General features: G+C 44.6%; 1 pseudogene; it reads left to right on the top strand.

The window, feature by feature from the left end:
* Positions 1 to 2,921: 2,921 nt before the first annotated feature.
* Positions 2,922 to 59,677, top strand: LOC138998606 (ephrin-A2 pseudogene; annotated as a pseudogene).
* The last annotated feature ends 3,255 nt before the right edge of the window (positions 59,678 to 62,932 follow it).

The raw sequence follows: 62,932 nt of genomic DNA on the forward strand, positions 1-62,932 counted from the left end.
ATCTCCTCTGGCAGGGAACACGTTGGTGCCATCCGGGCCCTCTGTGGCTGCTTCCCTTTCTGGGCTTTCAAGGGTCTGCAGGGCCCCTGTTCTGGGTGACGATCCTCCATTGGCCACACCACCGCAGACCTCACGTCTTTCGCTCTCGGCTATGGACTTGTGGATCTCCTGCTGTGACCGGCTTGGCTGGGGCTCAGCTCTCAGACCTGGTGGAGAACCACGGCCCTGACTGAAGAGCTGGACGACTCTGAATCTCTCCTCTGGTGCCTCAGGTTTTATACACCTTCTCAGATGCTAACATCCAATCAGAATCCTCCGTCTCTATCCCTTTATTCTAAAGGGATTATTGCCTCTCTGCAGATAAATGGATTGAGAGAAAGTTAGGGAGGGGCAAGGTTGAAGCCTGGCTCGTGCATTCATTCCACAGACCCTGACTGAGGTTGACTGATGGCCCATAGTTTAGAGACAGTGAAGGGTGTCATGGGTTCCTGATCTGAGAAAGGAAAGCACACAGCCTGAGAGCGTGGTTGCTGGGGGACTTTTTCCACATCAAAGTTACTAGAACATGACAGTTAAAACAATCTTGAGAAGACAATGGTGTGATCATCCCCAAGAAAACAAACCTACTTTTTCCATTGCAGTAACATTCGGTATTATTTTTCCCTCTCCCCCCTCCCCCAAGTCACCACACTGTTGTTGATTTCCGTGAGTCCTTTCTCTCTGCTTTTTTTCATTTGTGCACAATCCCTGCCCCCAACCCCACTCCACCACACCCCACTCCTCCAATATATCTGCTCTCGCTCTCTCTCTCTCTCTCTCTCTCTCTCTTTTTATTCCATTTCTATTTTGCTTGTCTGTGTGGCGGTGTGTTTCAATATAACATTACAGAACGTGCATCTCAGGGTCCATAAAAGCCAATTTCATTTTCAACACGCGGTTTTCTGTATAAAAAAAGTGCTTGGGAAATGTCGGTGATAATTCAATATTAAATTAGTTCCAGTGTTGAAACACATGGTGATCTCATCTCAGGCCCACACCGATGGTGGTTAGGGGAGGAGATATATACATACCATTGGTGGAACATTTGGCGAAAAACGGGAGAGACTCCTGTATGCCCAACAGAAATTGTTTGATAACAAAATTCACAACCTAAAAAAACCAAAAATGCTTAGTGTCAGTCTGGCTGCCAGGTCCTGAGATTTTAATAAAAAACCCAGCCGTCTATCTGAGAACCATAACATCATTATACATGTATGCCGTTCCTACCAAAGAAAGTGTGAAATCACTCCTTCCCAATTCTAGCCAACCAAAACACCATTGATTATTCCCATTTTCCTCTCAGAATGTGTCTTACAATGCAAGCTAGAAAAAAAAGAATATGTATATATATATATATATATATATATATATATATATGTATGTGTATATATATATATGTATATTTATATATAACCAATAAAAATCCCTATAGCCCTGGTTGGTGTTACTCAGTGGCTAGAGCATCGACCTGCGGACTGAAGGGTCCTGGGTTCGATTCCCAGTCAAGGGCACATGCCCGGGTTGCAGGCTCGATCCCCAGTAGGGGGGTTGCAGCAGGCGGCAGGTCCACGATTCTCCTGCATCGTGGATGTTTATGTCTCCCGCTCCCTTCCTCTCTGAAATCCACTAAAATATATATATCTATATTTAAAAAAGAGACTTCACCCCATTGAAACATCTTTCTCCCCGCATTCACGCTGCCTTTTTCTTTTTTTCAGATTTGCCGTCCTTCTTTCGAAACACAACATCCAACGCTAAGTTGAGGCCTTTTCCTGAACCCTGGCTGACATTCCTCTAGTACAGGGGTTCTCAACCTTCCTAAGGCCACGACCCTTTCATACAGTTCCTCGTGTTGTGGTGACCCCCAACCATAAAATTATTCTCGTGGCTACTTCATCATTGTCATGTTCCTACTGTTATGAATCGTCATGGAAATATCTGATATGCAGGATGTATTTTCATTGTTACAAATGGAACATAACGAAGCCATCGTGATTCATCACAAAAACAATATGTAATTATACAGGTGTTTTCCGATGGTGTTAGGCGACGCAGGTGAAAGTGTCGTTCGACCCCTAAAGAGGGTCGTGACCCACAGGTTGAGAACCACTGCTGTAGTTAGTCATTTAGGTGCTAGAGGCCCGGTGCATGAAATGCTTGCACGGGTAGGGTCCCTAGACCTGGCCGTCCATCAGGCCCAACCTGTGGGGCGACCGGCGGGGCAATCGGGGGGGACCCTGCTGACACCCGCCTTGGCTGGCCTGGGGTCTGTGGGGGGGCATCCACGCGGTTTTCTGTATAAAAAAAAGTGCTTGGGAAATGTCGGTGATAATTCAATATTAAATTAGTTCCAGTGTTTAAACACATGGTGATCTCATCTCAGGCCCACACCGATGGTGGTTAGGGGAGGAGATATATACATACCATTGGTGGAACATTCGGCAAAAAACGGGTGAGACTCCTGTATTCCCAAAAGAAATTGTTTGATAACAAAATTCACAACCTAAAAAAAGCAAAACTGCTTAGTGTCAGTCTGGCTGCCAGGTCCTGAGATTTTAATAAAAAACCCAGCTGTCTATCTGAGAACCATAACATCATTATACATGTATGCCGTTCCTACCAAAGAAAGTGCGAAATCACTCCTTCCCAATTCTAGCCAACCAAAACACCATTGATTATTCCCATTTTCCTCTCAGAATGTGTCTTACAATGAGAGCGAGAAAAAAAGAATATATATAAATTTATAACCAATAAAAATCCCTGTAATCCTGGCACCCACTCTGTGCAGCAGGTTGCCGCATGCTGGGCAAATTCCCATCGGGGAACCTGGCTGATGCCTGAGGCACGAGGGTGTGGCTCAGGCCATATGTTCTAGAGACAGAATGGGGCTTTTGGTGAGTCTGCTGGACACTGTGGGTGGCATCCTGGACAAAGCGTGCGCCTGCTGGCTGAGTGGTGTCAGTGACAGGAACTGCCTGCTCATGATTGAGCCCAGAAGGTGAGCAGGCGCTCCCCTCAGCTCTTTGGAATGGAAGTGCTGGGCATGTCAACTCAGGTTTTCTGCCAGCTGATGCAGGGCTGAGACAGGGGTCTTGCACACTCTTCCTCTTTTTTTATGGTGATGGGCAGCGGCTTGGTTGGACGCTGTGGGAGACACCAAATAGAGGTTTCGCCTTAGGACTTTTTCGTCCTCAAGTATAGAGAAAATTAAACAAATTCCAAAACAAAGATCCTAATGAGAGCTATGAGGGACATGGGCAAATATACCAGCTATTTGTGTGCAGATGAGGAGGCCAGCCTGGTGAGGATGTTTTAGGAAGAGGGACTCTTGCATGGGAAAGCACACTCCACATAGAGGCACAGAACTCGCCTCTGTGTCCAAAACATGTCCCTCTCATCCATGCTACTTCCTCAGGTTCCTCACTGAGGCCAGCCCATACTCACCCTGAGAAACATGTCCTCTGGTAGGGACTCCTTGGTGCCACCTGGGCCCTCTGTGGCTGCTTCCCTTTCTGGACTTTCAAGGGTCTTTATGGCCCCCGTTCTGGGTTTCGATCCTCCATTGAGCACTCCACAGCAGACCTTCATGTCTTTCCGTCTCACCTGTGGACTTTTGAATCTCCTGTGGAATAAGGAAAGAGAAATACGTCAAAATCACACACAAAGCAAGCTCCTATGGCACTGTCTGCTTCAAATCTGCTGAAGAGACCTCAGGAGCTCAGTAAAAACATCTGCCTCCCCTGTGATCCCTCCTTCTGAGTCCTTTGTCCATCCTCTCATAATTGCCTCTCTCTTCCCAGCTTAGGACTCTAAGTCAACACAGCCGAGACTCACCTGGTGAGTTGCATGTGCATGCATCACGGAGGGGTTTAGAAGAGGAGACTGTGATTGGTTCTACCCTGTGTGCCTAGTAAGACAGAGAAAGGCAGTATTTCCCAGGACTTGCGCTATCATCAATACATTGAGAATTGGGGTTTATATACTAGCACAGCAAAGTAATAATAAGTGAAGTCTAGGTTTATATTTGTTAATTTTCCTGGTGTAAATACTCTCATCATTGTCAGTTGCAAACTGCTCAAATGATGGAACTGAACATATACATGTTAAGACATATCAGTAGCACAGCATTATGTTTTATTTGTAATATGCTGATACAGTAGCAACAAATATGCTCAAGAACTTTCATAATAAAATAAAATTTTGGGGAAGTGTCCATTTTTAAAACTTTCTTTAAGTTTGATTTAAGTATTTTCTTTTAAACTATATCTTTTTTTAAACATAAATTTTTCATGTTTCCATGCATTCCTGCATCACTGAAACCAGGATCCTCCTGCCCTTATCTCTGCTTCATTCTCAGTATATAAAAGAAGTGATGCAGAAATACTACCTGCCTTAGAAATAGCTTACTTGAAATATTTCCTTGTAAAGGACACTTATAAAATCCCATGAATCCTTTTTGCATCTGTCTATTCTCAGGTACATTATTGGGTTATTTTACATAAATTTCTATATATGTCTTGCTGTGGCAAAATAGCTCAGTGGGTCAGAGAATCATCTCAATAACACTTAGGTTGCAAGTTCCATCACTGGTGGGGCAATTACAAGAATCAGCCGATTAAGATATGAAAGTAATGGAACAAAAGAACTGTTGTGTGTGTCTGTCTCTATCCCTGTTTTCCTCTCACTCTAAAATCAATATATGTGTTTACTCACCCAGTCAGCCCAAGCACATGTAAACATCAGCACAGCCCAGGGGCCACGTGGTGACCAGCAGCCAGGGTTCTCATGAAGGCAAAGCAGGACAGTATGGGAGGGGGTGTTGCCGTAAGTGTGGCAGGTAGGGAACTCAGGCTGAGATGCACAATTGCCCATAGGGGATGATGGCTTCCCTGGGACTAAAGCAAAGAAGGTGGGAGAAGCTTTGGGCTAGGACATGCCCCTGTGGTCTCTGCACCTTCCAGTCAAGGGCTTTAGGCTGGGCTATTTCACATTCAGATGGTTGAGAAGCCTAGATTCCTCTCAGGTGTCAAGGCTGGGAGCAGCAGTGGCTGCTGGGCAGGTGGGTGTGTGTGGGCAGGAATAACCCAGGGCAGTTGCCAGGGAGAATTGTTGCTGGGCCATGTGTGTGGCTCTGAGGCCCACCTTAGTCACATTCCAGGCTGATGGTCTCTCTGTTCTTTGGGGCCATGGTTAGTGGGAAATGGAGCAAGCTCTGCTACAGGAGTTCCTGGGGGGTCATGACCTGGGATCAGCATGTGCTCCAAGAAAACTTGTGACCCAGGCAGGGCCAACCTAGTCCACTGTAATGAAGTGCTACAGCCATTGACTTGCCCAGGGAGGGAGAGGAGCTTTCTCTGCAGAGGCTGATTCCCTATGTGCCCAGCAGGAGGGGGAGCAGGCTGCTGAGCCAGGTGGTCCTGTCTTGGGTTACCAGTGTCTTGAAGTTGAGCCACCAAAGGAAGTTCCAGATATTTATCAATCTAGAGAAAGTGTCCTGATCTTTCCTTCATGGGTAAGCATCCACCCTGCTGCACTGAGACTGCTCTACTGCCTGCACAGCCCACCCCTCTACACTCTTTCCTGGCTGTGCCTGCAATGTTCCCACTGAAGGGATGCTCCTGAAGTTAGTTGATGGACCCTGAACTCTGGGCACAGTGTGCTGTTGGGGTGTGTGGGTGAAGGAGCAGAGAGGTTGGGGTCTGGGACAGGGCTGGAGAGGGGCAGGGTCCTTGAGAAGGTGGACTGAGGGAAGGCTCTAGGAATGAGAATTGGAATCAGACTGGATGTAGAGGCAGCAGCCAATGGCGGGCACAGCTGAGCCCTGTAAGGAATGGGGGCATGGACACTGTTGACCCAACTGTCCCAGACTCTGGAAATACAGAGTCCCCTTCCCTTAGGAGCTGGTCTCCTAGTGGAGGACAGCCCACAGACATTGAACAGGACAGCTGTGACAGGCGACAGGAGCTCAGGCACAAGGTGAAGCCAGTGGTGGTGAGTGGGGGCCTCCCTAAGACAATTCGGGAAGGGGTGGCAGAGTCCAGTTAGAAGGCCTGCTGGGAGCATTCCCCTCTCCCCCGATTTGGGAGATGAAGGGAGGTCACTGTGGCTGATTTGGACAACTGAAATTAGAAAGGGGGTCCTGGCTGGCATGTGGACGCTGTGGCAGGACTTGACCTTCTCCTCAGGAGGCCTCACAGTTTGCCTCCAGGCCCAGGCTGCCTGCAGAAGGGCTGGTGGGCATCCCCTTCAGAAAAATCATTGCCAGAGGGAAATTTACAGTCCTGAATGGACATAAAGAATCCAGGGGCTTAAACATGTTTAATGATGTGGGGTTTTTCTGAAATCTGTGATATTGGTTCTTTTAGCCTCTTACTTGACAGGAGACAGAATTCTACTGAGTTCAGGTGATTCTGATAACTGTTCTAGAGAGATAGGTTTAGATTTAACCATATGTACTTGAAATCTCAACACCTTATTTTTTTTTTAATTCTGTCCCAGGAAATTGTTTATTAATTTTGGAGAGAGAGAGAGAGAGAGAGAGAGAGAGAGAGAGAGAGAGAGAGAGAGAGATAAAGAGGGGGGGAAAAGAGGAAGCATCGACAACAAAGGAAACCTGGATTAATTGCCTCCTCTTTGCTTTCTGCACAAGGATCAAATTTGCAAACTAGTTAGTTAAGTGCCCTTACCATGAATCAAACAGGCCATTGATTTGTGGGGGTGAGCTTTACGGGAGGATGCCCCAACCCACTGAGCCCCCTGAGCAGGGCAGCACCTTATTCTTAATGTTTCCTTTAAGAGAGTAAATTAGTATGACTCAGTATTTGTGGGGTCCCAACCTTTATGTGCTTTGGAAGGCACAAAATAATGGCAGAAAATCACTCTTTGTCCAATATTGGGTTATTTTGCATTGCTGACCAAGGCCTTGAAAAGAAAGTCTGCATGACTTTGTGGTTGTAAATTGCAGCCTGGTGCCTCTTTATTGGTGAGTTCAATGGTGATAAAGAATAGGAGTCCTTTGTTGTGCTTGTGTGAACAATATGAATTATACTAGAGGCCCAGTGCATGAAATTGTGCACGGGAGGGGTGTCTCCACTGGCCAGCGATCAGGGCCAATCTGGGCCATCTCACCCAATCCAGATTGGCCGAACACCAGGAACAAGGTAACCTACTGCACTAAGTGTCCCCTGGTGGTCAGTGCACGTCATAGCAACCGGTCATTCCTGGTCGTTCATGTCAATTTGCATATTACCATTTTATTATATACGATAGAGTCTCCCTTCACAGTAAGCATTACATAGTTCTCAGCAATGTCTAGGGGAACTCCTCCCCACAGACTTCAAAAGAGCCTTGTGCCATGAAATATGAAATCTCATACACTGGTGTCCTTTGTTTTAAGACTCTGAGGTTTAAATGGAACCTCCATTAGGACAGAAACACTGAATTCACAATGAGGCGGAAAGACTGCAGTAAATTGGAGGAAAAGTGCCCTTCTGAACATTTCCCAAAAATGACCAAAGGTCTGTGGCTTGTGTGATGTCTGCAAACATACATTCTCGGGGCCTCCATAACTGTTTTCTGTGGCTGAAGTCATTGGCAGAAAAAATAAAGTTTATTGGAGCCCCTGGCCTCACCTCAAGGTTTCCTCAACTGTCAAGACCTCAAAGATGAGGAAAGATAATCCTGTAATCAGTCACAGGATGTATTTTTTGTAACCAGTCAACATTCTTGTGGATTCCGATGGCAAAAGTCTTCACTGATTGCTGATATTTGCTGCTCCTGTGGCAAGGCTGGTCCTCCCAGGAAATTAGGAGAGAGATGGTAGAGACCTTATAGGGTTGTGATTTTAATTTGCTAACAAGAAAGGGATATCCAGGATTTTATTTGGAAGTTCTTTTTAAGGCTTTATTAAGTCTATTTATAACTGACATGCAAGAAGATGCACTCTTCTAATGTGTACTATGTGGTGTGCTTGGACATGTGGATAAAGCTGTAAAAATGTCACATGTGAAATAATCATATATCTCACGCTTGCGCAGGTTAGACCAAAAGTCGGCTTACAGATGTGGGTATGCAAATCACAGAGTTTATTCTCTTATTTTATATAGGTCTTTTTCACTTTTAAAAATAATGTTATTGCCGAAACCGGTTTGGCTCAGTGGATAGAACGTCGGCCTGCGGACTGAACGGTCCCGGGTTCGATTCCGGTCAAGGGCATGTACCTGGGTTGTGGGCACATCCCCAGTGGGAGATGTGCAGGAGGCAGCTGATCGATGTTTCTCTCTCATCGATGTTTCTAACTCTCTATCTCTCTCCCTTCCTCTCTGTGAAAAATCAATAAAATATATTTAGAAAAAAAAAATAATGTTATTGACCTTTTACAAACAGAGAAAAGTAGAAAATGAGAAATGGAGACATGTGAAACATTGAAGTGCTACCTCCTGTCCACAACCTACAGGGCATCCAGGTGGCATTGTGCCCTGAACTGGACTGAAACCAGTGCCCTTTCAGGACAAAGGATGGTGCCCAACCAACTGAAATACAATGACCAGAGAAGAAATTATACTTGTGTTATTATTTACTATTGTATTAATCTCCATACCCACAATTCTTAACCTATTTTACCACACCCCATATATACCTCCTGCCCTATTATAATCTCTCTTTCTTCCTTCCCCTGCTCTAAATGCAGTTATTGATTTTCCTTGCTTTACAAGATTAGTTCACCTATCTACACTAATAAAAGAGAAACATGGTAATTAGTGTACGACCGCTACCCTTCCCATTGGCTAATCAGCATATCCTTATGCAAATTAACTGTCAGCCAAGATGGCGGCCGGCAGCCAGGCAGCTGGAAGCGAACATGAGGCTTGCTTGCTGCAGTGAAGGAGGACTCCAACATTCCCCGCCTGCCTTGCCGGCCTCTGAGCTGGCAGTTTGAAACTTTTTAACAAATAATACAAGCTAAACAAAACCCCAGCCGGGATCTCAGAGCTGAAGTTATACATTTTTTCGATTATAGAATGGCAAACAAACCAGATACGAAGCCTCAGAGCTAGAGCCAGAGCTAAAGCTGGCCCAGAATAAAATAAAAAAAGAGAAAAAAAAGGAGTGGTTGGGAGCTTCAGTCAACAACCACCAGCCTGAAAGCAGCCCTCAGCCCCTCACCCAGACTGGCCAGGCACTCCAGTGGGGACCCCCACCCTGAAGGGTGTGTGACCAGCTGCAAACAGCCATCATCCCCTCATCCAGGCTGGCCAGGCACCCCAGTGGGGACCCCCACCCTGATCCAGGACACCCTTCAGGGCAAACCAGCCGGCCCCCAGGCTTCTATCCTATAGAGAAAAAGGGTAATATGCTTCCCAGCACCTGGATCAGCGGAGCCGTGAGGCCTCTTGGCACCGGATCAGCGTGACGGGGGCAGCGCCCAAACCCCCTGATCGCCCTGCAGCTCTGTGTGTGACAGGGTGCGGCATCCCAAACCCCTGATGGGCCCTGCTCTGTGTGTGACAGGGTGCAACGCCCCAACCCCCCCCCCCCCCCACAGGCCCTGCTCTGTGTGTGACAGTGTAGAGCCATAACCTCCCCATCGGCCCTGCCCTGAGTGTGACAGGGGGTAACTCCCCAACCCCTTGATGGGCCCTGCTCTGTGCATGACAGGGGGCAGCTCCCAACCCCCTGATTGGCCCTGCTCTGTGCGTGACAGGGGGTGGCGCCGCAACCTCCCCATTGACCCTGCCTTGAGTGTGACAAGGGGCGTTGCCCCAACTCCCCAATCGGCCCCACCCTGAGTGTGACTGAGGGTGGCATCGCAACCTCCCAATCCGCCCTGCTCTGTGCATGACAGGGGGCGGTGCCCCAACTCCCTAATCAGCCCTGCTCTGAGCCCGACCAAGGGCTGTACCTAGGGATTGGGCCTGCCCTCTGCCACCCGGGAGCAGGCCTAAGCCAGCAGGTGATTATCTCCTGAGGGGTCCCAGACTGCGAGAGGGCACAGGCCTGGCTGAGGGACACCCGCCCCCTCACCCCCCATGCACAAATTTTTGTGCACCGGGCCTCTAGTATATATATAAAAGCCCAAGTGACTGTTACAACCAAATGACTGGTCAACTTGGCATTTTGATGCACACACACCACTAGGAGGCAGATGTTCAATGCATTAGCTGCCCCCTGGTGATCAGTGCACCCCCACAGCCAACCTCTCACAGTCCTTACCCCTGGCTGGCCGGCCCCAACAGGGACTGGGCAAGACAGCCCAATCGCCGGCCAGCTGAGGGAAACCTACCCATGCACGAGTTCGTGCACTGGGCTTCTAGTATTTTTCATAATGTTTTAAACACTATAATGTGTGTATTTTTAACAAGTATGGTATTCTTTTATGCTACACAGTTAATTTGAGGTTCAACACTAATGCTTATGTGAAAAGTTAATTATTTTTTATTGCTGAGTAGTATTGTGTTGTGTAAATAACCACTTTATCTATTGATCTGTCTATGGCTTTTTGTTATTCCCATGTTTGAGGTATTATAAATAAATTTCCTGGGAATATTAGCTTCAGTTCCTTATACAAATGTATGTTTTCCTTATCTAACTGTTGCAGTACAGGTGATTGTTTTGCTTTTGAAGAAATTCTAGTTTTTCTTTATCACTGTGAGCACATGTGATGTTTAATATTTTTAAAATTGTAGGCCTGAAAATCAGTAGTGTTACCTTGTTTCATTTTAATTCCATATCCCTAAGAAACTTTTTTCTTTTTTTAAAAAAATATATTTTATTGATTATCTACAGAGAAGAAGGGAGAGGGACAGAGAGCCAGAAACATCGATGAGAGAGATCCATCAGCTGCCTCCTGCACGCCCCCCAGTGGGGACGTGCCCGCACCAAGGCACATGCCCTTGACCAGAATCGAACCTGGGACCCCCGAGTCCGCAGGCTGATGCTCCATCCACTGAGCCAAACCGGTTGGGCACCTAAGAAACTTTTATGGTGAGCATTTCTTCATGCATGTATTTACGCTGTCCTTATCTCCTTTGTTGAAAAGTCTGGTCAGAAACTTTTTCCAATCTTTAAAATGAATTTATGATTTAATCAATACGAAGTCATTTCACCGTGTAAGACATCTGTTTTCACCTCACTCATTCCTCAAGGAATCAAGTTCTTGCTTTGTCATTTGGAACTATACATTTTGAATACTGGGAGGAAAACTATTTTTTTAAAATTGTATCCTATGTACAATTTAAACCCCACTTCCATGATAAACTGACTCTGCTACAGATATTTCCAATTTCTGCCATACTCCTTCCCTGTTTTCTCCCTCTACCCTTCCCCCACTGCTAGTCCCTCACCACATTATTGTCTATGTCCATGGCCTATGCATATACTTTGTTTAAAATATTTTTGTTGATTTTAGAAAATGGAAGGGAGAGAGTTGAAAACATCAATGATGAGAGATAATTGTTGATTAGTTGCCTCATACATGATGCCACCCCCACACTGAGAATAAAGGCTGCACCCTTTGTATGCGCCCTAACCAGGAAAAGAACCAGTATCACATGACCTCATCATTTGTGGAATATAATGAACAGCATAAATTTATGAACAATAATAGATTCAGAGACATGGAAGCATCGAACAGACTGTCAAACTTCAGAGGGAATTCAAGGGAGGGAGAAGGAGGTAAGGGATCAACCAAAGGACTTATATGCATTCATATGAACATAACCAATGGACAGAGACTCTATGGGGATAAGGCCTGTGCTGAGGCTGGGAGTGGCTGGGCAGAACTCAATGAGTGAAAAAGGAGTTATATGTAATACTATATGTTATACTTTAAACAATAAATAATTTTAAAAATGAAAAGAACCATGACCTCCTGGTTCATAGGTGGAGGCTCAACCCCTGAGCTACACCAGCTGGGCTGCATTATTTTAAAACTTATGAAAATGCGTATATTTTTCATTGGTGATAGTATTATCGATGTTTCCATTTCCCGCCTCTGTGTATATTCTTTGGTGGATCTCTTGCATTCCTCCCCCACCTTCTTCCCCTCAGAGACCTGTTAGTCTGCTCCAATTAGCCAGGCCTATGGTCCCATCTACTCCCTCCCAAGGCATCACTTGCTGGGCCACAACACCTTTATTCATCTTAGTCATTGGCAGGGATGCTAGCACTCCCCAGTGTGTTTGAGTAAGCTACATTACCCAGAAGGAACTGCACTCTTGTGGGCTGTGCTAAAGACCAGTAAATTAGATGAAAAGTGCCTCTTCACGTTTTCCACAAATGATCCAAGGTCTGTGGCTTGTGTGATGTTTGCTTACAGACATTCTCAGGGCCTCCATAACTCTTTTCTGTGGCTAAAGTCATTGGCAGAGAAAATAAACACACAGATTTTTGGATTCCCCTGGCCCATCTAGGGTGTTCACTTCAAGGTTTCCTCAACTGGCAACACCTCAAAGCTAGAGGAAGAATATTCCTATAATCAGTCCCAGGATGTGTTTTTTGTAACCGGTCAGCATTCCTGTGGATTCAGAGGGCCATAGTCTTCACTGCTTGCTGATATTTGCTGCTCCTGTGGCAAGACTGGTCCTCCCAGGAAATTAGGGGAGAGATGGTAGAGCCCATATAGGGTTACCATTTTAATTTCCTAACAAGACAGGGATAACCAGGTCTTTATTTGGAAATGTTTGTTAAGGCTTTATTAAGTATATTTATAACTGACATGCAACAAAATGCACTCTTCTAATGTGTACTATGTGGTGAACTTGGACATATGGATAAAGCTGTAAAAATGTCACAAGTGAAATATCACCCATATATAGGTTAGGGCAAAAGTAGGCTTACATGCGAATATGCAAAACACAGAGTTTATTCTCCCTTTTAAAATAAGTCTTTTATATATTTAACATATTTTATTGACCTTTTAGAAAGAGTGGAAGAGAGAGAGACAAACAGCAATATGGGAAAGAAACATTGAACTGCTGCCTCCAGCACGTCAACTACAGGACATCCAGGCAGGCATGCGGCCTGATCTGGAATGGAACCATTACAATTCAGGGAAAGGGACTGTGCTTAACCAAGTGAAGTACAATGGCCAGGGAAGAGTTTATTCTTGTATTATTGTTTATAAACCCTTGTATTAATTTCCATACTAACAATTCTAAACCTACTTTAATACACCCTATATTTACCTCCTGTCCATTTATAATCTCTCTTTCTGCCTTCTCCAGCTCTAAATGCAGTCATTGATTTTCCTTCCTTTACAAGATTAGTTCATATTTTTCATAGTGTTATAAAAACTATAATGAGTGTGTTCTTTAATAAATATGGGACTCTTTCACGCTACACAGTTATTTGGATTTTCAACGCTAATGCTTATGTGAAAAGTTAAGTATTTTTTTATTGCTGAGTATTTTTTTAATCTTTGATCAACCCATTTTATTTTTTTTTTTTTTAATTTTAATTTTTTTTGCTAAAAGTATTACAAAGGGTATTACATATGTGTCCTTTTTCCCCCCCGCCCTTGACAATCCCCTGCCCTCCCTTACCCCCAGTGTCTTATGTCCATTAGTTATGCTTATATGCATGCATACAAGTCCTTCGGTTGATCTCTTACTCCCCTCCCTTCTGCCCCCCAGCCCTCCCTGGACTTCCCACTGCAGTTTGACAATCAGTTTGAGGCAGCTCTGCCTCTGTATCTATTATTGTTCAAAAGTTTGTAATGGTCTTTATTATCCATGAAGAATGAGATCATGTGGTATTTTTCCTTCATTGACTGGCTTGTTTCACTTAGCATAATGCTCTCCAGTTCCATCCATGCTGTTGCAAATGGTAAGAGTTCCTTCTTTTTTACAACAGCATAATATTCCATCGTGTAGATGTACCACAGTTTTCTAATCCATTCATCTACTGATGGGCACTTAGGCTGTTTCCAGATCTTAGCTATGGTGAATTGTGCTGCTATGAATATATGGGTGCACATATCCTTTCTGATTGGTGTTTCTGGTTTCTTGGGATATACTCCTAGAAGTGGGATCACAGGGTCAAATGGGAGTTCCATTTCCAGTTTTTTGAGGAAACTCCATACTGTCTTCCATAGTGGCTGCACCAGTCTGTATTCCCACCTATTGCTGAGTATTATTGTGTTCTTTGAATAACCACTTTATCTATGGATTAGTTTATGGTTTTGGTTATTTTTAGGTTGGAGGCATTTTGAATACATTTTCTGTGAATATTGGATCCAGTTCTTTATATAAATGTATGTTTTCCTTATCTAAGTGTTGCAGTGTTGATGAGTATTTTACTTTTTAAGATATGCAGAACTGTGATTTAAAATGGTCCTTCCTTTGCCTTCCTAGTCACCCACAGTAATGAAAATTCTAGTTTTTCTTTATCCCTGTGAGCACATGTGATATTTAATATTTTTAAATTGTTGACCCCAAATTCAGTAGTGTTAAGTTGTTTTGTTTTAAATCCATTTTTCTAAAATCTTTATATCGAGCATTTGTTTATGCATATAAACACCCTGTCTTTATCTACTTTGATGAAAAGTCTGGTTAGAAACTTTTAAAATGAATTTATGATTTAACCAACAGGAAGTCATTTCACCATCTAAGACATCTGTTTTCACTTCACTCATTCCTCTAGGCCTCAACTGCCTTTTTTGCTATTTGGAACTATATGTTTTGAATATTGGAAGCAAAATTGTTCTTTCTCAAATTTTATCCTATGTACAATTTAAAGCCCACTTGCATGATACACTTATAAGATTAACAACATAGCTAACATTCTCCACCATTCAGTTTAAGTTAAAGCAGTAGTAGTAGTAGTATATTAAGTGGAGTCAAGTTTGTAGTATTTGTCAATTTTCCTGGTGTAAATACTCTCATTATCAACACTTTCAAACTTCCAAAGTGATAGCACTGAACATTGGCCTGCTAAGATATTTCAGTAGCAAATCATTATATTTTATTTTCAACTTATTGATACAGTAGGTACAAACATGCTTAGGAACATTCATAATAAAATAGTAAAATAATTTGGAATTGGCAAGTTTTAATCATTTTTTAAAAATTTGACTTAAGTATATATAATTAATTTAGAATATACATTCAAAAATATTTTTATTGATTTCAGAGAGGAAGGGAGGAGTGATATAGAAACATCAATGATGAGAGAGAATCACTGATAGGCTGCCTCCTGCATGCCTCACAATGGGGATCCAACCAACTGAACATGTGTCCTGACTAGAAATGCAACCATGACCTCCAATTTCATAGGTCAATGCTCAACCATTGAACCACCACCAGCCAGGCTCTCCTAAGGCAGCAGTTCTCATTCTGTGGGTTGCGACCAATTTGGCGGTCGAATGACCCTTTCACATGGGTCACCTAAGACCATCCTGCATATCAGATATTTACATTACAATTCATAACAGTAGCAACATTACAGTTATGAAGTAGCAACGAAAATAATTTTATGGTTGGGTCACAACATGAGGAAGAGTATTTAAAGGCCCAATGTTTTAAGGGATCCTACTCGACCAGTAAACACGGCTGCAATGAGCAGCGACAGCTCATCCCATGCCAACCCCCTGAACCTGCGCTCAAGGCCACCTTTTCTCTGATTCATCAGTGAGCTTACAGCAGCCCCCCTTTCCCCTCACTTACTAGTATTTCCCACAAGTTTCTAGGAGCCAAAGGAGCCCAGCCTCATCTCTCTGCTGTTCCTTGTTCTATTCTAAGCCCTGGCTTGTTTTTTTTTTTTTTCATTATCCCCATGTAGAATAAACGTTCCGTCACATTCTCTGAATTCCTGTTGTAAAATCTTTTCTGCATGAATTCAAGAACTCAAACAGTACAGGCCAAGCTGAGGCAGATCTGCTCCAGGCTGGTTTCTGTTTCCTAAAATTTACGCCTCAGTCATCCTCTAGAAAGACAGAACAAGGCATGATTTTGCTTATAAGACTTGGGAGAAAATGAGATGACCCACACTCACTTTGCTTTTGGTTAGTCAAATGAATCTTAGCACTATTCATTTTTTAAATGTCTTTATTGATTTTTTTAGAGACAAAGGGAGAGGAAGAAGTATCAATGATGGGAGAGTCATTGACCAGCTGCCTCCTGCATGCCCCCTACTGGGATGGAGCCCCCAACCTTGGCGTGTGTGATGACCTGAAATGAAACCAGCGATATCTTGGTTCATGGGTCTATACCCAACCACTGAGCCACACCAACTGTGCACACTATTCTTTTCTATTGTTCACTCTATTACAGATGTTCCCTATTTCTGCCATACTCCTCCCTCTTTTTCTTCCTCTACCCTGCCCCCAAGGCTTGTAGGCCCTCACCTCATTATTGTATATGTCCATGGCCTATGTATATATGTATATACTCCTTAAAAATATTTTCTTATTGATTTTAGAGCGTGGAAGGGAAAGGGAGAGATAAAAACATCAATGATGAGAGAAAATCACTGATTAACTGCCTCCTGCACCTCCAGATATCCCCACACTGTGAATTAAGCCTGCAACACATGTATGTGACCTGACCAGGAAAAGAACCAGTATCACATGACCTCATCATTTGTGGAATATAATGAACAGCATATATTGATAAACCAAAAAAGATTCAGAGACATAGAAGCATTGAACAGACTGACGAACTTCAGAGGCAAGGCAGGGGGTTAAGGGGTGGGTACTGAGAGGCGCCAATATAATCAGGTCAGAAAGGTCAGAAAAGGAACAAACGGCACCAGAGCGTTACCAGAGCGTTACATTTAACGGCACCAGGGCAATCAGGAAGGTCAGAAGGGGGAGATGAAACAATCAGCTTTTATGGGAGACAGCTGCAGCCAGGGAGGTTACGGGAGATGGCCGCAGCCCGGGAGTAAACTGAAAAACAAACAACTTGATAAGAAACCAGACAGGCATTAATTCACAACGGCGCCAGATTCCCAGAAGAATGACCCCGTTTGCTCCCCCCGTTTGCTAGAGGAGTATATAACCTGTGCTTAAACTCTGAGTCGGGGCTGACAGCCGCTGCTCTGCTGCGTTCAGAGTAAGCTGTGAGCCCCAACATGTTGGAAACTAAATAAACCCTTTGCCTTTTGCATGAGAAGCGTCTCTTGGTTCTTTGTGACAGCGGCTTGCGTCCTGGGCGTTACAGTACAAGATCAACCAAAGGACTTGTATGCATGCATATAAGCAGCACCAATGTACACAGACACTAAGTAGGTGAGCGCATGTGCTGGGGAGAGGGAGTGGCCAGGTAGAAGCCAATGGAGGAAAAAGGAGACATATGTAGTAATATATGTAATACTTTAAACCAGTGGTTCTCAACCTTCCTAATGCCGCCACCCTTTAATACAGTTCCTCATGTTGTGGTGACCCCCAACCATAAAATTATTTTCTTTGCTGCTTCATAACTGTAATTTTGCTACTGTTATGAATCGTCATGTAAATATCTGATATGCAGGATGTACTTTCATTGTTACAAATTGAACATAATTAAAGCATAGTGATTAATCACAAAAACAATATGTAATTATATATGTGTTTTGCGATGGTCTTAGGCGACCCCTGTGAAAGGGTCATTTGACCCCCAAAGGGGTCACGACCCACAGGTTGAAAAATCACTGCTTCAAACAATAAAGAATATTTTTAAAAAAATACATACCCGCCCCCCAAAAGAACCATAGCCTCCTTGTTCATAGCTCAACCATTGAGCACACCAGCTGAGCTATGTTATTTAAAAATTTTTTTTTAAAGTACATGTAATTTTTGGTGTTTACATTATTACAGATGTCTCTCATTTCCCCCGTGTATATATTCTTTGGTGGATCTCTTGCATTGCTCCCCTCCCTCTTCACCTTGGAGATGCCTCAGTCTGTTCCAGTTAGCCAGGCCTCTGGTCTCATCTTGTCCCTCCCCAGGCATCACTCCCTTTGTCACAACATCTTTATTCCCCCAGTCATTGGCTGGGATGCTAGTATTCCCAATAGGCCAGGGGTGGGCAAACTTTTTGACTCGAGGGCCACAATGGGTTCTTAAACTGGACCGGAGGGCCGGAACAAAAGCATGGATGGAGTGTTTGTGTGAACTAATATAAATTCAAAGGAACCATCATTACATAAAATGGTACGGTTTTTTTTTTTTTTTAGTTTTATTCATTGCCGGCCATAGTTTTCCCACGGCTGCCCTAGGCGGTGGAAAAAACTACACTACCCAGAAGAACGTGAGCTAAAGGGCATTTTGGTGTAGTGCATCCAGATAGGGCGGGACTTCCTGCTTCCTCCTTGTGGTGGTCATTTTAATCTCCCAGTTCTTTGTTCACAGACTCCCAGGCTTCAGGGTGCTGGTCGTGAGGAGGAGGAGGCCTGGGAGGCAGCGCGCCTGCTGTGCGGGGTGTGTCTGAGGCTCCTTGAGCCCAACAGCCCGAGATTGGCGTCTCCGTGCCTCCCGGACTCCTCTCTGCTCACAGCGTCCCCGCAGCCTGACCCCATTTCACCCTCCAGCCTTGGGGACCGGCCTCTCAGGTCCCGCCGCCCAGGTCCCAGCGCTCAGAATGGTGAGTCCCTCGTGGGTGACACATGGCTGATGGGGGAAGAGGGTGAAAGGCTGCAGGGCCGCCTTGTGAGGACGTGATGGTGCGACTGAGCAGGGAGGACTCAGGAACCCGGGCACGAAGAATTTTACTTTCACTCTCAGAACGCCGGGGCCATAGGTACTAGGTTCACGGAAGGAGGAACACACGGGCCAAAAAGGGAGAAGAATTATGGATTTATTAGGCCCCCTGGAAGGCTCGAAAACGGTCCTGTTGGGGGACTTGGGTGGAAGAAGCTGGTCACGAGGCTGCCACAGCGTCACTTGTCTGCTTTTGCTGCTTTTCTGGGCCTGGAGCTGAAATGCAACTGAGGCCTAGATGTGATCTTTAGGGAGGAAAAGGTCAGGGGTCTTAGTTGCCTGATGAGTTATTTGCTAGGGGAGGGTAAGTACCCTGGGGGTGAGGTTCTTGTTTCCCAGTTTTGCTCCTTGCTGGTGTCATAAGTGTTTCCCTCCACGTCCTGCGTGGTTCAGGGTTCGGGTCTGGAAGTGGAGCCGCACACAAATGAAATAGAAAAGACACAAGATAATTTGGGAATATTGGGGGACCAGGCGAGCAAGTCCAACTCAAGAGGAAGGACTTCCACTGTGCTCAGGCCTCACCAAGCTTTTATTTTATTTTATTTATTTATTTTTTAAAATATATTTTATTGATTTTTTACAGAGAGGAAGGGAGAGGGAGAGTTAGAAACATCGATGAGAGAGAAACATCGATTCAGCTGCCTCCTGCACGCCCCCTACTGGGGATGTGCCCGCAACCCAGGTACATGCCCTTGACCAGAATCGAACCCGGGACCCTTCAGTCCGCAGGCCGATGCTCTATCCGTTGAGCCAAACCAGCTAGGGCCTCACCAAGCTTTTATAGTGAGAGGTAAACAAGGTAGTGGTTACCATAGTTACACAGTTCTTGTGAGTTTCATTTGTTTTGACCATGGTTACACTTCCTGCACTTCCTCATCCCATTAGCTTCCCAGATAAGATCTAGGGAGTGTTATAAGGTCAAGCCTAATTATGCTAAGAGGACTGTGCCCTCTAAGGTAGGACTTGTTTGTGACTTTGCCAGCAGGCCAGTCCGAGGCTTAACCCTATATCAGTTTCCCACATCTCACCCTTTTTTTTATTATTAAGCTACTATAACTTACACATCAAGAACAAAACTCTGGCTATTAAAACAATAACAATGCCAATCCGTAACCCAAAACATTTTAAAACTTAAGCGTAACATTTCAAGAACAAAAAATGTTTTAAGTCCCAATTTCAATGTCCAACAGTTCTGAGTCCAAGTTTCAATGTCCGACAGTTCCTTATGTGTACATGTCAGCAATGATATTTCAGTTCTGGATGGGTGGACAAATGGTGGCAATTCAGGTCTGACCCTCTCTGGTTTGATCCTGGGCAACCTGCAGTGACGCACAGCTGCTGACTGCTAGCATGGCAAAGCGTCGTCAGCGTCTCCATCTCTGAACTGTCTCTCCTCTTGTCTTCATGGCTGGAGCATTTCTGAGAATTCCTCTCTGTTGCAGGAATCCACATGGTCTTGAAGTTGTTTTCTGAAAATATACAAACATATTCTCAACTGAAGATTAATAAATGGAATTTTACTTGGAGTCCTTTTTATATTTGCCCAAATGATTTTCCTTTGGCTTATTTTGACACCATGTGTGTTTTCCTAGGTGTCTGTTAGCATTATAAATGAAAAAAAAATTTTCTAGATGTAATTTAGTTACAGGATATTTTTCCTTACATGGTATTTTTCCACTATCCCCCCCTTTTTTGATTTAATTATTAGGAGGATTTTTGGAAAATTTATAATGCAGTCTAGATAACTTTAAATTTAATACTCTAACAACAATCTTAGTTTACACTGTAAATGTTAATGGAAAGGATTATTTTGCATCCTTGAGAAAGCCCTGAGCATTCCTGGTGTTAGGCTGGTTGTAGATACAGGGTAGCTGTTGTCAGCCAAGTCTCTGTTGTCTGGGTACTGATCTCAGCTGGGCCAAGGCTCTTTCTGTTACCTGGGTCCCGATCTGGGCTGGGCATTGGGAAGCAAGAAGCAGCCATGGGGGCAGGAGACCTCCCTAAGAAGGGGCAAGTGTTCAAGCCCCTGCATTGTTGGGGGGGGGGTGAGGATCTGTGCTCCACCTCTGTTGACCCCCAAGTTCTCTTCTGCTGGCCCCTCTGCGACTGTGCCTGTCTTAGGTTGTTCCTCCCTGAGGAATCTTACCCGTCTTTGACTAACCAGCCATCCTCTGGGGCCAAGCAGGGTGATGTGAGGTACAGTTCTGTCTCCTTGGTAGCCTATGCCCCTGTGGCCTCCATGCCCAGCAATTGCCTTGGGATCCCCTCGCCTGCTGGCGGGGCCCCAGCATTGCACATATCTTGGAGAACCCAGGTTTCTTCTCCAGGGAGGGCCCAGCTCATGCCATTGGGCGAGAGACAGATCCACAGCACCAGCCACCATGAGGCTTCAACCTCAGCATGAACAGAGAGCTCAGGCAACAGCTGTGGGCAATTGGATTGTGAGAAGAGGGACCCTCTTGACAAAAAGAGCAAGAGAGGTCAATATAGAATGCTCAAGTGCCTTCCCAGGGGGCCTTCCACACAGTGGAAGGGATTAAATACTTTAATGTCCTTATTAAATTTCTGCTAGACATTCAAAGGATTAGTTTGTAAATTTGTTTCGGATAAATGTACAATGACAGTGTAGAACAATATCATGTAAGGATATTCTTTGCTCTAGGCCATGGCAATTCAATTTCCTATAAATATTAGTGGAAGATATTTCAAAATTTTAAAATTTCTCCTTTTTATTAATTTTAAGATAATATTTTTAAACAGTATTCCCTATCGGCTTGTTTGCATATACAGAGGGATCATGGGAAGCCTTCAGTAACCTTTTTAAAAGAATTTTACTTTACTAGGATGCATATAAAGATACTGGCTTCTTATAGCAGGTATGTTTGTTAATAAAGTTAGTAAATTTAGTAAAGTTTTATGTCTGATTCACGAGGTGCAAATGCTGCCCCGCCTCCAGCCTAATTTAAAATGCAGCGGCGAGGAGCTTTTGTTATTTTAAATGACATCTTAAAATTCTACTGCTGTACTTTAAGAAATATCAAACAAAATAACTTGTTTTGCCCTTTCTTAGAGGCAAACACTTAAAATATATTTATGAATTTATATTTGATAAAGCTTTCCATGTGATTTCAAGCATATTAAATTGGCTTTATTAAAAAATCCTTTAAGAAGAGAGAATAAACTTTTGAAAACATTTCAGGGCTCGTGAAATGTCCCAAAGTTATTCCTTGGTTATGGTTTTGAAATACAACTTGAAAGACCATCAAATATATATGTGTATATATGATTTAAAGATTATATACCTTTTATAATTATTAAGAGATATCAATTAAATTAAAACTGGTCTTAGAACTTTAAACTCTTAGCTGGCAAGTTAAATATTTAGCATTTCTCAATCAGTAACATTTTAAAGAATAAACTTCAAAAATACAAGACATAATCAATAGATTTAATTCTGTCCTCCAGATTTAGTACAAGGCACACTCAGATCAATATTTCAGCATTATTTCACTTCAAAATACCTAGGTATAAGTCTTTAGATTCAAACCCAATTATTATTTTAAGGCAGTTGCTTTGGCAAATTTTCTGTAACAGACAATTTTACTGAATTTCTTTGAGGCTTTTAAGATTAACTTTGGAGCAGGCTTTATTAACATTTCAAAAATCACTTTATTATGGAAAAATAACAATCTTGTTGCTAGAACCAGCCTGCATTTCTTCCTTGGGTCAAATTCGCCATTTTTCTTAGGAAATAATCAGTCTTCGGTTTTATTCTGTACATTTGTAAAGAGATTTCAGCTCAAAACTCTATCTAAATGTCCAAAATCGGACGATGCGTGCTTTAGTTCCAAGCCAGTTTTCCTCTTTACACGTGCACAGAAATCCCAGACGCATTTTTTTTTTAATTTTGTAAAACTTTTTAATTAGAATACTTGGGGAGGGGGCGTCCATATTGGATTGCCATGTGCTCCCTTCTTCCCTTCCCCACATGCTTTGGGGGGAGTTTCCCTAGGTAACATTACCGCACAGATGATTACTGCTAGCATGGCAGAAAAGACGCTCTCAGGCGTCAGGCGTCTGTACCATCTTCTCTACCATGCCCCAGGTGGTCTCCAGGCTGTTTGTTATCCGGCTCGTCCTCCTCCTGCTGCTCTTCAGTGGACTGCTTGGAGTCGCTGCTCTCTGTGGCTGAGGTAGTTGACTGTCTGCAGCTGCATGTGTGGCTCCAGGAGCAAGGTCCTCATTAGTCTGGCTAGTTTCTCTCTTGGATCCCTGTTGCAGTTTAATATTTCTAGCAGGAATCCACATGGGTTTGGAAAAATTCTCTGGGAATATACAAGCATACCCTCTGCCAAAGGTTAATAATGGGTCAGGTCCCTTCCATAAACCAGATTCGGGATCCTTCCATTTAACTAGACCATTTTCTTTTGTGTTATTCTGACACCAATGTAACTCCATAGGTGTCTTTCCATCAGCATCACAAGTGAAAAAGTTTAAAGTAATCAAGGCTTGATGCAGCCTACCAGTAGGTGATTTCTCCATCATCTCTCCTTTTTGTTTTTCAAGTTGGGATTTTAGCCACTGATGCTGTCGTTCAATAATGGCCTGTCCTTGGGAATTATATGGTATTCCCATAATGTGCTGAATTTTCCACCTTTTGCGGCCTAATGCATTGGTTTTCAATTATGGTTCCCAGATATTTAAAAGGTGTTTGTTTCTGTACCTTTTCTGGAGCAATTTTTAAGCCCCATTTGGGGAGCTCCTTTTCTAATTGAAAAAATATTTCCAAAGTCAGCTCTTCCCGTGGACTTGCTAAGAGCAAGTCACCCATGTAATGAATAATGTAACATCGGGAATATCTGTCCCTTAAAGGCTGAACAGCTTGAGCCACATATTTTTGGCACAAGATAGGGCTATTGGCCATTCCTTGAGGCAAAACCTTCCACTGATATCTTCTCATGGGTTCTATATTATTAACAGATGGCACTGAAAAGGCAAATCTTCTTTTATCTTGAGGTGCCAAGGGAATGGTGAAAAAACAATCCTTAAGATCTACTACTATAAGAGACTAATCTAGAGGGATTTGCGAAGGTGCTGGGAGTCCAGGTTGCAAAGCTCCCATGGTATGCATAGTAGCATTAACTGCTCTAAGATCATGTAACAATCGCCATTTTCCTGTCACCTTTTTAGGTATAATAAATATAGGCGTATTCCAAGGACTATTGGAAGGCTCTATGTGACCAGCTCCTATTTGTTCCTGTATCGATTCATGAATATGACCTAGTTTCTCCTTGGTTAATGGCCACTGATCCACCCATATAAGGTTTATCGTCTTTCCATTGTATAGGATCAGCATGGGGGTGAGGAGACTGAGCAGCGACCACTCCTAAAAAGGTTGATATCCTAATCCTCGTCTTACTGGGTTTTTTACGTCTTGACCAGTCTGATATCCCTTCTGAGCTATAAACTGCTGTCCTTTGCCGGTAATAATACAAGCTTGTAAACCTTCTAAGACATCCCAGCCCCACAAATTGACTGCAATTACAGAGGCAATGTAGGGCTGAAACCATCCTGTCTGTCCTTCCTCATCTTGCCACCTTAAGACTGCAGCACTACGTTGTGTCTTATCAGGAACTCCTACCCCTCTAATTGAGTCCATAGCTTCTACCAAGGACCAACTTGGAGGCCAGAATTCTTTGCTGATAATGCTGACATCTGCCCCAGTGTCTACTATGCCCTTAAACATTTTTCCTTCTATTCTCAAATTAATCATAGGACGGGTTTTGCTAATTTCCTGTATCCAATAGATGTCTGAGCTTCCAAACCCTTTTGCCCCTCTTTTCCTATTTATAGCCTCGCCTTGCTGAGCATAAGGTAAAAGTAGTATCTGAGCAATTCTTTGTCCTGGAGTAATTTGCATAATATGATTACATTCTAATATAACTTTAATCTCTCCCTCATAGTCTGAATCTATGACCCCAGGCAAAACAGTTAATCCTTTCAGAGTGTTTCCACTCCACCCTAAAATTAATCCTAAAGTTCCTGGTGGCACAGGTCCCCAGATTCCTGTAGGAACAGCTTGCTGAGCCATCTTGGGGGTCAAAGTGACCGCTATAGTACTGTTAAGATCTAGGCCTGCGCTCCCTTGAGTGGCCCAAATCAGAAAGTCCACTGTGGGCTTTGCAGGGCAGCTATCCCCTTTTAATGACGGGGCTGGGGGTGGCCCCGCTGGCCGTTTCCCTGCGGTTGGCCATACCCTGTGTTTTGATCTAACGGCTGCCTATTTTTATGGAATCTTGATTTACAATGGCTGGCCCAATGGTAGCCCTTTTGGCATCTAGGACACAGAGAGGTTGGAACTGTGTTGATTAGCTCAGGAGGCGGGAAGTTCACACTTTTCCCTAGACCGTCTCCTTGTGTCCTTCTTAGTTGCCTGCATTCTTTTCTAAAATGTCCTGTTTTTCCACAGTTATAATACCTTTTATTTTCTATGGTTACAGCGGCAGCGAGTAAATTCGCTTGAAAAGTACCTGACCCTACATTCTGACATGCTCAAATCATTTCTGTAATGGTACTACCTTTTCTCAGAGGCATCAGGCATTTCTTACAATCATCATTGGCATTTTCATAAGCTAATTGCTGAATTAAAATGTCTCCTGCTATTTCATGTTGAATCTGTCGTCTCACTGCTTGAGTGAGATGAGCCACAAAAATCAGAAAATGATTCTAAAGGCCCCTGTATACATTTACTAAAAGCTCCTTCAGAGTCCCCTTTTGCTGGTAAAGCCCACCAAGCTTTCCTTCCACAAGCTCTAATTTGCTCGTATGCCAGTTGCACATAATGTAACTGGGTTTGCACATCATTATATTGTCCCAGTCCTGCTAGCATTTCATAAGTTATTTGAACATTCAGCCCGCGGTTTGTATGGGCTTGCTCCTGGCATTTCTCCAAAAATTCTCCCTTCCATAGTAAATAATCTCCTCCATCCAGAGTTGCACGAGCTAGAGCATACCAGTCATGAGGAATTAAGAATGCTTCAGAAATATTATTCATAATTTCCCCTGTAAAAGGAGCTATTGGACCATTTTGAACTACACTTTCACTTAAGGCCTTTATCATTTCAAAGTCAATTTTTTCATGGTGTCTTATTATGTGATTTGGGAGCTGTGGGTCAGGTATCTGCATGATAGGAAATGCAAGCGTTTCTTCCACCGGCATGTCCTTCAATCCTTCTCTGATGGCTTTTTGCACAGGTGATTGTATTAATGGTGAATTAAACATTTCAGGATTAGGACATGGAGGTGGAGGTGGAGGTGGAGGTGGAGGGGGCCGTGAAGGCCATTCCTCCAACTTTTCTTCCTGCTCCTCTCTAGGAGGAGCAGAGGGAACCAGGCAAGGAGGCTCCTCCTCAGCCTCTCTAAAAAGCTCTAGCAAATGCAATATTGTGTTCCCCATGGAAAAACAGTTTTTTGAGGTAAGTTTTATCCTGCTGCTGACCTTTTTTCAGGTTCTAACTTTTTTGGCAACTTTCAAGATCTAACGTACGTTTTTCAAGAAACCAAGGGTTATTTTCTATAATAATACACACACATAAAAAAAACTATAAGAGATTACCTTGTAAAATTTTAACTCCTTAAACATGCAAATCAAAAGTCTATAATAAAGTTTCTTACCCTTTTTTTTTTTTTTTTTTAAAGCCGACTCTACTTTTTTAAAGCCAAATCCTGCCCTGTTAGCCTGGTTGAGAAAACGTTCCCACACCGCCTACAGCTCCGGACCACCGTAGCTGATTGTGGGCGTTTGTGTGCGGTGAAATAACCCCTCACCTTTCCGGTGAATTTTCCTACCTTTATGGTGAATTCTTTGTTCCTCACTTTACCAGTGAAACTTCGTTTTTTCGCTCTAGTGAAACCTTAACTTCCAGAGTCCCCGACAGGCGCCAGATGTCCTAAGTGTTTCCCTCCACGTCCTGCGTGGTTCAGGGTTCGGGTCTGGAAGTGGAGCTGCACACAAATGAAATAGAAAAGACACAAGATAATTTGGGAATATTGGGGACCAGGCGAGCAAGTCCAACTCAAGAGGAAGGACTTCCACTGTGCTCAGGCCTCACCAAGCTTTTATAGTGAGAGGTAAACAAGGTAGCGGTTACCATAGTTACACAGTTCTTGTGAGTTTCACTTGTTTTGACCATGGTTACACTTCCTGCACTTCCTCATCCCATTAGCTTCCCAGATAAGATCTAGGGAGTGTTATAAGGTCAAGCCTAATTATGCTAAGAGGACTGTGCCCTCTAAGGTAGGACTTGTTTGTGACTTTGCCAGCAGGCCAGTCCGAGGCTTAACCCTATATCAGTTTCCCACATGCTGGCATCTGGAGCTTTCTTTTAGGTACTGAGACAGGATTTCAAAATAGGATAGATCAGTGGTTAGCCCCCCTTGTGCCAGTTCCAACCTCTGCTGTGATGCCCAGGGTTATGAGGAGAGGGATTATCTGAACTGTGCTTTTGTGTCGGATATGGTGGGTTACAGGGACAGGTAAACACTGATTATTGGTGGCTACATCTGCATTGGGTGAGCGATAGATGCAGGTAAGGTGGAGTCTGGTGCATCCAACCTGGTGGCTGTAATAGTTAGGGGATTTGAGCTCACATGATGGAGGTGTTCCGAGGATGGATTTTCACCTGGAAAGGTGGAACCACGGGGTTTGCTCTGATAGTTAGCTGCAGTGGGGTGGTTAGGAGTACCTGATAAAGGTCTTGCCATCGGGGCTGTAAATTATTTGATGGGTGGGTTTCCTTTAGAAGGACACAGTCCCCTGGCTGTAGAGGCTTAGCAGGATGTTTCCCTTAGAAGGTCGAGGAGGGCTTGATTAGCATGTTCTCTCAGTAATTGTTGGAATAGATTTAAAATGGGGACATATACTCTGAGAGGGTTTCTGTGGAAGGCAAGTTTCCTAATAAGAAGAGTCTTCCATACATGAATTCAAAGGGACTAAGAAGGGAGGGTGCATGGTAGGGGGATTGCTCTGTTGTGCATAAAGCCTAGTAGTAGGAGATCAGTTTAAGGTTCTTTAGTTTTGAGAGTTAATTTAGTTAGGTGGGTCTAACAAAGGAATTTCTCTTTTCTTCCTCGTCTGAAGATTGGAGCTGGTGGTGGTTGTAAATTCCACAGGATATTCAGAGTGGAGGAGACATGTTGAGTTATTTGATATATGAAAGCAGGTCCATTATCTGCTTGTAATGAGGTGGGGAGGCTGGATCTGGGAATGATGTGCTGAATGGGAGCTTGTGTGACCTCTGTGGACTTGTCAGACTCAATGGGGAATGCTTCTACCCAGCCTGAGAAGGTATCTACAAGGGTTAAGAGATATTTGTTCTTTCCTTTTTTTAAAATAGGAAGCATGGGAATGAAGTCAATTTGCCAGTCTTGTTCATGGATTTGACGTTTAAGAAGGCTAGAAAAGGGGAGAGATGTTCCCAGATATCAAGCAGCAATACCTGTGAGGCTTTCATGATAGTGTCAGGAACTGTGAATGAGCACTGGAAATAAAGTGTAGGCTTCAACTTAAGGATGTAAGCAACAGGAGAGAATCTGGGTGGGGCTGCTTTAGCTTACTAGGAGAGAAGGGGTTCCTCTGGGACATCAGGGGTGATCAGGTCTTGACTCACTGGTCAACACAATCCTTCTATCCATTCACAAGTAACCAGCTTTAGCCAAAAAGTAAACAAAGAGCATTTACATTTATGAACACACTTTAAACACACTCTTACTTTAATATGCCTTCCTCAAAGTACAAGAGACCATGGGTAACAAAAACGAAGAGCAGGCAAATTAAAAACATGTCTAGCAATCAATGTTTCAGTATTTTATCCTGTTTTAAAGTATTTAGATGTTTATCATTTAACCCAGCAATGCTCCAAAGCCTTTAAGCTACCAAAGACTCTGGAAAAGTATGTGTAGGCACATGATGCTGGAGAAAAGGCAAGGGGAGGAGAGAGCAGGCCCTGCAGCCTGTCCCCAGGCATCCAGGCGCTTGGATTTAAAACTGCCACATTTTTCCTTAGTGATAACATGCTCAGGTTTGGGTGATAATGAGTTCAGCTTCTGAAAGTAGCCAGACTTTAAAATAAGCATTTCTAGTTTTGCAGCAAAGAAAGTTGTTCTTTGGGAAGGGGGGAAGGGGATGTCAGAAGGCGCCGAGGTGAGAGCAGTTTTCAGAGCATTAAAGGATCTAAAGGCTCAGTGAGGCGGGGGTCCTATCATAGAGTAGCTTTGTGAGAAGACTGAAGCTGGGAACTCAGAGGCAAGAGTACCCAGCGAGCCTGAGAAAGGAGAGTATTTCTTGTTCAGAAGAAAGGACAGTCATGGAGGAGATAAGGCATTTACCGTCTAAGGAATGGCACAGGTGTGTGGGGTGAGAGTGAAACTGAGGTAGGTGACTGTTGTTTGGGACAACCAGGTTTTATGAGGGGATGCACTGTAGTCCTGGATGGGCACTGAGGGAGAAAGAGGAAAGAGTTGATGGGGGTATTTAATAAGATAGAGTGTAGAGGTGAGGTGGCTAATGACTGTGAAACTAATCCGTCAACCACCATTATAGAGACTGAGGAGGGGACAAGGGTCTCAGTGAATTCTGGGAGGGCAGAATAAGTGGCTCCAGTGCCAATTAAAAGGGAGATTGGCTTACCTGCCACCACATTGTTACCCGAGGCTCTGTCCTGCTGACATAAGTCTGTGGAGCCCTCTCCGGGCCTGGGCAGCTTCAGTCTTTGGTGGCCATTTCCAGGAGGTCTGGGAGCTTCAGAGCCTATCCAGAGGGTGGTCTTCCTGGGCTGGCCGATGTCTGACCTGGAGGGGCCAGATTGCAGTCTGATTTCCATTGGCATTCCCTTCTTCACTGTGGGTAGGGCACAGCCAGGGGTCTCGGGTTTGAGCAGGACTTAGTCCTTCCTTGTTGCATTTGGAGCATGGGCCCGGAAGAGCCTTAGCCCCTGACTTACCCTTGTTTGGAGGACCAGCACTTCATTTGGGGTTCTTAAGAGCAGTGGCTAGGAGCTCATAAGCCTTTGCCTGGGACTCAGCCTTGGCCTGATCTCACCTTTGTTTTTGAATTGGGGTCTCCTCCTCTCTATTATTAAAAACCTCAGCGATCAGGTTAAGTAGGTCTTTTTGAGGCATTTTGTGCACCTGTGTCTACTTTTCAAAGTTTATAGTGTATGCCGGGGACTGATTGGAATATAAAATGGCTGTTCAGATGAAGGGCCCCCTCTGGGGAGGTGGGTTCTAAGATGGTAAATTTGTGTAAGGCTTTTGTGAGTCCAGAGAGGAGAAGAACTTGGTTTTGGTCAGAGCCTTGAGTGATTTCATTAAGTTTGTCATAATTGACTGCCTTATGGGCAGCCTTTCGACAATGAGACAGGCTACAGAGCCAGTGCCCTGGAGAACTGACCTGATAGCGCCCTCTGGGATGGCTACCAAGTCCTGTCTATGGAGGGCACAGCATGATCCTGAGCTGCTAGTCAGAAGTGCTCCTTCTCCTCTGGGGTGAGCGAGGACGAGAGGATGACTCCGATGTCATGCCAGGTCAGGCCATAGGACTGGGCCAGGTACTTAACTTCCTTAGTAAAGGTGGTTGGGTTGGTGAAAAAATACCTGAGATGCCTCTCAACCTGTGTGAGGTCAGACAAGGAAAATGGAATGTATACCTAGCCAATACCCTCAGTTCCTGCTCCCACCTTCAGGGGTAGAATGGGCGTAGGAATAGAAGCAGCTGTTGAGGAAGGCAGTCTTAGCGTGGCCCGAGAGCAAGTTTTAGGTGGGAAAAGGCACGATTGGAACTCGAGTTCTCGGGATTTCGTCTTTCAAGGGCTGGGGGAAAAGGTGGTTGCTGGTTAGGAGGGGCTGGATTTGGGAATCTATTGCAAGTGAGGGAAGAGTGTGTAAGAAGATAGAGGTTTGTGGTCTGCTGGGTCAAAAGTACATTCAGCATCAGAAATGTTAGAGGTATGATGTTTTGTGTGAAGGAGAAAGACCTGATGGGTAGAGCAGAACTGAGAGAGAGGATTGGGACTGAAGAGTGAAAAAGGCCTGTACGTAGGGAATCTCTGACCATTTTCCATTGCCGTGACAGAAATTATCTAAATTTTGCAATGTGTTAAAATTAAACGTGCCATTTTTAGGACATTGGGACTTATCATCTAGTATATTATGGCCAAACAGTGTTTCCAAAAAAAATGAGGTGGTTGGGCATCATACCCCTAACATTTCTGATGCTGAATGTACTTTTGACCCAGCAGACCACAACCTCTATCTTCTTACACACTCTTCCCTCACTTGCAATAGATTCCCAAATCCAGCCCCTCCTAACCAGCAACCACCTTCTCCCCCAGCCCTTGAAAGCCGAAATCCCGAGAACTCGAGTTCCAATCGTGCCTTTTCCCACCTAAAACTTGCTCTCGGGCCACGCTAAGACTGCCTTCCTCAATACCCTCGTGAGTGTGCAGAGGGAGTGTGGCGTGGCCCATGAAAGAGGAAGGGTGAGTGACAGACCACATACCCAAAGGTGACTAGGGCAGGCATCCCCACAGCTAAAGAAATAACCATGGGGAATGAGAGATGACCTTCTGAACTTGACGCCCCCACTCCATAAAGACCCAAAGCTAAATGGCTGAGGAATCTTCCTCCTGGCCTAGTGCTAGGACTTTTACGATGAGAGTCTTTTGAGAAGTCAGTTTGAGAGAGTGGGCAGAAGACTTGAGATGAGTGAATTTGTGGATCGTCACTCACCTAGAGAAGATTGGTCGGTGCGGGATGGAGGGTCAGCAATGGAGAAGGAGAGGTTCCCGATCTGGCATAGTCATCGGCTGGCTCAGGTTGGTTGATAAGGGAGGGAGGTATAACCGAGGCCTGTAATCGAGTCACCCCAATAGAATTTAGAGGTAAGCCCAGGTTGAGCTGCCACTGCCTACTGCCCTCCGAGTAGCAAACTTTGGGTCACCAAAACAGAGCAATGGTTCCCCATCCCCATAGAACCCTCCCATGTTTTGCTATCAAATGTTAGGGTCACCAAAGGAGGATCGCACAAGGCCAGAAAGGGTGAAGAATTATGAATTTATTAGGTCATCAGGGTATCAGATGGGCTGAATCCCAAAATGGCCCCAGCGCCCAAAGATGGGGAGTCAGATTTTTAAAGGACTCTAAGGTGGGCTATTTCTGGTCAGAGAATTCTCTGTTTAGGTCTGCATTCTGGGAAATGCTGGAGGGGAGAGATAACAGTCTTAGCAAGTGTAATGTGGTCCAAGCAAGTAGAATGTCCATTGTGAAATGGCATAAAGGCAAGTTCCCAGGGAAGGAGGGTATCTATTCAATTATTTGATCAGACTTAACAATAGATGGTTGTGAAAAAAGGGGGGGAACATTTTCTGAATTAGGGTTCTAACTTTAACTATCATTGCTCAGAGGAAGAACAGACTAGAAGACAGAGGACAGCAGTTGTGAACAGGATGGAGAAGTCTTGTAAATGAAAAGGTAACTGGCAAGAGTGAGCACTAAGGACTGAGCCCTGAGATAATACAGGCATCTGAAGGTCACCTGACCTATGGGCTGGGCAAGGGTACAGAGCAGCCTTAACCCCTAGATCCTGGTGGTGTTTGCCAGGCTCTCAACAGACCATTTCCTTTCCACAAATTCCTGCAAATGCAGAATCGATTAGGTGTACAAGGTTTGTGGAACTTATTTCAGGGCCTGACAAACTTGTGGCCTCTGAGATAGTAGTGTCCTGGGACTGTCAACCACTCTTGTAGCCCTTGGACCTGGGGACTTTGAACAGACACTAAGCCCAGAATCCTAAGGACAGAACTAGGGCTTCATGACATGGACCTTGTTTTTAGCAACCAGTGTAATGAGTGGGAGGACTGCCAGGGCCTAGGTTCCAGAATGTGCAGAGGCTTGGAGTGAAGAGTGAGCTGATGTAGGAACGTGTAGGTATGTTTTTTAAATATATGTATACAGAGTGGCCAGATTATTATGTGTTCAGAGACTATAATAATCTGGCCACTCAGTGTATATTATACACACACACACACACACACACACAGACACACACACTGAGTGGCCAGATTATTAGTGTGCATTCAGAGATCATTTGAGAGGATCCCTGAGTAAGATCTGCATAAACTTAATTCACTGTTGCCCTTTTGTTGTCTTGTACCAGTCTTGGCCTAACATTGACTATTCGTTGACGGCCACAATTTGCACGTTCAGACCCAGATTTTTGACTGACACTCCAGTCTTTAAACACTTTATCAACAGCTACTCTGGAACATTTAACGAATTCAGCTGTTTTGCTGATACTCGCTCCATGGCTCCAAGTGCCAGCAATCATCCCTCGTTCAAAGGCTGTTAAATTGCATTGTTTACACATATCTTTAGAAAAAAATCACTTCTACTGTCATGGCAAACAAACTGCTTCCCTATTTATAATGGTCTGTCCCTCTAGCAACTTCAGCGTGAAATTATAGCTAATTTGCCTACAAATGTCAGGTGATCATAATAATCTGGCCACCCAGTGTATATATGTTGATTTTAGATATAGAAAGGAAGGGAGATGGAGAGAGACAGAGAAACAGTGATGAGCAAGAAACAATGATCAGTTTCTACCTGCATAACTCCTATCTTCGATCTAGTCCACAACCAAGGCATATGACTTTACCAGTGCATGGGTCTATGCTCAACCAGCTGAGACACACTTCAGCCAGGACTATAGATCATTTCTACAGGGAATCATAGTCAGGTTAGTAATGGTAGTAGTAGCTCAGAAGGGTCAGTGTGAGCCTGAGGACTGGCTTTCCTGTTTTGGCCAGTATTTGTGGCTCACAACACAGCACAGGGACAGAAATTGTCCTGTACAGTGTCAGGGAGAGATCATGGTTTGCAGTGGCCAAGACCTTTAGAAGATGAGTAGACCTGAGATAAATTTGGAGGCTGAAGAGTTATTCAAACAAGATTAGACTAGGGATGGTACGTATTAATTTCTCTAAACACTCACCAGGATTTTTTATGACCCTTGGTGTGGCCTGGCTGTGGGAATTTGCAGTCAGTCTTGTGGATTAGTGTAGAGCAGCTGTGGGCAAACTACGGCCCACGGGCCAGATCCGGCCCTTTGAACCGTTTGAAATGAATAAAACTAAAAAAAAAAAGAACGTACCCTTTTATGTAATGATGTTTACTTTGAATTTATATTAGTTCACACAAACACTCCATCCATGCTTTTGTTCCGGCCCTCTGGTCCAGTTTAAGAACCCATTGTGGCCCTCAAGTCAAAAAGTTTGCTCACCCCTGATTTAGAGGCTTGAGTGCTCATCTGTGAGAATCAATGGGCATGATGCAGAGGGCCATCGGGGCTGGGACTTGAGTTGGTGGTTAAGTGAGAGATGTTGACAAGCATTCTCTGGACAACACATGCTGAGTAATAACTCAGAGGCCAAGCAGAGGACTATGGGGACTGGGGCTGAGGGAGTGCCAGTGTGAGCCAGGTGTGGAAAAGAGTGATATGCACTTGAAGAGGGAATGTGAATTGATGGCCACAGCACCCTGATACTGACAGAAGAGTGAATGATGGGGAGTCTATTTCTGGTGGTGTCTGGATGATTCAATAAGGTGGATTTTAGGGTAGTTGCATCTAAGGAGGGGTGTTTTGGTGTTACATTCAAGGTACAGAGCTTAGGTGCCATTTAACTGACCACCTGCTTTTTGGTGTTGGGGATGACACCCTGGTTAATAGTGAGATAGCATGCATCAGTGTTACCCAGGCTTCAAAATCTCCACTGGAATGGGTAAGGGAGAAGGGTAAGGGGTAAGAGATTATGAAGATGGTGGACTATAATTTTTTGGGAAAAAGTGATTAGGAAACAATTTGTCCTCACCACAGCAAATTTGCATCACCTTTGCAGTTGTGCTTCTGGGAGTGAAGCTGTGTGAGAGAAGTGTTGTTCAAAGAACTCTGTGCAACAGGCAGTGCAGAGCTATGGTCTCAGCACCTTGTGATTGGGGTCAAGAGGGCGAAGTGTGATGCCATGTATTTGGTGTCTTTTTTTTTTTTTTTTTTGCTAAATCTTTTATTTTTTTTTTTAATATATTTTATTGATTTTTTACAGAGAGGAAGGGAGAGAGATAGACAGTTAGAAACATCGATGAGAGAGAAACATCGATCAGCTGCCTCTTGCACATCTCCTACTGGGGATGTACCCGCAACCCAGGTACATGCCCTTGACCAGAATCGAACCTGGGACCTTTCAGTCCACAGGCCGACACTCTATCCACTGAGCCAAACTGGTTTCGGTGTATTTGGTGTCTTTGAGAAACAATCTGAGGGTATTGCCTGACAAGACCAGTATCCAATCACTCACACTATCTTTATGGCCAACATCTCTCTTTAACCTATGGTTTGACACACTCTTTTGATAAAAGTCAGTGTAGCGTGCACAGAAGGTCCAGAGCTCAGGTATCTTTTATCTGCTCAAATGCCTTTAATATAGTGGGAAGACAAAATGTCAGTAGGAATATAAGAAGACAGTGGCTTTCATGGGATGAAGGCCTGGTATTTTCTCTGATGTGAAGAGTAGACAGAGCAGATGGATGTGGAGGGTCGGGAGCATGACAGACTTACAGTCATAGGAGTGAATCTGATCTTGGGCTGTTCTGTCCCCATTATGACAGGATATGAACTATGAGGACGTGGCCATTGTCTTCTCTCAGGAGGAATGGGGGCTCCTTGATGAGGCTCAGAGACTTCTGTACTGTGATGTGATGCTGAAAGTGTTTGCACTTGTGTCATCTGTAGGTAAGACTTAGATGTTCTCCCAAGTGTCCTGAGGTGATGCCCTCTCTTCCTTTATTTTCCTTTCATAGCTTTCTCTCTCCCACAGCAAGAATATGGTTTCTGCTAAATTTCCCCACTGTCTTGTCAAATGTGCTGTGGCTGCAAGGGATGAGCTGGATGGAGAGTCCTGAGCAAAGAACTCCATGAACATCCCGCTAACCCGTGTTACCTCAAAAAGCATAGGAAACAGAGAGTCATGAATCTTGCAGTGAGTTTAAGGGTCCCACCTTGCACGTTCTCTTCATGGGAGGCTGACAGTGTCCACATGCATGGCTTCAACTTCTGCCTTCTTTCTCTAGATAAAGGTTCTTTGTGGTGAACTGTTCCATGTTGTGGTATTTACTTACATGAACAATATGCTGTTCTTGTGAGACCTTCAATCAATTGTTTGTTATATTCTCTTCCCTGAATACTAGAGCAAGCTGTGTTGCTCTGGCCCAGAGCTGACTGCTCACTTCTTCATCATCTGTTCCGCTACACTGGTGCCTCTGCAGTATTCTGCAACATTGACTTGCATGTGTGTAATGAGGTGCACATACATGCTAATTAGTCCTCAAACCAGCTATGCCTTTATTAAATTTTACTTGGAGTAAGAACTGACCAATTCTTGTACAGCTTGTCCCTGTCCCCAGCAGACAAGCCATGCCGAATGCTGTTAGTAGAAATATTAGCTGCAAATCCATATTCTCATCCATGTGGTGCTTGCCACGTTTGTGTCTTATTTCTGGTGAGGCTTCCCTATTTTGTGATCTTCATTAGCCCAGGAAGTCTCAAGAGCCTCTTATCAATCCTTCCTACACATCTCTTATTTTCAGACAATTGAATAGAAACAACTTGTGATCTGTAATACACTTTGGTAATGGGACTTCCTGTCACCACATTCAACATTCATTTCTTTACCCTTTCTCACTTTTCAGGTTGTTGGCATAAAATCAATGATGATGAGGCCTGTTCTGCTCAGAGTGTATCTATAAAAGGAGAGTTGCAGGTCAGGGCTTCTAAGACAGCTCCAGCCACCCAGAAGATCCCTCTGTGTAAGTGGTGTTTCTCTGTGTTAAAAGGTGTTTTTGCACCTGACTGGGTCACATGCCGGAGACTTTGAGCAGAAAGCCTTCTGTAGGGACACATGTGTTGGAGACTTCTGTTTCAGTGCAAACCCTCACCAGCAACAGAGGAATGAATGTGGAGAGGAGCCCTGGAAACAAGCTATGGACAGGGCCTCCTCAGTGAGTAGGTCCAATTTCTTATCATTGGTGCCTTCCACCAGCAGGCAGGTTGGGGAAGACTTGCAGTACAACTCAGAGCTTCTCCAGGACCAGGCCAGGGAGCTACACTGTGGCAGTGAGATTTCACAGCAATTTCTTCATGGAAATAGTCACCACCAGTGGGGTGAATGTGAAAACGCTGCCAAACGCAACCTGAAAGTTGTTCAACATCAGGGTGTATTTTCTGGAGAACTGATTTATGAGTTTAACAAATGTAGGAAAGTGTTTAGAAAAAACTTGAATGTCATTCGACATAAGAGAGTTCACACTGGAGAAAAGCAGTATGAATGTAGTGAATGTGGGAAGTTCTTCAGAGAAAGACCTAAACTCATTAGACACCAGAGAGTTCACACTGCAGAGAAGCCATATGAGTGTATGGAATGTGGGAAGTCTTTTAGCCAAAAATCCAACTTAACAAAGCACCTGAGAGTTCACAGTGGCAAAAAGCCATATGAGTGCTGTGATTGTGGAAAGTGTTTCAGTGATAAGGCTACCCTCAAACAACACCCGAGAGTTCACACTGGAGAAAAGCCATATGAGTGCAGACAATGTGGAGTGTCCTTTCGTCAAAGGGCTCACCTCACAGGACATCTCAGAGTTCACACTGCAGAGAAGCCATATGAGTGTACGGAATGTGGGAAGTCTTTTAGCCAAAAATCCAACTTTACAAAGCACCTGAGAGTTCACCATGGTGACAAGCGATATGAATGCTCTGATTGTGGGAAGTCCTTCAATGATAAGTCTTATCTCAAACAACACCAGAGAGTTCACACTGGAGAAAAGCCATATGAGTGTAGTCAATGTGGGGTGTCCTTTTGTCGAAGGGCTCACCTCACTGGACATCTCAGAGTTCACACTGGAGAGAAGCCATATGAATGTACTGAATGTGGGAAATCTTTTATCCAAAAATCTTGCCTTATTAGGCACCTGAGCGTTTACAGTGATGACAAGCCATATGAGTGCTCTGACTGTGGGAAGTCCTTCAATGATAAGTCTTATCTCAAACAACACCAGAGAGTTCACACTGGAGAAAAGCCCTATAAGTGTACAGAATGTGGGCTGTCATTTCGCCAAAGGGCTCACCTCACTAGACATCTCAGAGTTCACACTGGAGAGAAGCCATTTGAATGTACTGAATGTGGGAAGTCTTTTAGCCAAAAATTTCACCTTATTAGGCACCTGAGAGTTCACAGTGACAACAAGCCATATTAGTGCTATTGTGGAAAGTCCTTCAGTGATAAGTCTATCCTCAAAGAATACCAGAGAAGTTCATACTGGAGAAAAGCCCTATAGATTTAGAGAATGTGGGATGTCCTTTCCTTGAAGGGCTCAGCACACTAGCCACCACAGAGTTCACACTGGAGAGAAGTGGTAAATGTGCAGGGAATGTTTTCTTTTTCTCACTTAGTATAACAACACTGAAGGTGACTCTTTGGGACTGTTTTTCTGAATTTAAACCCATTTTAATGGAACATGCACTCTGATGTATTCCTCATCAATTTCAGGTACAAGTGAGGCTTGAAGGAGCTGCATTGTACTTGCTAACATGCCCAGACCTGCTAACCGACTGATGTCACAGCGAACATTTGTGGCTGTAGATATTTCACCTATACCACCTGGCTCACCTGAAGAGTGTGCATCAGTCACAACTTCTGTGTGCTCAGGGGAAATGTATTCTGTGTTCCCACTTGTGTTTGAGAACATTATGATTACTTCAAGCTCTTGACAGTATCTTCCTTCCTTTCTGACTAGAGAATGCATCTGACCCAGGGTTTGTCCAGAGCACCCATCCTCAGCTAAGGAGTGCTACCACTTTCAGGGACATTGGGGGTCTCACGTTATGCTTTTATGAATTGTTTTACTTTCTAATTCACCAACCTGAAAATTGCTTACTGTCCTCTGTTCTGGTTTATGATCTTTAGTAAACATGTTTTTTTCTTTTGTAGCTCTTATTTATTTTAAATTTCACTCTCTGGATGATTTGATACAAAAGTTGTGATCTATCATCATGTTGATATGAACAGATATGGTGGGGTCCCAAACTTTCTGTGCTTTGGAAAGAAAGCACCTGAGAGTTCACCATGGTGACAAGCGATATGAATGCTCTGATTGTGGGAAGTCCTTCAATGATAAGTCTTATCTCAAACAACACCAGAGAGTTCACACTGGAGAAAAGCTTTGGAAAGCACAGAAAAATCACTCTTTGTCCAATAATGGCTTATTTTATACCACTGACGAAGGCAATGAAAGAAAGTTTTTATAACTTTGTGGTTCCAATTTGCAGCTTGGTGCCTCTAATGTTGGTGAGGTCAGTGGTCCCCCAGAAGAGGAGTCCTTTTTTGTGCTTCTGTCATTGTTCTCACATTATCCTCTGATGAGTCGTTTTAGGTTCTAATTCATTAACTTACAAACTGCTTGCCATCCTCTGTTCTGGTTTATGATCTTTTAGTAAAGGTGTTTTTTTCTTTGTACCTTTAATTTTGTGGGTTATATTCATTGCCTGGGATGATTTGAAAGGATAGTTGTGAACTGTCAAACGCAGTGGGGAACAGATATGGTAGGGTCCCAAACTTTCTGTGCTTTGGAAGGCACATAATAATGGCAAAAAAATCACTCTTTGTCCTATATTGGTTGATTTTCTATTGCTCACCAAGTCCTGTAACAAAAATCTGCATGGCTTTTTGGTTCTAATTTTTTAGCCTGGTGCCTGTATTATTGGTGAGGTCAGTGATCACCTGGAAGAAGAGTTCTTTGCCGTGTTTCTGTGAACAATATGAATTATATTCTCTGTTCATAGTATGTCTTACATACTGCACAGGAGCCCTGAGCCATGATGTGTGAAATATCATAGGCTGGTTTCATTTGTAACACTGTGAAGTCCAACTAATATTGGGACAGACACTGTTTTCATAGTGAGTGGAAGAGATGGCAGTATATTGGATGAAAATTGCCTCTTCTGAACATTATCCATAAATGACCCAGTCCTGAAGCTTGTTTGTTCTTTTTGTAGCTGAAGTGATTGGTTGTGAAAAGAATCTCATGGTTTTAGGGATTCCCTGGGCCCCGCTATGGTGTTTACCTCAAGGTTATCACAAGAGGAAAAACTCAAAGCTAAAGGAAGAATAGTCGTATAATTAGTCCGAGGTTGTGTGTTTTGTGACAATTCAGCATTCCTGATCAATCTGATGGCAGTAGCCTTCCCTTCTGGACAGTATTTGCTGCCACAAAGGCAACAATGATTCTCTCAGGAACTGAGGAGAGAGATGGTCATGTGTATATAGAGTTGCCATCTTAATTTTCTAAGAATAGAGGGATAGCTATGTTTTTATTTGGAACCACAATTAAGGCTTTTCCTACTAGGTGTACTGGGTAATAATGGTGGATTTTATAATCAAAGAAAACACGAAAATTTCAAGAGAAATATCAAAAGTGTATGAATTTCATCAGCCTTTAGTTTTATATATTTTAAAATGTATTTTTATTGATTTTAAGAGAGAAGGGTAAAGGGAGAGAAACATCAATCTCCTGCCTCCTGCATGCCCGTTACTGCAGATCCACGCGGGCATATCCCCTGATCTGGAATCAAACCAATGACCTTTCAGTGAATGTGATCATGCCCAACAATATAAGACACAGTAGCCACGAGAGTTTATACTGTTATTATTTATTTACCGTTGTATTATTTTCAATACTAACAACACTAACCTAGTTTTACAAACCCTGTATTTACTTCTTTCCCTTTTATACTCTTCTGGATTCTCTACCCTCCATATAGCCATTGATTTACGTCCTCTTATAATAGATTAGTTCATATTTTTCATAATTGTATAGGCAGTATAAGGTGTATAGTTTTTAACAAACTGACTTCTTTCTTGCTACACAGGTATTTTTAGAATCAACAGCACTGTTTATGTAAATAGTTAATTTTTTATTGGTAATAATATTGTAGTCTATGGATAACCACTTTATCCATTGATCTGTCAATGGTTTCGGTTATTTCCAAATTTGGGGTTTTATAAATAAAACTGCTGGGAATATTGCATTCAGTTCTTCCTACAGGTGTATGTTTTATTTAACTGTTGCAGTGTCAGTGAATGTGTTACATTTTAAGATATGCAGATCTGTGATCTAAAATGGTCATTCCCTTTGCCTTCTCAGCCAACCACAGTAATGAAATTTCCAGGTTTTACATTACCTGCCAGCACATGTGATGGTTATTTTTTAAAAAATATATTTTATTGATTTTTTACAGAGAGGAAGGGAGAGAGATAGAGAGTTAGAAACATCGATGAGAGAGAAACATCGATCAGCTGCCTCCTGCACATCTCCCACTGGGGATGTGCCCGCAACCCAGGTACATGCCCTTGACCAGAATCGAACCTGGGACCTTTCAGTCTGAAGGCCGATGCTCTATCCACTGAGCCAAACCGGTTTCGGTGATGGTTATTTTTTTAAATAGTAGGCCAGGCAATGACTATACTGTTAACTTGTTTTTGCTTAATAACATTTCCCTAAGAATTATTTTTTTAAAAATATATTTTATTGATTTTTTTTACAGAGAGGAAGGGAGAGGGAGAGAGAGTTAGAAACATCAATGAGAGAGAAACATCTATCTACTGCCTCCTGCACACCCCCTACTGGGGATGTGTCCGCAACCAAGGTATATGCCCTTGACCGAAATCGAACCTGGGACCTTTCAGTCCGCAGGCCGATGCTCTATCCACTGAGCCAAACCGGTTACCGCTCCCTAAGAATTCTTGATGGTGAGCATTTCTTCTTGCATAATTTACACTGTCTTTATCTCCTTTGTTAAAATGTCTGCTCAGGATTCTTTGCATACTTTTTAAGTTAATTTATTATTCTTACCAATAGGAGGACAGTGTAGCATCTTAGACATGTGTTTGAGTTTCACTCCTTCCTCACTGACTCAAGTGACTTCTTTGCCATATGGAACCATTGGTTTTCAAATCTAGAAAGAAAATTGTTTTTCTCAACTTTTAGCCTATGGACAATTAATAGCCACTCATGCCATACTCTTATAAGTTTAATCTGCATAATTAATAGTCTCCACCAGTGTTCTTTAAGTCTAAACATATAACAAAACATTAAGTGAAGTCTATGTTTGTGATATTTCTCAATTTCCCTGGTGTAAATACTCTCATCATCACCAGGTTCAAACTGCCAAAATGATGACATGGAACATGGACATGGAAAGATATTTCAGTAGTACATCGTTATATTCTATTTTCAGCATACTGATACAGTAGCAATGAAAGTGCTCAAGAAAATTTATAATGAAACAACTGGATTATTGGGAAGTGGCAAGTATTAAACATTTTTAAAAGTTTGATATAAGTGTAATTGATTTAAAGCACACATGTTAATAACATATTAAAATAGTTTTTTATTGATTTCAGAGAAGAAGGGAGAGAGATGGAAACATCAATGATGAGAGATAATCATTGATCAGCTGCCTCTTGCATGCTCCTATACTGTGTATCAAGCCTGCAGTACTGGCTTATGCTCTGACCAGAATCTGACCTTGACTTTTTGGTTCATAGATTGTACTCAACCACTGAGTAATATTGGCCAGGCTAAAACACACTTTTTAACAAACACTTTTATGTTTCCAAACGTGCCTGTGTCCCTGAAACCAAATCCTCCGCTTTTCAGTGCTTCCTAATTGGCATGTGATATTACTGCTGCAAGGACATAATCTACCTTTGTAATAGCGTATTTCAGATATATCCATATAAAGAAAACACTTACGAAACTTCATGAATTTTAGTCTAGTCTTCCACCACTATCTCTCGTCCCAGTGGTTCTGGTATCTATCTCTTCTCAGATACATTAATTATTTTACTTAAAACCCCTGATAAGTATTTCCCTGGCCAGAGAGCTCAGTTGATTAAAGCATCATCTTAATAACAGCAAGGTTGCAGGTTCCATCCTCAGTCAGGGCCCATGGAAGAATCAGGTAATGAATGTATAAAATTAGTGGAACAACAAAGGGGAGTTTCTCTCCGTATTCTTCTGTCTCACTCTAATCAATATATTTGTGTGTGTTTTCACCAAATGAGTCAACACATGTGAACACAATCACAGACCAGGCAGTGACCCTGTGGTGATCCAGCCATAAGGGTTCTCATGAGGGAAGAGCACACAGTGAGGGAGAGGACAGGAGGGGAGGGGCCCCTGCTGTCAGTGTAGAGGGTGGGGAACTGGGACTGAGCTGCACAGAAACCCACAGGTAATTATGACATCTGTGCTCCCTGAGACTAAACCCTAGGGGCTGGGAAAAGCTCTGGGCCTGGACATGGGCCTTGTGGTCTCAGCACCTTCCAGCCCGGAGTTGAGACTGGGCTATTTTGGATTCAGGTGGTTGAGGAACCCAGATCCGCCTCAGGTGTTCCTGATCAGCTCCTGATACTTGAGGCCCTCAAATCAGACTACCTGCCTCTTAGCAGTTCACCCCCCCCACCCTGCCCTGAGCCCCACAGGCATTGTTGGCATCTATTTTTGCATTTCTGTGTGATTTTCCACTTTTATTTCATTAAAAATATGACCACCTAACCAGTCCTGGAGGTAGCATGGATTCTCCAGGAAATGGTGCTGTGTATTTTCAATGATGAGACCATTCTGCAGTACAAGCATTTCCAGAAGGAGAGGCTTGTTCTCAACATGATACCACATTGGGGGATGCATTACGGGTGGTCTCCACCCTCCATAAGTTTGGCCTGTGCAGAGCTGACCCTTGCACCTGAAGTGAGGTGATGGCCCCTGCACTGTGAGGGACAGTATACTGTGGGATGTGAGGTTGAGGGGGCAGAGACGAGGGCCCTGGGACAGGATTGGTGATAGGGTTTTCTGCCAGCATATGGGGAGTGTCCATTCTGTGTGTGTCCCCTGTGCCACTGTATGGGTGGCCCCAACTGTTTGTTTCTCTGTGTGTGTGTGTGTGTGTGTGTGTGTTCCCCTCAGGGTATTGCCCATGTCTACAGTGTGGGTCTGTGTAAACCTGAAAATAAGCCCAGCACCTGAGTGACCAGCAGAGGCTGGGGGTGTTCTGTACCTGTGTGTTTCTGTGCTTGGGTTATGTGTATGTTTTCTCTGAGTCTGTGCACCCCCACAATGAGCAAGTGCATAGGCAGTCTCTGGCAAGGCATTGTAGAGTCACCTTCCTCTGCATCAATATGTTCCTCTTTCCCACCCCCAGGTGAACCCTTCTTTTCTTCCAGGCATCTGGTGTCCCTATGGAGGTCCCATCTCAAGTCTCAAGGATGGATTAAGCGTAGGGTCAGTTCAGAGAAGTCCAGGCTGTGGGAAGGTGGGGAGCTGGGAAAGGCTCTGATGATGGACAGGAGATATAGAGTGTGCATTGGGAACATTTGTGAAGGACACTAGTCTTTGTGAAGGAGTTGGAGGATCCAGGACCCTTGTGAAGGAATATGAGGATGAGTTCTTGTGGGGAAAAGCTGAGGGGGAAGACTTCTAGGCTCCTAAGTCCCCACTGGAAATGAGGAACTAGACATCCCAGGAGAGGGGTGTCTCTTGCTATTGCAAAGCTAGGCTGACAACTAATACAGGAAGGTGCATGTGACTCCGTGGAGCATCACTCCTGGACTTCTGGGCTCTGGTCATTAACTGGGTGTCCATGGCCACCCGAAACGGGCCAGGAGGGAGAATTAGGACCAGTGTGGAGAACCATCCAGTGACCCTTTAGCACAGGTTCATACACAGAACAAATGGAAAGCACAGGATCACCATTGATGTTAACATCAGCATTTTTCACCATCATCCTCACTGGGAGCTCTCACCAGGGCAAAGGAGACTTGGAAGCAGGTCCTGACTGATGTTAGTTGAAATGAACAGGGATGCTGGTATGCTCACAGTCCTGTACCCTTCCCAGTAAACACTCTTAACATGTGGGTCTTCACCTTGACCATATTAGGGGAATCCAGGTAGCTAGGGATGTTCCCAAAGTCCCACTCAGAATTGCTGTTGAGTTTGCTGCCCATGGCATCTTACCATACTCCTTCTTTTTTGGAAGTTCATTCCTTTGAATCTTGAAAGAGATGGTTTTGGGCAGCTTGGGTCGGAAATCCATCTAGATGAGAAACTGAACCATCCTGACTGGTTACCACTGCCATTTCCTACCAGTCCCCACTCCTCTCCTTTGCCCTTGCACAGCCCAAAAGAGGTTGGCACCATATGGTCACCTTAATGAGGCCCATCAAGGTTACCGTTTCTGCTGCTGACCCCCTGAGGTTGGCTGAAGCTGTGGGATGTGCTTTAACCAACGAAATGTGGTGGGAGTGAAGCCTGTCACCACTAACAGAAAACTCTGGATCCACTGAGACTGGCTCCCCTCTGTGCCCATCTCTGATAATGTCAACAGGTATCTACATGGTGGCTCCTCCTTTATGCCAGTCCCAGGAGAACCAGGGTGGACATGTGGTATGAACAGGAAAGATGCCCTCTTTATGCCACTAAAGTTTTGGGACTGCAGCAGCTGGCCCATCCCAATGGTTATGAAGTAACAACTCTACTCTCTAGGAGGCAGCGGAGCCTAACATTAGAAACCAGACTTCAGTTGTTAGAGACATATGGGTTTGACTTCTAACCTTGCCTATTATTTACTCTACAATCAGGCAATCTACCTTGAGTCTCTGACCCTGGATTTCCTCTCTATAAGACAGATGTTTAAACCATATCACGTTGGGGAGAGGATTAATGCATGTAAAGCATTGAATCCAGGTCCCAGTACCTGTAGTAAACATTCAAACTCTTAGCTCCATAGCTTCACAATGAGTATTGTCTGAAAACATTCTTATAATGTATGGAATGTCAAAGTTTTGTCTTTTGTATCTTTTCAATTTTTGTTTTTAAATAAATAGGATAGGATTATGTATATTCTCTCATAGCTTGCATTTGCTTGTACTAATGTGATATCTTAATAATAAAATAGAAAATCGACCTCAATAGGTTTAGCATGATTCCATTCACAGAAAGCTTTCCAGTTCTATTCTGAGTGATGACACAAGTAACACATTGTATGCGGGAAACATATTTATATGTTTTACGTTGACTGTAAGAAGTAGAGCCACCTGTTAGCACGTGATAAAAACTACCCGCAAACAATGTGGTAAGTGGAGCATGCAAGCTCAGTCCTCAGTGTGGGGGCTTGCAAAGGACATCTGATCCGTATTTCCCTTACTCTCACTTCATCTCTCTTTAAAAGTCAATTAAAATATTACTTATATAAATCCATTGATATTTGTGGGCTTCAGGAATAGTTGCAGTAATACTCTTACCTCAAGGAGCATTCTGAGCTTCACAGAATCTGAAATAATATCTCCAAACAAAAAGATAGTTTTACATAGGGTGTCCCAAAATTCATGCAAGAAGTAATTTTTATAGAAAACACACGTTTATCATTAAAAATTGTAAATTTTTTATTGATTCTAAAGGATACAGTATAGGGTTATGTTCGGAATAGCGCATTGGGTAAATGGCCTCCATGGCTTTGCTGGCACATACGCAAAGCCGTGGTCTTCATTGTCCCTGCTCCTGGGCCATAATTGGTACTTGGTAATGCTTATCAAATCGAAGGGATTGAAATCAAAGGGCAACAGACATTAAAATCTGATTCAATAAACCAAGTAAAATTAGGCTTTTATTTTTTGTTGTTGTTAATGCTCACGAAAAATTCAAATCTTGCGTGAATTTTGGAACACTCTCTACAACACTCCCCTAACCCCTGCCACCAGCCACTGAAGCCTAATATTCTCAGTTCCCAGCATTACTCAGGCTCCCAAACAACAATATTGCCAGTTGTCAATGAGTGACTATGAGAGATGTTAGCTTGATACACAGACAGAGCAGGGGTCCAATTCAAAACAAAGGCAGGTGAACTTATCCAAGGGCAGACACAGCAGTTTGAGCAAGCCTAATGACAGGAACTAACTGTGCGGAAATAATAAAATGTTTCTGGACTCACAATGGGAGGCATGGAAAACTAGGGAGGTTCTGCAACAATAAAGTGAACTGAGCTATAGACATAGGGAAAATTCAGGTTCCTTGCTGGGAAATAATAATAGAGGGAATCCATCAGGTGATGACAAGGATAGCTAGAGAGCAGACTTGTAGCAAATATATACCCCTAGACTAGAAAGCTTCATGGGTTACCTATTATTGGGGGACCCTCCCCATGCGGAGAGTCTGAATGTTTCAGTGAATTTATCACACTTTTGCTGCAATCTTATGGTCCGTGATTTCATTCTTCGGTTTTGCAAAACAAGACTGCAGGAAAAATCCCGGCTCACCATTCCTGTTATAAACTGGGACCCGAATTCCACCTGGGAAGCCCACACAGTACATTACACAAAAGGCAATGCACCTAATGATGGCTGGGTTTAGCCAATGAAAGCCAGGGGAGAGACATATTATCCAGGTGCACATGGTTAGGGCAAGTTGACAGCTTTGGTCTGTTCACAGAGACATAGGCTTCAGAGCACCAGGCCTCCCTTAAGTCCAGGCATCAGAGGCAGTGTCACCCTGTGCAGTAGTGTGTGTGAGGCTTGTTGAGCACAAATAGGCAGGGAATGGGGCCTCTGTGCCCCCCAGACTCCTGTCTGCTCACTGAGATTGGCTCCGCCTCACCTGATGTAACCCTCCAGCCTGGGGTGTGGGCACCTCTCAGGTCCTGTAGCCCAGGTCACAGCATCCAGAACAGTGAGTCGATTGCGAATGACAGGGTGTGATGGGGGAAGAGGGTGACAGGCTGCAATGCCACCTTGAAAGGACATGGTAGTGTGTCTGAGTGAGGAGGATTTGGGAATCCAGGCCTTGTTTTGTGACTAAAGGCAACAAAGAAGATGAGGCAAAGTTTTGCATAGAACAACTAGGAGAGAGAGGACAGCAGTTGAGGACAGGATGGAGAAGTCCTGTAAAAGGTGAGGTACCTGGCAGGAGTGTGCACTGAGGATTGAGTCCTGAAGTAATGTGGTCATCTCAAGGACATGTAGCCCCGTTGGCTGAACAAGGGTACTGAGTAGCCTAAGCCCATGGATTCTGGCAGTGATGGCCAGGCTCTCAATGAATCTTTTCCCCACAGATTTCTACAGAAATGCTTAGGAGTACTGGATTATGAGTTGATGTCAGGGCCTGACACCCTTATGACCTCTAAAATAGCGGTACCCTGGGCCTGTCATACAGCTTTCCTAGTCCTTGGAACTGGGGACACTGGAACCTCTTATTAATCTTTCTTGCACGCCACTTACTTTCACACAATTGCATGAAAACAGTGTATTGTGTGTAACACACTTTTGTATGAGATCATCGTCATCACACCACAGTCAATATTCATTTTCTTATCAATCTCTGTTTTTAGTTTTTTGTCAGAAAATTGAAGATAAGGTGGCACCTTCTGAGCAGAGTGTATCTGTGGAAGGACAGTCACTGGTCAGGGCTTCTAAGACAACTCCAGCAAGCCAGAAAGCCCTTCTGTGTAAGCATTGTTGCTCAGTGTTAAAATATATCCTGCACCTGACTTAGTTAGAAACAGCATACACTGTGTAGGAAGCATTCTTCAGGGATTCATATGACAAAGACTTCTCTTTGAGTGCAAATTCTCTCCAGCAATGGAGGGATGCTAGTGAAGAGAAGCCCTGGAAAGAGGATGTAGGCAGAGCTCCATTTGAGTTCCTGATCAACTTCTCCTTACCTTGGGTGCCTTCGACCCATATATGGAGACTTAAGAATACTTTTCAGCCATCACATATCATCCCCAGGACCAAGCAGCTCTTAACACGGAGGATTCACACTGTGGCAGTGAGATTTCACAAGAATTTATTGCTGGAAAGAGTACTCACCAGAGTGGTAATTGTGAAAATAGCTCCAGTCACACCAGAAAGTTGTTCAAAAGCAGGGTGTCTGCTCTGGAGAAATGAATATGAGTGTAAAAAATGTGGAAAAGTTTTTAGAAGAACATTTAAACTAATTAGAAATTTTAGAGAATTTACACTGAGTAAAAGCCCTGTAAGTGAACTGGTTGTAATAATTTTTTTAGTGAAAACACTGCTCTCATTAAACACTGGAGAATTCACAATGGGGAAGAGCCATATGAATATATCGATTGGGGGAAGGCCTTCAGTCAAGGTCTGTCCTCATTCAAAATGACACCACACTGAAAAAAAGAGGTATGTGTGTATTTAGTGTGGGAATTCCTTCTCCCGAAGGTCTGAGTTCACTGAACACCACAGAGTTCACCCTAGAGAAAACCCATATGAGTGTAGAGAATGTGGGATGTCCTGTCATCAAAAGGTTCTGGTCACTAACCACCACACATTTCAGCTTGGAAAGAAACCTTATGAATGTAGTTATTGTGGGAAGTCCTTCAATCAAAGGTCTACCCTCATACAATACCAGAAAATTCACAGTAAAGAAAAGAAGTATGATTTTAGTAAATGGGGGAAATATTTCAGCCAAAGGTCTGACCTCAATGATCACCAATGAGTTCACACTAAAAAAAAGCCATATGAATGTACTGATTGTGAGAATTCCTTCAGTCATAGCTCTATCCTAATTCAACATCAAAGAACTCATACTGGAGAAAAGCTGTATGAGTATAGAGAATGCGGGATGTCCTTTCATCAAAGCTCTCACCTCACTAAACACTACAAAGTTCACAATGGAGAAAAGCTAAATGAATGTAGTGGTTGTGGGAAGTCTTGCAATCAGAAGTCTCACTTCTCTGGACATCTCAGAGTTCCCACTGGAGACAAAGCGTTTAAATAGTGTGTTGTGGGAAGTCTTTTACATGCTATATTGACCCCTTAACCATAGGAGAGTTCACACTAGAGAAAATTTATGTGAGTGTAGTGATTATGGAAAGTCCTTTAACCAAGAATCTAAGTTCATGGAACACCACAGATGTCACACTGGGGAAAGATCTCATGAGTGTGTGAATGTAGAAAACCTTTTAGCCACAAACCTACCCTGCTTATACACCTGAGACTTCACACTGGAGAAAATCTGAAATGTGAAAGCAATGCTTTATTCTTCTCACTTAGAATAATAACACTGAAGGAGATTCATTGTGGAACATTTACCTGAATTTAAATTCCTTTTAATGGAACATACACTCTGCTAGATTCATCATAAGTTTCAGATGCAAGTGAGGCTTAAAAGAGCTACATTGCACTTGCTAACATGCACAGACCTCCTATCCTATTGATGTCACAGCGAGTATTTGTGGCTGAAGAGATTTTACCTCTAACACGTGGCTCACCTGAAGCATGTTCATCAGTCACAACTGCTATGTGTTCAGGTGAAATGAATTCTGTGTTCTCACTTGTTCTTGAGAAAATTATGATTACTCTGAACTCTTGGCAGTATATTCATTCCTTTATCTCTGACTAGGGAGTGCAACTGACGCAGGCTTCATCCAGAACACTCATCCTCAGCTAAAAAAGTGTTACCCCTGTCAGGGACATTATGGTTCTCACATTAAGCTGTGATGAATTGTTTCAGGTTCTAATTCACCAACTTAGAAACCACTTGCTGTCCTCTGTTCTGGTTTATAATCTTTCAGTAAAGGTGTTTTTCCTTTTGTACCTTTAATTTTGTGGCTTATAGTCACTGCCTGGGATGACTAGAAAGAAAGTTATGATCTGTCAGCGTGGAGAGGTGAACAGATATGGTGGAGACCCAAACTTTCTGTGCTTTGGAAGGCACACAATAATGGCAGAAAATCACTATTTCTCCAATATTGCCTTTTTTTGAATTGCTGCCCAAGGCCATGGAAAATTGTCTGCAGGACTTTGTGGTTCTAATTTGCAGCCTCGGGCCTCTATTAATGGTGAAGTCAACGATCACCTTGGAAAGGAGGCCTTTGTTCTGTTTCTGTGGACAATATTCATTATAGTCTCTGGTCATAGTATGTATTACATAATTCTCAACAATGTTTTGGGGAATTCTTCCCCACATACTGCCAAGGCGGCATTTGCTGTGATGTATGAAATTTCATATCCTGGTGTCTTTTTTTGTATGACTGAGGTTTAAATGGAACCACTACTAGGACATAAACCCTGTAGTCATAGTGAGTGGGAAAGATTGCATTAGATGAAAAGTGCCTCTTATGAATGTATTCCACAAAATGATCAATGGTTTTTGGCTTTGTGATCTTTGCATACAGTAATTCTCAGGGCTTCCAAAATGTTCCTGTGGCTGAAGTCATGGGCAGAAAAAATAAACTCACAGAGTTTTGGATTCCCTTGGACCATTCACCTCAAGGTTTCCTGATCAGGCAAGATCTCAAAGCTAGAAGAAGGATAATCCTGTACTCACTCGATGGATGTGTCTTTTGTAACCAGTCAACATCCTCATTGATTCTGATGTCAATAGTCTTCACTGCTTGCAACATTTTTACCAATGGGGCAAGGCTGGTCCTACCAGGAAATTAGGAGAGAGATGGTAGGGCCCATATAGGGTTGCTATTTTAATTTTCTAGCAAGACAGAGATATATAGGTCTTCATTTGGAAGCACTTTTTAAGGCTTTACTTAGATATATTTATAACTGACATGCAACAGAATGCACTTTTCTAATGTGTACTATTTGTTGAGCTTGGACAAATGGATCAAACTTTAAAAGCATCATATGTGAAATAAATTTATCTCTCACCTATATACAGGTTAGGGCAAAAGCAGAGTTACAGAAGTGAGTATATAAAACAAAGAGCTTGCTCTCTATTTTAAATAAATATTTTATATATTTAAAAATATATTCATTGACTTTCTATAAAGAGAGGGAGAGAGAGAGAGAGAGAGAGAGAGAGAGAGAGAGAAGAGGGAAATGATGACATGAGAAACATCAAATAGCTGCCTCCTATACGCCACCTACAGGGCATCCAGCCAAGTATGTTCCCTGTTCTGGAATGGCAGCAGTGACCTTTCAGGGGAAGGCATGGTGCCCAACCAACTGAAGGACAATGGCCAGGGAAGAATGTACACTTGTATTATTATTTATTTATTATTGAATTAATTTTCATACAACTCTAAAGATACTTTACCGCACCCTATATTTATCTCCTGCCTTTTATAATCTGTCTTCTGCCTTCCCCATCCCTAAATGCATTCATTGATTTTCCTTCCTTTACAAGATTAGTTCATATTTTCCATAATATTGTAAGCACAACAAGGCATCTATTCTTTAACTAATATTGGTTTCTTTCATGCTACACAGTTATTTTGAGATTGAACACTAGTGCTTATGTGAAATTCTATTTTTTATTGCTGAGTAATATTGTGTTATGTGTATAAAAACTTTATCTATTGATCTGTCTATGGTTTTTGTTATTTCCAGGTTTAGGGTATTATAAAGAAATTTTCTGGTAGTATTTACAGTGTTCAGTTCTTTATATAACTGTATATTTTACTTAGCTAAATGTTACAGTGTAGGTGAGTGTTTTGCTTTTGAAGATATGCAAAACTATGATCTAAAATAGTCATTACCTTTGCCTTTTCAGTTACACACAATAATGAAAATTCTTGTTTTTTTTATCCTTATGAACACATGCAATGTTGAATATTTTTAAACTGTATGCTCAAAAATCAGTATAGTGTTAACTTGTTTTAAATCCATTTCCAGAGGGTTTTTATATAAATAGATAATAGAGTCAATAGGGCCTTTCCAGCTCATCACATTAGAAAACCAATTCCAGAGAGAAACCAAGATGGCGGCATAGGTAAACACGGGAGTTTGCTGCCTCGAACAACCACTTCAAAAATACAACTAAAAGACGGAACGGACATCATCCAGAACCACAGGAAAGCTGGCTGAGTGGATGTTCTACAACTAGGAGGAAAGAGAAAAGCATACCGAGGCTCAGAGGAGGCGCAGTGCTGAAGTAAAATACTAAGGTTCGGAGTGCATGTGGAGCGGGCTGGAGGCTGAGGGCGCGGTTATTTTCAATCGGGAGGGAGTCTCAGGCTCTGAGCTCCAGTTCCGGGCGAGTCTCTAAGGACCCAGACTCATACGGGAGAAGCGGGACTGTCTGGTATCGCTCAGAACCCTAGGGCAGCTTTCTCTCCGTGGGGCTTGCAGCGACTACTGGGACACTGAGAAGCAGAGCCTCTGAGGGCAAGACTGAGAGCAGCCATAATTGCTAACCCCGCCCTGTTGATCCCGTGGGACCCGCCCCGCCCAAGCCCTGCAGGGAGGCTTTTGCTGGATAGCCTCAGGCAAAGGCTAGATTAGCACCTCCCTAGAGATCCAGGAGCCAGGAAGCCCAGAGGTCAGAGTGGGACCATCCAGCTTTAAGCTCCGTGGAACCATAAAAGACACACTCAGGAGGCAGACTCAGTGAGCACCAAAGCCCCATCGAAGCAAGTCTAGCCCCAGAGGGGTGTCTCCAGCACAGAAGTTCTCCCACCGCAGACACAGCTGATTCTCACAGCCAATTGACCTGGAGGTCAATTCCTCACAGTGATAACTACAACAATCAAGGCTTAACTACAACAAGACTGTGCACAAAGCCCACAAGGGGGTGCACCAAGAGTGTCTACCTTAGGTAATTGGGACACTTAGCACAGAAAGGCACTTTATCGACACAGCGAAGCATAAAAAAATGCCGAGACAAAGAAACAGGACACAAACGACAGAATTGGAGAAAAGCAAACTGTTGGATATAGAGTTCAAAACCACACTTTTAAGGTCTTTAAAGAACTGTTTAGAAGCCCTCGAAAAGACTGGTAAGACCGCCGATAAATGTAGTGAGATCCTCAAGAAATCTAATGAGACCCTCGATGTTGTGATAAAGGACCAACTAGAAATTAAGCATACACGGACTGAAATAAAGAATATTATACAGACTCCCAACAGCAGACCAGAGGGTCGCAAGGATCAAGTCAAAGATTTGAAATACGAAGAAGCAAAAAACACCCAACCGGAAAAGCAAAATGAAAAAAGAATCCGAAAATATGAAGATAGTGTAAGGAGCCTCTGGGACAGCTTCAAGCGTACCAACATCAGAATTATAGGGGTGCCAGAAGATGAGAGAGAGCAAGATATTGAAAACCTATTTGAAGAAATAATGACAGAAAACTTCCCCTACCTGGTGAAAGGAATAGACTTCCAAGTCCAGGAAGCGCAGAGAACCCCAAACAAAAGGAATCCAAAGAGGACCACACCAAGACACATCATCATTAAAATGCCAAGAGCAAAAGACAAAGAGAGAATCCTAAAAGCAGCAAGAGAAAGAAAATCAGTTACCTACAAGGGAGTACCCATACGACTGTCAGCTGATTTCTCAACAGAAACTTTGCAGGCCAGAAGGGAATGGCAAGAAATATTCAAAGTGATGAATACCAAGAACCTACAACCAAGATTACTTTATCCAGCAAAGCTATCATTCAGAAGTGAAGGCCAGATAAAGAGCTTCACAGATAAGAAAAAGCTAAAGGAGTTCATCACCACCAAACCAGTATTATATGAAATGCTGAAAGGTATCCTGTAAGAAGAGGAAGAAGAAGAAAAAGGTAAAGATACAAATTATGAACAACAAATACACATCTATCAACAAGTGAATCTAAAAATCAAGTGAATAAATAATCTGATGAACTGGTGATTGTAATAGAATCAGGGACATAGAAAGGGAATGGACTGACTATTCTTGGGGGGGGGGGGGAGAAAGGGGTGTGGGGGTGAGTGAAGAGATTAGACAACAATCGTGCACCTATGGATGAGGACAGTGGGTGGGGAGAGGGCAGAGGGTGGGGTTGGAACTGGGTGGAGGGGAGTTATGGTGGGAAAAAAGAGTAACTAATGTAATAATCTGAACAATAAAGATTTAATTTAAAAAAATCCATTTCCATAAGAAATTTTTATGGTGAGCATTTCCTTATGCATTTATTTACACTGTCTTTATCTATTTTGTTGAAAGTTTTGGTCAGAAACTTTTGCAATTTTTAAAAATATATATATTTTATTGATTTTTCACAGAGAGGAAGGGAGAAGGATAGAGAGTTAGAAACATCGATGAGAGAGAACATCGATCAGCTGCCTCCTGCACACTCCCCACTGGAGATGTGCCCACAACCAAGGTACATGCACTTGACCGGAATTGAACCTGGGACCCTTGATTCCGGAGGCCGATGCTCTATCTGCTGAGCCAAACCAGTTAGGGCAACTTTTGCAATTTTTAAAATGAATTTAGGATTTAACCAATAGGAGGACAATTCAGCATTAAGAAATCTGTATTCACTACATTCATTCCTTAAAGACCCAACTGGTTTCACTGGCAATTGGAACTATATGTTTTGAATACTGGAAGTAAAATTGTTTTTCTCAACTTTTATGTTATGCACAATTTAATGCCCACTTGCATGATACACTTTTAAGTTAAATCTATGTTGATAACATTCTCCACCATTTTTTCAAGTCAAAGCATTCTATAGTAAATTAAGTGAAGTTAAGTTGTGTACTATTTGTCAATTTTCCTGGTGGTAAATACTCTCATCATGATCAGTTTCAAAATGAGAAAATGTTGGTACTGTACATGGGCCAGCTAGGATATTTCAGTAGCACATTATTATATTTTATTTCCAACATGCTGATGCAGTAGGTACAAATATACTCAAGAATATTCATGATAAAATAGTAAAATAATTGGAGTGGCAACTTTTAATCATTTTCTAAAAAATTGATGTAAGTGTAATTGATTTAAAATGTACATTCAAAAAATATTTTTATTGAATTCAGTTAGGAAGAGAGGGGGGGATAGATAGAGAGAAACATGAATGATGAGAGAGAATCACTGATAGGCTGCCTCCTCCAGGCACCACAATATGAATCCAGCCCACTACCTGAGCATTTGTCCTGACCAGGAATCGAACAGTGACCTGCAGGGTCATAGGTTAACACTCAGCCACTGAACCACACTTGTCCGGTTCTCCTTAGATTTTCAGGAATCCCACTCAACCTGCAACCAGGGTAGCAATGAGCAGTGGCAGCTCATCCTGGCCTAACCCCCCTGAGTCTGTGCTCAAGTCCTCCTTTACTCTGAATGCCCAGTGAGTTAACAGCAGTTAACTCACTTTTCTAGAGCGTTAAAGGAGCCTGGTTTAATCTCTCTGCTGTTCCCTGTTCTATCATAAGACCTACATTTTTTTCATTATCCCCAGCTCCAATTAATGTACCCTCAAAATCTTCTGAACTCGTGTTGTGAAATATTTTCTAACATGAAGTAAAAACTCAAATACTACTGACCAAGCTGAGGCAGACCCACTCTAGGCTCCTTCCTGTTCCTGAACACAGTTATGCCTGGAACATCCTATCTAATAATAGACAAACAGGGTAATTGACCATACCTTCCTATGTCTCCCATTGGCTAATCAGCATGATATGCAAACTAACCACCAACAAAGATGGCTGTTAATTTGCGTACATAGGCACCCAGTGGCTATCGGCTATCGGAGCCTGCAATCAGAGCTGAGAGGTCCACTGCCCAGGCCTAATGCCTCGGTCAGCGGCATTAGGCCTGGGCAGGGGCGGAGCAGGCAATCGCGGGGAGCTGGGGGTCCCCTTCCCAGGCCTAATGCCATGGCCAGAGTCATTAGGCCTGGGCAGGGGAGGAGCCGGCAATCATGGGAAGCTGGGGGTTCCCTGCCCAGGTCTAATACCTCTGCCATAGGTGTTAGGCCTGGGCAGGGGTGGAGCCAGCAATCGCAGGGAGCAGGGGCCTAGTTGGTGATCATGGGGAGCTGGGAGTCCCCTGCCCAGGCCAAATGCCTGGGCCACAGGCATTAGGCCTGGGCAGGGGCATAGCAGGAGATCGCAGAGAGCTGGGGGTCCCCTGCCCAGGCCTAATGCCTCTGCCAGAGGCCTTAGTTCTGGGCAGGGGCAGTGCCAGAGATCGAGGTTAGCAGGGGCGGAGCCAGTGATGATGGGAGTTGGAGGTCCTCTGCCCAGGCCTAAAGCCTTGGCCAGAGGTGTTTGGCCTGGGCAGGGGCAGAGCCAGTGATCACGGGGAGCAGGGGCAGAGTCAGCAATTGTGGGGAGCTGGGGGTCCCCTGCCCAGGCCTAACGCCTTGGCCAGAGGCATTAGGCCTGGACAGGGGCGGAGCCGGCAATTGCGGGGCACTGGGGGTCCCCTGCCAGGCCTAATGCCTGGGCCACAGACATTAGGCCTAGGCAGAGGCAGAGTGGGAGATCTTGGAGGGCTGGGGGTCCCCTGCCCAGGCCTAACGCCTTGGCCAGATTCATTAGGCCTGGGCAGAGGCGGTGCCAGCAATCACGGGTAGCAGGGGCAGAGCCAGCGATTGTGGAAGCTGGGCGTCCTCTACCCAGTCCTAATGCCTTTGCCAGAGGCATTAGGCCTGGGAAGGGGAGGAGCCTGCGATTGTGGGGAGCAATGGGTCCCCTGCCCATGGTATTAGGCCTGGGCAGGAGTGGAGCTGGCATTCGTGCGGAGCTGGGGGTTCCCTGCCCAGGCCTAAGGCCTTGGCCACAGGCGTTAGGCCTGTGCAGGAGCGGAGTCAGCGATTGCGGGGAGCAGGGGCAGAGCCAGGGATCATGGGGAGTAGGGCCTAAGCCAAAGATTGAGGGAGCTGGAGGTACCCTGCCCAGGGCTAATGACTCGGCCAGAGGCTTTAGGCCTGGGCAGGTGCCAAGCCGGCAATTGATGTGAACTACAGAGGAAACACCTTTTCTGACTGCTCATTGGCTTATCTCCCTGTATGCCACTGGTAATATTCTTAGTAACTTGTGTAATAAGAATCCAAATAGGTGATCTAGGGTTTTTTACCATACTCCTGGAGAAAAAAAGGAAGGTCCGCTGCTGGAGGGTTAAGAAATGTCATATCCTGTCCTAGTTGGTTTTGCTCAGTGGATAATGCCTCAGCCTGCCCACTGCTGGGTCTGGGTTCAGTTCTGACTAAGTGCATGTACCTAGGTTGTAGGCTCCTCCCTGGCCTGGGCCCAGGTCAGGGCTCATGCAGGAGGCAAACAATCAAAGTGTTCCTCTCACTTTGATGTTTCTCTCTGTCTTACCCTTTCTCTTCCACATTCTCTAAAAATCAATGGAAACATATTCTCAGGTGAGGATAAAAAAAGAAAGAAAGAAATGTCATATCCTATGAAAGACACATCTTGAAAATGCCTAAAGAAAGTTGTCATTTTTCATGGTAAAGGGACTGGAGTCTGTGTTGATGAAAACACCTTGGTGGCTGCGGTGACTGGCAGTGGCTGCAACAGCGGGGTGATGGGGCTGGTGCCTTCCCCTGATCAGCCTGGTCGCCTCCCACAAAGGGAGGCCAGACTGTGACTTAGGTCTGCTCCCCAAAAGGAGCAGGGAGCAGGGAGTAGGACATCCCCTGAGGGCTCCCAGTATGTGATAGGGGGGCAAGCTGGGCTGAGGGATGCTCCCCTCCAGTGCACAAATTTTTGTGCACTGGGCCTCTAGTTCTCTATAAAGACAGACGAAGGCATAATTTTGCTTAGAGGCCTTGGGAAACCTGATGGCCCTCATTCACCTTGTGTTCCTGAATCAAATCAACCTTAATAGTATTCTTTTTAAAATTGATTTTTTAGAGAGAGAGGGAGATGCGCCCCCTACAGGGATGGAGCCCCCAACCTGGGCAGGTGCCCTGTCCTGGAATTGAACCAGAGATACATTGGTTCATGGGTCCACGCCCAACCACTGAGCCATGCCATGTGGGCAAACTATCTTTATTGTTGACTGTTGCAAATAGACCCAATTTCCCCCATCTTCATCCAACTTTGCCTCCCTCTACCCTGACCCCACCATTTCTAGGCCCTCACCACATCATTGTCTCTATGTCCATGGACTATGCATATATGTATATACTTTTAAAATGTACTTTTATTGATTTTAGAGAGAGGAAGGAAGAGGGATAGAGAAATACATCGATAATGAAGGAGAATCAATGATTAGCTGCCTCCTGCACGTCCCCAACCCCACCCAACTGAGAATTGAACCTACAACCCATGTGTGTTCCCTGACCAGGAGTAAAACCGTGACCTCATGGATCATAGGTCAATGCTCAAGCATTGAGTCACACCAGCTGGGCTATATTACTGGTATTTAAATTAAAAAAAAAAAAATGGCTCGTTGGTTTCGGCAGCAGAGGAGGCGGATAGGGCTGGCAGGCGGCGGCCAGGCGAGCATGGCGGCTGGACCGGGCCATGGCGCCCCCTGCTGCCTGTGCTTACTTCTGCTGCATCTGCCGCCGCCGCCGAGGAAGCCTCCAGAGCCAACTCAGACCACTACACAGTCTACTGGAACCGCAGCAACTCCAGGTTCCACGAGGGTGCGGGGGACGACCGTGGGGGCTGCACGGTGGAGGTGAGCATCAGTGACTACCTGGACATCTACTGTCCGCGCTACGGGGCGCCGCTGCCTCCAGCTGAGCGCATGGAGCGCTACGTGCTGTACATGGTCAAGGCGAGGGCCACGCCTCCTGCGACCACCTGCAGCGCGGCTTCGAGAGCTGGGAGTGTACCTTGCCCGCAGAGCCCGGGGGCCGCTCAAGTTCTCCGAGAAGTTCCAGCTCTTCACACCCTTCTCGCTGGGCTTCGAGTTCCGCCCGGGCCATGAGTATTACTACATCTCTGCCACACCACCAATGCTGTTGACCGGCCCTGCCTTTGGCTAAAGGTTTATGTGCGGCCAACCAACAAGACCCTGTGTGAGTGCCCTGAGCCCATCTTCACCAGCAATAATTCGTGCAGTAGCCTGGGCAGCTGTCAGCCCTTCCTCAGCACTGTCCCGGTACTCTGGACCCTTTTGGGCTCCTAGTTCTGGCCCACATGATGCTGGCCCCACCTGGATGACCGAATCCAAGACCAAATAGAGGCGCCTGGCTCTCCCTCGACTGGTGCTGCCCCCACCTACAGGGGGTTTCTGCCCGCTCCAGAACCAGCCCCAGTGACGGGGACAGCCAACAGCCCCTGATGCCTGAGGGGCAGGGTGTCAGTACAGCCCCTGAGCAGACCATCTCCTCAGGGGCACTGGAGAACCTGAGAAACTATCGGTGATGTTGGTTTTTTTTTTGTTGTTTATTTTTCATGGTTGGATCAGAAAGGCTTGAATTTTTAATTTGATTTATTCCTTGCTGTCGCCAGTGACTTTGAAAGGAAACACATTTGTTTTGGGGGAGGTCCTTGGCCCCCTGGGGGATGGGGATGGGTGACCCCTAGTCTGGTTGCTCCATTTGTTGGGTCCTGGCTGGAGACCACTGCAGACCCCCCAGAAGGGTAAAGGTGAGACCCTTGGATTCTGGCCCAGGACTCTGAACCCACCTCAAATTCTCATCCCCTCAGCCCCACTCTCCGCATGCCTGGTGATTGTCTCCCAGAGTGGAAACCCATGCTGTTTCACCAGAGGCCCCTGGAGTTCCAGTCATTCTGAAATACAGCTCCCCACTGTGCTCCACAGCCTCTCTCCATCACCCCTGAGCCCAAGAAGACCTTACATTTCTGTAAATAGGGCCAGGAAGTATATACTGTGGTTTATTTTTACTGTATTCCTGAGGACGAACTGGACAGTTTCTTCTTTTCTCACATCTTCAGGGGCATCTTTTATTTTGGTGGGAGGGTGGGTGGACTTTTTAGAGTAGAAGCCACACTTTGCAATAAGCTTGTTCATCTGTCAGAGCCCTCTTACTCTACTCCATGACTAATAATGTTTATAAGAAAAAAGAAAACAGGACACTACAAGATGGGGGGTGGGCCTGCCAAAAAGAAACCCCCCTCCCAAAGACACTTTAATGAAGTAAACAGCACATTTATACAGATTTCATATTTCTACCAACCTTTCCTGGTCTGTGTTTTATATCTACACTAATAAAAGAGAAACATGGTAATTAGCATACGACCGCTACCCTTCCCATTGGCTAATCAGCATATCCTTATGCAAATTAACTGTCAGCCAAGATGGCGGCTGGCAGCCATGCACTGAAGGGAACAGGGAGGCTTGCTTGCTCCAGTGACTGCGAACTCCAATGTTCCCTGCCTGAGTTGCCGGCCTCTCAGCTGCAACTCAAAACAACTCTGTAGCAAATATAGAAGCTAAACAAAACCCCAGAAACCGGCTTTCAGTCAGCCGGGCTTCAGCCAGCCTGACTGCAACATTGTATCAATGTTTTCAGCAGTGAGGCCTCAGAGCTAAAGCTGGCCCAGAAAAGAAAAAAAAGAAAAAGAAATAAAGGAGCGGTTGGGAGCTTCAGTCACCCGCCAGCCAGAAAATGGCCCTCAGCCTCTCAGCCAGGCTGGCCAGTTACCCCAGTGGGGACCCCCACCCTGATCCAGGACACCCTTTGGGGCAAACCAGCCGGCCCCCACCTGTGCACCAGGCCTCTATCCTATATAGTAAAACAGTAATATGCCTCCCGGCACCGGGATCAGCGTGACAGGGGGCAGCGCCCAAACCCCCTGATCACCCTGTGGCTGTGTGTGTGACAGGGGGTGGGGCCACAACCTCCCTATTCGCCCTGCTCTGTTCGTGACAGGGGAAGGTGCCCCAATCCCCTGATCAGCCCTGCTCTGTGCCTGATAGGGGGGAGCTCCCCAATCCCCTGATCGCCCTGTGGCTCTGTGTGTGACAGGGGGCGGGGCCACAACCTCCCTATCTGCCCTGCTCTGTTCATGACCGGAAGGCACTCCAACCCCCTGATCAGCCCTGCTCTGTGCCTGATAGAGGGGAGCTCCCCAATCCCCTGATCGCCCTGCGGCTCTGTGTTTGACAGGGTGCGGCGCACCAACCCCCTGATTGGCCCTGCTCTGTGTGTGACAGGGTAGAGTCATAACCTCTCCATCAGCCCTGCCCTGAGTGTGACAGTGGCGGCGCCCCAACCCCCTGATCGGCCCTGCTCTGTGGGTGACAGGGGGCAGTGCCCCAACTCCCCTATCAGCCCTACTCTGTGAGTGACAGGGGGGACCTCCTCAACCCCCTGATCGACCCTGCTCTGTGTGTGACAGGGTACGGAGCCCCAACCCCACCTGATGGGCCCTGCTCTGTGAGTGACAGGGGGCAGTATCCCAACCCCCTGATTGGCCCTGCTCTGTGCGTGACAGGGGGTGGCGCCGCAACCTCCCCATCGACCCTGCCTTGAGTGTGACAGGGGCCGGTGCCCCAACCACCCAATCGGCCCTACCCTGAGCGTGACTGAGGGTGGCATCGCAACCTCCCGATCTGCCCTGCTCTGTGCATGACGGGGCGGCGCCCCAACTCCCCAATCGGCCCTGCTCTGAGCCTGACCAGGGGCTGCACCTAGGGATTGGGTGTGCCCTCTGCCACCCGGGAGCAGGCCTAAGCCCGAGGGGTCCCAGACTGCGAGAGGGCACAGGTCGGGCTGGGGGACACCCCCCTCCCGAGTGCACAAATTTTTGTGCACCGGGCCTCTAGTATATTATATATCAATATATATGGTGCACAGCTGCTGGGAGACCACCAGGCGTTCCAGCTGGCAGGGGGTGGGGTGTGGGGTGGGGTGGGGACTTTTGTAGGGGTTGGTGTGGGCGGTGGTATTGCCATGCCTGGAGCTGGCCACAGGGCCTCCCCCCTCCCGTCACAATCAACTTTGGATTCTGTATTTTTTAATAATAAAATAAGCAAAAACCTCAAGAACAAAAAAAAATTTTTAATGCATTTATTATCGTTGATAGTATTACAGATGTCTCCAATTTCCCTCTGTGCATATATTCATAGGGGGATCTCTCCCAGTCCTCCCGCACCCCTCTCCTGGGAGATCTTCCAGTCTGTTCCTGTTAACCAGGTCTCTGGTCCCACCTTGTCCTTCCCAGGGCCACTTGCTGAACCACATCACCTTTATTCACCAATTTCATTGGCTGGGATGCTAGCCCCCCTTGAACTTGGAGAAAACTACATTACCCAGGAAGGACCGGGCCATGGCGCCCCCTGCTGCCCGTGCCTCCCAGACTCCTCTGCTTACAGCCTTCCCGCAGCCTCACCCCACTTAATCCTCCAGCCTTGGGGACTGGAGCCTCTCAGTTACTGCAGCCCAGGAAGCCGCATCCAGAACAGTGAGTCGAT

This window comes from Myotis yumanensis, unplaced genomic scaffold (assembly GCF_028538775.1).
Source record: "Myotis yumanensis isolate MYYU_CA2020_CCGP unplaced genomic scaffold, mMyoYum1.0.hap1 SCAF_20, whole genome shotgun sequence".
NCBI lineage: Eukaryota > Metazoa > Chordata > Mammalia > Chiroptera > Vespertilionidae > Myotis > Myotis yumanensis.